Raw genomic sequence first — 72,089 nt, forward strand, 5'->3', positions numbered from 1 at the left:
AAGACTCTTGCCCAAACTGCCACACAATAGAACTAGACCCCAAACCATGGCATTGGGAAACAAACATATTTTACATTTGCAAACATATATGTCTTATAGAAATTGTTCAATATACACAGAGAAACAGGTGTTCAATTTACAAACAGCTATGGTTAACTAACAGAAAACTTAATAAATTAACAAAAACATTATGTACTCGCGTGTGAAGCTTCGCATGGGGCTACTTTTTTGGTAAATTCCACATGTATAAACTGTTGTGATGAGAGTCATTTACACCCCTACGGGATTGAAAGAATGGACTAGCAAAACTCTTATAAAAAAGTATTGTATTGGTTGAGATAAAGAGAGTCATAAGAGTCACTGGGAGTTCATGGAAGTTGTTGACGTTGTTCAGAGTTTGTATTTATTGGAGTATTGTGTTTAGTGGAGTAATCTGAAGTAGGTTGTGTGAAGACAGTTGTGTCTATCCCTGCTTCGTGAAATTTGCATATCCAACATATAGAAGGATATAAAATAAACAAAAGTTTGCATGTAAACCAATAAGTGTAATCATTCATTTTTTAACCCTGAAAGTAAAAATGAAAAACATCCTAATAGTAGCGAAAGGAAAATTTTGGCTTTAATATCAGTTCACTACTCTTTACTTGAAGTGACAAGCAGCCAAGTATTATACAAATGGAAACTTTTACATGTCTCAAGAAAGATATAAATGCAAGCAATGTGAGACCAACTTTCATTAAAACTACACAAGAAATTCATCAAAATTCATTCACAGATTTTATTCTATTAAATTTAAGATGGTGGAGAGGCACAATTGTTAGAGTGTTGGCAAAATACCTTCCAATATTTCTACCAGCTCTTTATATTCTAGTTTCAAATCCTGTTAAGGCTAACTTTGTTTCTCCTCCTTTCATGGTTGATAAAAAAAGTGCAAGTCAAGTAATAAAATCAATTTAATCAATTAACCACTTCCTCTAAAATTTGAGGCATTCCACTGTTTTACAAACAAACATAACCAATTAATCAAATGTCTTTGGAAAAATAAATCTGCTTGTTAGGAAACAGGATAGCTTTCCTGTCATTCAAATATTCGTGAAATTTACAATATATCATAATTTCAGCAATTAACATAGTCATATTGTAGGAGATTTCATCACCATTTCACTAAAGAAGCATGCAGTAATATAGAAAAAGATATTGCCAAATCAGCTTTCCATATGAAAACTTTCATTAATTAAGAAATCTTAACCATAACCAATATTTTTTATGCTATTTCATCAATGAGCAACTAATAAGGCAGAGTTTAAATCCATGCTTCCTTCTCCAGTTTATCATATGCCTCTCAATCCATTCAACCATTTATTGAAAGGTCAATAATCACCAGTTTATGTTCAATGATTCCAAACAGAAATTATCTGTGTGCTTGTATGTGAGTGCCTGAGCAAGTGCATGTATATCTCTCTTGAGAACAATAGATTTCGTTGGTGGTACCTGTTATCTCAATTCTAACTTTTGGTGGCTGAGAAGAGGTCAGGAGGGTCAAGTGACAAAGATATTATTCTGCTTAGATAAGGACTCTGGTAAATTTAACTGCTGTCACTCACAGAAAAACTATTGTTTTAGCGTGAGAAAAGTGCTGTTGAACTGTTAAGTGAAATTTGGCGATCAACAATCAAATCCACGCCATGCCTGCATGAAACCACTTAATCACCTATGTCTATCCCTCTATTCATAATCTAACCCAGTGCTACTCAACCATTTCTCACCTATGAACCTTAATCTCTGTTTTGCTCAGGAGGGCTCTCATAGCCAATCAGTGTTTTAAAAATTCATTATTATATTTTTATAATTGCATTTATTAGTAATTTTAAAAAGAGCTACTGAAATATTTTGTATGACACAGAAGTATAAAAAATTTTATCAACATAATTTTTCACAACAACCCATTTTATAGACCCCCAAAGGTCAAATGGACCTCATTTGAAAAGAACTGCTTTAATTACTCATCACCTGGCACAAATCCATTTCACTCAGTGTTACTCCCCACTCAGTTGAAGTATCTTGTCTTGCAAGTTTCTTGGTAATTTCACTGCTGGTGCCACATGCAAAGCACTCAGTAGGGTACACACTATAAAGTGCTTGGAATCAGGAATGGTAGAAACCATGCCAAGGCAGACAATAGAGCTTAGCACAGTGTTCTGAATTTGCAGCTCCTGTCAAACAGTCTATCCCTTTCCAGCATGGAAGGCAGACGTTAAATGATGATAGTGATACTACAGACCATACTCATAGATATGGTGGTTTTTGAGGAAGCTAAATATAGACAAATAGTTTTTGAAATCTGCACAGGCTATGTACAAGGGTACTATCAGTAACAAGACATTTCACCATGAGTACAATGACAAATTTAGTGTACAGGTAGGTATTCAACAGGGCTCGGCTCTCAGCCTCATCTCATTCATCATCATTCTGCAGGTCATAACAGAGGACTTCAAAACTGCCTGCCCTAAGAGCTAATATATGCTGATGGTCTCACTCCAGTAGTTGAATCTATAACACAGTGCAAAAGAAATTCCAGGTGCGGAAGCAAAACGGAACTAAGCAAGAAAATTAAAAAAAGATGCTACACCATGCAGGTTAAAACGCTAAGTGCAAACAGTGCAGATATTAATTCCTTAACACAAGACGTGCAGGTCAATCACAAAAAATAGACAAGATGAGTGATGAGTAGCAATGAACAACGTAAGTATCTATCTATCGAGCAATCTATCTTTCTAGATGTTTGATAATCGGTATGTCTATTCTTCTTCTGACTCCATCTATTTCTGTCGAATTATTTATCTATGTTACAATCTGCTTTTCTCTCTCTCTCTCCATATACATACATATATATATATATATATATATATATATATATATGTATAGAAATTAAATATAAATTATAAATTACAAAGTGGGACAAGAACGCAAAAACACACAAAGAGACGACACAAAAAAAAAAACAGACAGGTCACTCGAAGCCTCTAATTTTCAGTCGGGAACCGGATCATTTTAGCAATTTTGGCTGTTTAATCTCGATATCGCTCCGATCCGGCCAGCCCCCAAGAAAAACTAAGCCACGGGCATTAGATTTCTTGGAAAGAGGATCGAATGTATACGAAACAAGGACAGGATGCCACACGAATATAAATACAAGAAACAAAAAATAGAAATAAAAAACAAGAATAGTAAACAGGACAAAAACAATATATATATTTATATATATCTTAGCCTATCACTATTTCTATCTATCAACGTTTTTATATACTTACACAAGTTACGAAATATCACTAGGGGCAATTTTCGCCATGTCAAAGTAAATAAATCCAAAAGTAATTAACTTACGTTCGTATATTGAGTATAGAAAATAACCTTCTTTTCCAGAAACTAAATATTAAAACAACCGAGTAACTTTCCTTCAATTTTTCCAGCGACTTTCATTTAAATATGGCGCTTCGATTAATTATTGATTGCAATTTCTACGTCATATTACTTTCGTATTCGTATCACACGAAATAACTGAATTAAGATTTATTAACAGGGAATAAAACCAGCAAAAAATATTTTAAGCTGTTTTTTATTCAACTTTATTCAAACTTGAATTATATTCGCTTTGTAATCCGCTAATCATTGCTGTCTTAATTGTAGACGCGTTGTTTCGTATTAGGCAGAATACATATATCGTTATTTTCGTACTCTATACAAAATATGATATATATATATATATATATATATATATATATATATATATATATTTATATATATAAAAGAAACTATTGATAGGATATTATAATTCATAACAGTCTTTCCTGATGAGCTAAAATTTAACCACGGTTCCTGGTCACTTTTCATCAAACAGACACATGATCAAAGGAATTCTGTATCCGTTTAACGGTATCATGTGCACATTATAAACACAGCAACCATTGACTCCTTACATCTCTTGATTATATATATAATTGTATCTTTTTGTATACACACATACTACAATGAGGAAAGCGGGAACAGTTAACAACACTAACAAAAAAAAAAACACCTTATATATCTCCCTAACAAGTGTGCTATATCTTCACGTCTGTTTTTTTAAACCTTTGTACTACGGTATGGAATGGTACGCCGTAATGCTGAACAGGAATACAAAATACACAAATCAGAGATCAACAGGAAAAAGCGCAATAGATCGTCCAACCATCTCAAGCAGGCGACAAAAAAGGCAGTGCTTGAATTCGAACAGCGCATAGCAACCAACCCTGACAGCAAAGTGTTCTGGAAGTATGTACATTCAAAGCAGAGACCTCACTCTCCAATTGGCCCCCTTCGCAATCCCCACACAGGCCAGATTACTGCCAATCCCAAAGAATGTACAGAAATCATTGTCGGATGCTCTGCAGGCATCTTTACTGTCGAAGATCAAAATGTTCCATCTCCATCACCTCTGACATCGGACTCTATAACTACTATGAGATTTACATCAGCAATGCTACAACACCACCTTAAGAATAAACGTTACTATGCCTCTCCTGGTCTTGATGGTGTTACATATCTACTTCTCAAACACGGTGGGTACTTTCTTCTAAAACAACTTTCACTATTCTTTCAATTCTGTGTTGACAATGGTATTACTGCAGAGCAGTGGAAAACTGCCAGTGTTATCCCTCTGTTCAATACACACACACACACACACAGACAGACATATAGATGCATACATGCAATATTTTAGTTTGCAAATGAAAAGGAAAGAATGCTACAAACAGTAGATGGTAAACAGGATATTGTGTTCATCACTGATTATGTAAATACAAAAAAAATACAAACTGGAACAAGAACGCAACACATTTAGAAGACGACACAAAAAACACAGACGGGACATTCGAAGCCTTCAATCTTCAGTCAAGAACCGGATCATCCTCGCAGTTTTGGCTGTGCGAGGATGATCCACTTCTTGGAGATTGAAGGCTTCGAATGTCCCGTCCGTGTTTTTTGTATTGTCTTCTAAATGTTTTGCGTTCTTGTCCCAGTTTGTATTTTTTTTACACACACACACACATATATATATATATATATATATATTAATATGTATATCTACAACTGTATGCCCTTCCTAATGCCAACCACTCCGAGAGTGTACTGGGTGCTTTTACATGCCACCGGCACGAGGGCCAGTCTGGCGGTACTGGCAACAGCCATGCTCAGATGGTGTTTTTTACATGCCACCTGCACAGGAGTCAGTCCAGCGGCACTGGCAACGACCTCGCTCAAATGTTTTGTTCACGTGCCACTGGCACAAGTGCCAGTAGGGCGATGCAGGTAATGGTCACACTCAAATGGTGATTTTGACGTGCCTCTGGCATGGAAGCCAGATGGCTGCTTTGGCAGTGATTCCACTTGGATGGAGCCGTTAGCGCTCCACTGGCACAAGTGCCAGTCATTGAATTTGGTTCAATTTCGATTTCACTTGCCCCAACAGGTCTTCACAAGCAGAGTTTAGTGTCCAATGAAGGATGGTTGGCATTGGGTGCCAGTCGAATTTGGTTTGATTTTGAATTCAGTTTTGATTTTGATTTCACTTCCCTCAGCAGGTCTTCGCAAGCAGAGTTTTGTGTCCAAAGGACACACATACACATGTGAGATAATAGTTTCATTATGTATATATCATATACATAGTGAAACTATTATCTCACATTACAATAGAAATTTTTTTCACTTTTGACATGTATTACTGAAACAGTCTAAAAGATTGCTCCGGGCTTGCATTTGGCAAGAAGTTGAATCTTTTTTGGCCAATGAAATTCCATGGATCCTATGTAAGGCATGTGTAAAATTTGAATAAAATGGGTTGGGTAGTTCTCAGGTTTTAGTGATGCACACAGACAGACAGATGGACACATGCTCAGTTTTATATATACAGATTATGGATGAAGATTAAAAAAAAAATTATAATAAAGTGTAAAACTTGCAACTATTTATTTCAGTGAGACCAAAATCAGTACACCCACTTCAGAAAATAAATCCCAGCAAGTTGGTAAGTGTCAAACTATAAATATTACCTTCACCTGAGCTATAAATATTACCTTTACCTATCAGAATGATTGGGAACAGGGCCCATTCCTATTTTCCATTTGAAAGTAAGATGTAAAAATGATTCTATGAAATATATTGCTAAAAAAAAATTAATAAAAAGGAAAGACAAAACTAAGAGATAAACAGTGTTATCAAGGAGTAATTAGATGAGATAATTGCAGAATTATTAAATAGTGTATGGTGTCTGAATAGAGAGAGGAGATTTAGAAATGTGAATCTATTTTATTGTAGACTTAAATATTGAACTATTCCTTAGTAACACTGAGAGAATATTTTAAAATGTTGACCAAAACCATTATGGTCATCAGTTGAATGTTGATGAAAGAAACGTCTCATCTCAAAATAAAAAAAATATTGTATATTAATAAAGATAAAGAAATTTTACTCATCATCATTTCACTGTTGTACATGTGCACCTTCCACACTCAAAAACTATTTTGCCAGTTAACCTTCCTTTGATATTGATGCGCCTGTTATGAGTCTATAGCTTGTACCGGATAATCTTATGAAGTTTATACCAATACCTTTCCTACAGATCGAGCAGGGCAATCTACTTCAAGGGATTTGAGATTTATCTGCTCTCCAACTTACTAAGACTTTGGTTTTTGCTAGATTAGCTCTAAGACTCTTTGACTCTAGATTTTGCCTCCATGGTTGAGATTTCTTCTCCAGTTCGGGTAAGGAATTGATTATAAGAACAAGGTCATCAGCACAGAGGATCTCCCAGTGGTAGCATGTCTTAAATTCCTCTGTTAATGCCTGCAGGACTATGATGAACAATACGGGGCTGAGGACTGATCATTGGTGAACCCCTACTTGTACACTGGCTATACCTGTTAGTAATCTTCACCTTTCTGACAGCATCCCTGTACTTGACCTGTACAGCTCCCACCAAACACTCATCTATCCATAGCTTCTGCATTGACCACCAGATAAGGGAATGGGGGACTCTGTCAATGGATTTCTCTGTGTCAACAAATGCCAGGTACAGAGGTTTCTTTTTGGCTAGATATTTCTTCTGCAGTTGCCTAACTAGGAATATAGTGCTGGCACAAATCCGAACTGCATTTAATCTACTCTAATATTTCTCTCCCTAACTGATTGAGCTATGACCTTCTCCGTGATTTTCTCCAACTTGTCCAGCAGTTTGATGCCTCTGTAATTATTCCTGTTCAAGGCGTCAACTTTGCTTTTGTAGCAGTTAACTATGATGCTGCTAAACCAGTCGTTGGACATGAATCTCTTGTTGAAAATTTGATTAACTATATGGGTGGCATAGCTGTATAGTCCGCCAGATATTTTAAGCATCTTAGTGGAAATTCTTAATGGACTGGGGGTTTCCCCTGTCTACATGTCCTTAATTGCTTTATCTACTAAGCTACTGTCGATTCGGATAGCTGGTCCCCTCAGTTGGGTCAACATCTAGCAGAAGACTCTCTTCCTCCCTTTCAGTTTCCACATTTAGCAGTTTTAACAATGGAATTTCCAAGCCTCTTTTTTGGCAGAATCATTACATACATGTAAACCATTATCCATGCAAACACATTGTATGACCTTATGATTTTCTCTCACAAACTGTCTTGCAATCAGTAACACTTCAAGTCTTTGGTGCTCATGTCATTTTTGCTACTCCCTTGGCTAGATATACTTGTCTCTTAGCTTCTCATCTGGCTATGAGATACAGTTCCCTGCTACCCCTATTCTTCCACTCTGATACAGTGCTATGATATATAAATCTTAGAAACATATTTCAGAGACTCCAATGATGGAAGAGAAGTAAGTCTGGATGGTGACAGAGGCAGTTGGTGAGTATAAATTAACAATACACAATTGATTTCCATAACGTTTACCTTCACTGAGAACAGGTCGCCTTCTTACATTCCATTTGATAGGTTAGCTGTAAAATAATGATATTAAAGATATCACTGAATGTTCATTAAATTGAGATTAGCATTGTTGATAAAATGGATACATTAGAAGACAGAACAGAAATAATGTTGTCCTTTGGAACAGAGAACCAAAATGTTTTATTTTAATGAAGGCCACATATTCTTTAGTCAGGTTATATACAATCTATATCAATACCTAGTATTGCTCTGTCAGTCAGTGTGCTATAGTATTATATATATATATATATATATATATATATATATATATATGTGTGTGTGTGTGTGTGTGTGTGTGTGTGTGTGTGTGTGGTGTGTGTGTGTGTGTGTGTGTGTGTGTGTGTGTATGTAACAGAGAGAGAGAGATGAGAGACAGATATTCCCCATATAGAAAAGACTTCGTAGTGCTCAAGTGCACTTGAGCAGGTAGAGGAGCAAATGTAAGAATAAGCAAGTTAAGCAAGATGATAGACAAAAATATTAAATACATGTAATACAATATTGTAGAAATGTTTACATCTAAAAAATCCGACTTACACAGAAGAGAAATAATATCAGGAATTAAAGGTTTTGAATAAGAGTTTAACGAGTCTAACAGCTGTCTCTGGTGGTTTGGTGGTCCAAAATAATGATTGTAAATTGATTCCATCATCGGATAATATAACCATCTGTCTTCAGGGAAGAATTTTACATTAGAGGTGTTGACAGAGTGAAATTTAAGTATTCCAACCCCACTGAAACAGCTGTTGGACTCGTAAAACTTTTCTTCAACCCCTTTAATTCCTAATATCATTTCTATTCTGTGTAAGTCGGACTTATTCAGTTGTAAACATTTCTACAATTTTGTATTAAATGTATTTAATATTTTTTGCATATCATCTTGCTTAACTTGCTTATTCTTACATTTATTCCTCTGTGTGTGTGTGTGCATGTGTGTATGTGCGTGTGTGTGCATCCACCATTAACATGATAATTAATCTACTATTATTCATTAATTTTCTTATACCTGTATGTCTATGTAACCTTATTTTGTTATCTTCCCTCACCTAACATTTTACACCGTGTTACCTTGTATGTAATTCGATTGTTTTGTTTGGGTACAGGACCCTACAAAGTAGGATTATTCCTGTATTTATATGAAATGAACTGTAAAGAAAATAGACTACATCGACTCCCAGGATGGTAAGCTAGAGGTAGTTGGTAGCTTTCTTTCTTTAGGTAGCAATGTCAATAACACATGTGGATGCTCTGAGAGTGTAGCAGGGAGAATAAGAATAAGCTGGGCAAAGTTCAGAGAGCTCCTACCTCTGGTGACAACAAAGAGCCTCTCTGTCAGAGTGAAAGGTAGATTGTATGATGCTTGTGTATGAACCACTAAGCCACATGGCAGTAACGTGTACTGTGACCGCTAAGGACATGCCTAGATCTGAAAGAAAGGAAGCTTGTAAGATTCGCTGGATGTGCAATGTCAGTGTGCCCGTACAACAGGGAGTAAACATCTTGAGAGAAAAGTTGGGCATGTAAAATTAGGAATGTAATACTTCTCGAGTTCTGATAGTGACTCAGCAATTAGAGCAAGGTCGTCAGCATAGAGGAGCTCCCAGAGGCATCCTGTCTTGAATTCCTCTGTTATTGCCTGGAGGACTATGATAAATAGGAGGGGGCTCAGGACTGAACCTTGCTGGACCCCTACCTCTACTCTGAATTCTTCACTGTACTCGTTGCCAACCCTCACCTTACTGACAGCGTCCCTGTACATGGCTTGCACAGTTCTCACTAACCATTCATCTATCGCTAGTTTCCTCATTGACCACCAGATAAGGGATCGGGGGACCCTGTCAAAGGCTTTCTCCATGTCAACAAAAGCCAGGTACAGAGGTTTAATTTTGGCCAGGTATTTCTCCTGGGAAACAAAGTCATAGTCTCTATGTATGCCATGGAAGTCCCCTGCATGTTGTCCAACATGCCCATTGATGTTGCCAGCCACAAAGAGAAGGTCTCTGTCACTCGTAGACAAGGTAGTCTGCAAGAAGGTGTCAAAAATCAGTCTTTCTGGTCATCAGGTAGCCCTGGCTGAGGGGCATAGGCTGAGATGATGGTTGCTAATCATTTCTAATCTATTCTAAAGTATTCTATAACAAACTCTATCTTGATTACCTTATCAACCCATTTCTCTGCAAAAGTATACCCACACCCCCGACCCCATCAATATACCCTGCCCAGAAACATCTCACCTTAATGAAATGAAATGGGCATTCTTCGTTGAAATGTCTAAGCAGAACTGAAGCGAAGGAACACAGATGGAAGGCAAAGCTTTTATCAGAACTTTCATCATAAGTTTCAAAATTCTTTTACATTCCAAATTCCATATTGGCTGCAACTCACCCAATATCTTTTAGAACATAGTCAATTTATAAGATTTGCAGGTAAATTTCTAAATTAACATACGATCAACAGCATGTTGGTATTAATCTACCAAAGGAAAAAGGGTAAGCTTATTCATTTTTCATGTTGTAAATGTGGTTAAATGCAGAGTTTGCCCCTCTGATATCCTGTTTTTTTATTTCCTTCATCGTTCAGTCTTGTAGAAATAATTTTCTTTTTTCCACCTTTGATAAAAAAATTTTTTTAAATTGATCATATTCCTGCTTGCATTGTATTTTTTTATTTCTGAGAATAGTCAATGACTTGGTAAAGAAGTCAATAGGTATACAAACATACTTAGAGGAATCTTAGATATTGTTACAGAGAAACTTCAGTGTACAAATGATATAATAGATCAATCAGGGATTAAGTCCAGTATAGTCAGGCTTGAAAACACAAATTTTCTGCAAAAAAATTAACACCACAAAGAAGGAAAAATAGCGTACATCACAGACCATTGTTATTTCAAGACGCTCCTGTTCTGAAAGTTTCCATAATCTCAGAAATTTTGCAATGTGGAGCAAGTCTGGTTTCGTCCACTTTCTCTCGCCCAAAATCCAATGTATTTGTGAATTTTTTTTTTTCCTTTTTTGAGACAGGCTTTGGCAATTTATGACATTGCATGCCAACAAGTTCCTTAAAGCATTCACTCAAAACATACAGAAATAATTGCATTACCAACACTGACTTTGGACGCTCAGAAGAAGTAACAGCTGAGGTGGCTGCAGCTCTCACGTTCCGACTGAATTCACCCACCTTCGCAGAATATAATCACAAAACCCTGCAAATAAACTAAAAAAGACATCTTAATCAGGTTGTCAAAGGGTTACCCCAGCATACACTACACCTGTAGTTTCGTATTTATTACTAAGTAGCTCTGCGTAAAGTTTCGTAGCCATTCGTTAGTGTTTCGGTGACACTGTTATTGTTTATAGTTTATCTCAAGTCATGTTTATTTGTTGATATATTTTTAAATATGGAAATTTAGGCTTAGAAAATAATATTCTGAGTAAGTGGAAAATTTTTTTGAAATACGAGATTGCTCACGTTCAGTTTAGTGAGATTTTTCTCATATTATAGCTAAGTTACGCTATACACAAAAAAAATTAACGGAGACCCAACGAAAGATTTATTCAGTTAAATAAATACACGAAGGCGACAGCGGCTGGTTAAAAAGGAAACCTGCTTCCACGGAAGTCGAGCTCACTGGCCGGCCCGCAGCGAAGTTCCTGTATTCTGTTTGTCTAGCGTAAATCCTTGGAATTTACCCTACATACAACTTCCCCACGCCGAACTGTTGACTGTCATTGTTGGAACCAAGAAGGCGTTTTAACTGCCCTGCTTGTGTGTGTGGGCACTTTAGCTCTTTGGTGACTGTTTCTTGCCAAGGGTTTGTGTGATTTGCCTGGGGCGGTCCCTGTTTGGTGGTTCAGCTACTTGGACGGTTTCAACCCGTCGATGGAAACTGTATCTTGTCATCCGCCAATTAGGAGTTGGAGCGATTTGTCAGCCGGAAATATGACTTCAGATGAGTCATTGTAGGGTGACTGGAGGGTTTTTTGTTGTGTATCATGTCGAACTGACCCAAAGTTAGCCGTGCGGAGGTCGTTTGGTAGAGATTATCTGGGTGTACCATGTGTTGACATGGGAATGCAACTGGCCCACAGTCTCTCACTTGCACGAGGTACCTTTCGGCCGAAATCAAGAAAGTACGGTGCCGCTTTTATTCTTTCTTCCTCTCTTGTCAGCTCAGTGTAATCTCTACTCTTTCTCTCTCTACTAGCAGACCACAAATTCCTCACTATCGATTACCAACCTGTCGGCGAACCTTTTGTCACTGTCACTACGATTATTGCTGTCTTACTAACTACTTTCCGGACAAAAAAAAAAAAATTAATAATCCTTCTTTTTGTGGTGTGATATATCCACCCGGCATAAGAGCCCTTATGCACCGCAGAAACATCAACTTGATGGACTTAAAAGAATTACTGCATTCTGATTATACTTGTTCCATTAGCCGCTACAATATGATTGTTTTCGTAATTTAACAAACAGTAATTTTGTTTATATATTAAAACCTGCCTAAATTAAGGTTCAATGTCGCTAATTTCTTTGTTATTTTTTTCATTTAAATTAAAGCCGATGCTAATCCAACTTAAGAAACAAGAAACATTATACATTGAGCAGTATATATATCATTATCTATATTCTTTTTGTTAAATTTTAGCTATAAAAAAAAAAATTAATACGGTATCTTTATTTGTCTTCAATATTAGGACACTTCATTGTCAAATAAGTAGGAATTAATTAGTAGGAAAAACAAAGCAACACTGGATAGGACTCCGATTTAGTTGTTTACCTTGGTAGTCATAGCAACATCATTAACACAGCTATTCAGCAGATAATTTATTATAGAGTGGGGAAAAAAATAACATACTTCGATATATTTGTTTGAGACTAACTTGAATCTCTTATTTAATTTATAAATTTAAAAAAATGATAAACGTTTCTATTTAAAACTTATTCCTAAATAATTTTGATATTAAAAAAATCCCACAGCAACATGTTTCTATGACAACAAATATTTATATTACCGTTAACAAACTTTGAATGTTTATTTTTTTTCCTAGTTTTTGTTTTTTTTTTCTTTAACATAAGGTAAGTCTTAATTTGTTAGTGTATATTATACAAGATTGAGTATATATTCAGTTTATACACTTATAAAATTTAGCAAAATGCGTATCAATTTTACTGAAACATCCTCTCAGCAAAAGCATTAACAGAAAAACGGCATTTGTTACTTTTCAGTAATTAATTATTTACAATGTATTTTAAATATTTTTTATCCTCGCCTATAATTTGTATCTAATTTTTATTTTGTACCAACGCCTTCAAATTCATATTTGAAAAATTTTCCGAATTTTCACATCAGCTTTTTACGTATCATTTATACATACACATGCAATAGGTGCGAATATATGTGTACACACACACGTCCTTTCATGTGGGTAAGGATGAATTCTTGCCCGCATGAAAGGAAGTACATTCTATCATACCTGCGCGCCCCACCATGACTGTCACCACAAATCCCATGCCTCGACCTTCAGCGAACGACCTTCCACCAATGCCCTTAAGCCCGACAAAAAGAGTTTGACCAAAGCACCCATGTACACACACGCACACACCACTATAAGACAGAAACCCCACAAAATAAACTGTCTCCCACCACCCCAACACACCCCTTCACACAAATTATACCCCCCACATATACATAGACACCACACACACACACACATTACACACTGAATGCCAACATCCCCCCCTCCCATGCCTTTATCGTTTACAGAGAGAAAACAGACCAACAAACACAGCTATATATACTTACATCCTTGGAAATAAATTATACATATAACACCGCTACACATAACACACCCCATTCCCACAGGGGCATAACATTAATAATACACACTTTCTCCACTTGAAGATAACTTTTGGCCCCTTTCCTTTCCACAGCAGCCACTGATCGGTTGTGCTAATCCATGTGCATATTGCCAAAATGCCAACACTGTGCAGGTGAATAACTGGATGTTTCGTTAAATCATTCAGAACCAGAAATAAGGATACATTGCCACTCCTATGGAGGACATTTATCCTCAATTATCTGGATTATGACTCCTGACTGTGGTTAGCACAAAGCATAAAATTGGAGGCAGATGTTGAGGCAATCCAGCACCACTACACAAAGAAGGTTTAGCCAGTGAAACAGATGGGCTACTGGGAGAGGCTACAAGAACTGAAGCTCTATTCCCTGGAGAGGAGGTGGGAAAGGTATGCAGTGATATACATATGGAAGGTCTAGCTGCCAGCTTTGGAATTAAAAGCTATACCAACCACTAAACTGGATGGCACTGCATACTGCCAAAGATACCACCTTCTTCATCTCAGATAAGGACCCAGTATTGCAAAAGCTTGGGTTTCAGGGAACTACAGCTGTTTAACATCCTGCCAAGGAACCTAAGAACTCTGCAAGGTGTAGAAACGCAAGATAAACCCACATCATGGCAGGAGGCATCCAACTCACTTCTCTAAAAACCATACCAAAAGGAGACCCAAAAACACTGGAAGGCAGTGCTCCAGCATGGCTCCATCCTCTGGCTGAATCCAGTGAAAGAACAAAAGAACATACATACATACAGACAGGCTTTTCAATTCGTCTAAGTGTCAAACTAACACACCAGCTTGTTGTTCCCTCACTTGTCTTTGTCATTCGTTTCCTGTACATTGGAACTATACATATATATTATATGTGATATATATATATATATATATATAAAGTCTGCAGATGATGCAAAATCTCTTCCAGACCTACAGTTACGTGGTGGTGGAATAGTACAGTAGACAAAGCCATTAGAGCAAAGAAACAGGCCTGGAAAGCCTGGAGTGATGGGGGTAGCAGGGAATTGTACCAGGTAGCCAAAAGGGAGGCTGGGCAGCAGGTACACATAGCCAAGAGCAAAGCGGAAAAGAAGAAGTTTGCCAATGTCCAGCGACGTGAGGACCAAAGAACTAAGGTATTTCGGATTGCAAGACAGTGTGTGAGAGAAAATTGTGATGTCTCAGGAGAGAAATGCCCCCACATGGATGATGTTGCACTTGCTTTGAATGTATCTGAAAAGAAAGAAGCTTGGAGAAGCCATTATGAGAGACTGCTGAATATGAGAAAGAATGGGAGGAGAGCCTGCCGAATGTTGACCCAGTAGAAGGACCAGCTATCCCAATAGACAGTTCCTTTGTAGATAAAGCAATTAAGGGTATGAAGCTAGGAAAAGCCACCGGCCCATCAGGAATCACTGCCGAGATGCTTAAAACATCTGGTGGTGTGGGCTATGGCTTAGTCACCCGCATTGTAAACCAGGTAGTTCATAATGGAGTCATACCCAATGACTGGCATAGCAGCACCATAGTCAACTGCTACAAGGGTAAAGGTGATGCTCTAGATAGAAATAACTACAGGGTATTAAACTGTTGGATCAGGTGATGAAGGTCACAGAGAGGATCATAGTGCATCTCATTAGGGAGAGACTCTGCTTAGATGAGATGCAGTTCGGTTTTGTGCCAGGTAGAAACACCACTGATGCCATATTCCTGGTTCGACAACTGCAGAAGAAATACCTAGCTAAAGATAAACCCCTCTACATAGCTTTCGTGGACTTGGAGAAAGCTTTTGACAGGGTCCCCCAATACCTTACCTGATGGGTGATGCAGAAACTGGAGATTGACGAATGGTTAATAAAGGCTGTACAGGCCCTATACAGAGAGGCCATCATCAAGGTTAGGATTGGCAATGAGTATAGTGAAGAATTTTGGGTAGAATTAGGGGTCCACCAAGGTTCAGCCCTCAGTCCCCTTTTATTCATCATGGTCCTCCAGGCAATAACAGAGGAATTCAAGACGGGTTGCCCCTGGGAGCTCCTCTATGCTGATGATCTGGCCCTCATAGCAGAATCACTACCGCAACTAGGAAAGAAATTTTGGATGTGGAAGCTAGGTTTATAATCAAAAGGCCTTAGAGTCAATGTAGCAAAGACCAAAGTTCTAGTAAGTAAGAAGGCAAACACACCACACACCCATTCAGGTAGGTGGGCCTGCTCAGTCTGTAGAAAAGGTGTAGGTAAAAACTCCATAAGATGTACCCAGTGTAAGCTATGGACACATAAGAGGTGCAGCAATATCAAAGGAAAATTAACCGAGAAGATAGCTTTCGTGTGTGGCAGATGCACAGGGGCAATAGACACCACTGATACTCAGAAAACAGATTCCATTACACTCCTGGAGGAGAAACTAGAAGTAGTTGATAGCTTCCGCTAACTAGCTGATCAAGTTAGTAGTGGGGGTGGATGCTCAGAAAGTGTTACCACTAGAATAAGAATAGCCTGGGCAAAGTTTAGAAAGCTCCTACCCCTACTGGTGACAAAGAGTTTCTCACTCAGAGTGAAAGGTAGATTGTACGACTCGTGTGTGCGAACTGCCATGCTTCACGGCAGTGAAACATGGGCTGTGACTGCAGAGGACATGCGTAGGCTTGAAAGAAATGAAGCTAGCATGATCCAATGGATGTGTAATGTCAGTGTGCACACACGACAGAGTGTAAATGCCCTGAGAGAAATGCTGGACATAAGAAACATTTGATGTGTCGTGCAAGAGAGACATCTGCGCTGTTATGGTCATGTACTACGGATGGATGAGGAGAGATGTGTAAAGAAGTACCACTCCCATTCAGTTGAAGGAATCCGGGGTAGAGGTAGACCCTGGAAGACATGGGATGAGGTGGTGAAGCATGACTTTCGAACATTGGGCCTCACAGAGGCAATGACGAAATACTGTGACTGTGAAGACCTGACAATTGAAGTGAGTTCATGGCTCACAGGACAGCCTACTGTGCTTACCTTGGATCGTAGGGCGACCTAATGTGCTTGAAGAGACTTATTGAATCAAGTACATCAACATCAAAATAAAAATCAAATGAAAATTGTAGTTGTGATACCCGTGCTGGTGGCATGTAAAACACACCATCTGAACGTGGTGAGTGCCAGCGCCGCCTTGACTGGCGTCCGTGCTGGTGGAACGTAAAAAGCACCAACCGACCGTGGACGTTGCCAGCCTCCTCTGGCCCCTGTCCTGGTGGCACGTAAAAAGCACCCACTACACTCACGGACTGGTTGGCGTTAGGAAGGGCATCCAGCTGTAGAAACACTGCCAGATCAGACTGGAGCCTGGTGCAGCCTCCTGGCTTCCCAGACCCCAGTCATCCATCCAACCCATGCTAACATGGAAAACAGACGTTAAACGATGATGATGATGATATTGTATGTGACTTGAGCTGCTTACCTTGCCTTAACATTTACTGTTCTCTTTAATACTTGTATAGATATTTGAGGACAGATTTATGTGACATATATATATATATACAGGGCATATATAAGGCATTTGAGGACATGGGGTCATTGATGAAGTTTTTGCTAACTCTGTATAATTTTTGTTTCAGAGAATAATAACGGCAGACCCTCAGCTTACTTAAGAAATGAAGAGGCATGCTGTTATTGTGCTTATAAAGGCTGAGCATCACAATTTAGAAATATCTTGATTTTTAAAAGTTGCGAAATCTGTCGTCTACAAAGTTTGTTTAGGAGCTAGGGACTGAAGATGGAAACGTATCACTAGAATCAAAGCATAAAAAGCATTCTAAACACTGTGAAGTCATCAGAACACCTGAATTTATCCAGCAAGTTCAACAGACCATTGATTACAATCCCAGAAAGTTCAAAGGTCAATTGCAAAAGGTGTTACTTATTTGCTTTATATATATATATATATATATATATATAATGAAAATGATGCTGAAGTTCAGCGACTGTTGGTTGTAAAGCGCCATTCCAACAATATATTGCTGTATAGAGGACTTTCAGCTGTGTAATGAAATCTAGCATTTGCTCTCTATAGCAGTGTAAAATCACTGTGATCTCTCAGTAAGATGCAGAATACTTGGTGGGAGGAACTTGCTCGTGATGTTCAGGCTGCTGCTGATGCAAATGACAATAAGAAGCTTTACCATCTTATGAAGCGAGTTTATGGGCCTAACAGCTTTGCATCAGCTCCTTTGCTTTCCAAGGAGTCTTCTACTCTATTTACTAAATCAACAAGAATCACAGGTCGCTGGATTGAACACTTCTCTGAACTCCTAAGCCATGAGTCAGTTGTAGATGGAATATTGACTGATACTATGCAACAAAGACCTGTCATTTGCTCCTTAAATTCCATACCCTCAATAGATGAGGTAATGACATCAATTGAATCTTGGTAGGGCACGTGGAAGTAAGTTGAATCTTGGTAGGGCAAGTGGAAGTAAATTAAATCTTAGTAGGGCACCTGGAAGGGGTGGAATTTGTGCCGAGGTCTTGTGATTTTGGTGGTGATTACATCATACAGTCCCTTCATGAACTTTTTAGTGTAGTCTGGAGGGATGGTGCAATGCCTAAAGACTGGAAGGATGCAATTATTCTTCCTCTCTATAAAGGAAAAAGGATCCAGAACAATGTGTGGTAGCTACAGAGGTATTGCTCTACTGTCAGCTGCTGGCAAGGTTCTGGCAAATATTCTTCTTACCCACCTGAATGGGTGTCTCGTAAATGATGTCCTTTCTGAATCTCAATGTGGCTTCTGATTTGGTAGAGAGACAATGGATATAATATCCATAGCAAGACAGATGCAGGAGAAATGCTGACAGAATATGGATCTTGTTCAGGTATTCATTGATTTAACCAAGGCCTTTGATACATGAATAGAGCCTTGCTATGGAAAATACTTGGCAAACTTGGATGTCCGGATCACTTTGTATCTATAATTAAATTATTTCATGATTGGATGGAGGCTTCAGTCAGTGCTGGTGTTGGCATGGCGGAACTCATTCTTGTAGAGAATGGTGTCAAGCAGGGTGATATCCTTGCCTAACTCTCTTTTTTGGTACTTTGCTGCTGCTTTTACTCGTGCTTTTGCTAAGGTTAGCTCTCTGGGAATATATGTCAGATATCAATCTTCTGGCCGTCTCTTTAATCTGTGCTGATTTGCTGCCAATTCAAAAGTTTTCCAGACTTTTATTCGTGACCTCCTTTATGCAGATTACTGTGACTTAGTCACTCATGCATGGATTACTTATGAATCGTATTTCTACTTCTTGCAAGACATTTGGACTTAGCATTAGCCTGGAAAAGATTGTTATAATGTTCCAGCCTGCACCAGGAAATCCATATGTGGAAACAGCTATCTTGATTGAAGGAACAATATTGAAAGTGGTAGACAAGTTTGTCTACCTGGGCAGCATACTCAGCTGTTCTTGCTCCCTGGATGGTGAAATATCTTTCAGGCTGTAGAGAGCAACTGATTCCTTCCTGTCTCTTCAGTCTCGAGTTTGGTCCCAACATGGCATCACAAGGCGAATAAACATTGCTGTGTACTGACATTGTTCCATTACTTATGTGAGACATGGATCCTTTCCAAACGTCATGTAAGGGTCCTTGAATGCTTTCATCAGATGTCTCAGACACATTCTGAATGTTGGCTGGACCTTAAAAACTCCAGACACACAGGTCTTGAGGAAAGCTGATATCTTGAGTATTGAGGCGATGGTTTCACAAGCACCAGTTACATTGGACTGGACACCTTATAGAATGAACCACAAATCCCTTCAGTTAGATGGCCCTGCTCGATCTGTAGAAAAGGCATAGGTAGAAACTCTATAAGATGTACCAGTGTAAGCTATGGACACATAAGAGCTGCAGCTATATCAAAGGAAGGCTAACTGGGAAGATACTGAAAATGTGAAGAGAACAACTTCCGTCACTTTCCAGGGGAAAAAACTAGAAGTAGTTGATAGCTTCCATTATCTAGTAGACCAAGTCAGTAGCGGGGGTGGGTGTGCTGAAAGTGTAACTGCTAGAGTAAGAATAGCCTGGGCAAAGTTCAGGGAGCTCTTACCTCTGCTGGTGACAAAGGGCCTCTCGCTCAGAGTAAAAGGTAGACTGTATGAAGCATGTGTACGAACAGCCATGCTACATGGCAGTGAAACATGGCTGTGACTGCTGAGGACATACGTAAGCTCGCAAGGAATGAAGCCAGTATGATCTGAAGGATGTGTAATGTCAGTGTGCATACTCGACAGAGTGTAAGTACCTTGAGAGAAATGTTGGACCTAAGAAGCATCAGATGTAATGTGCAAGAGAGACGACTGTGCTGGTATGGTCATGTGGCGAGAATGGATGAGGATAGCTGTGTGAAAAAGTGCCACACTCTAGCAATTGAGGGAACCTGTGGAAGAGGTAAATCCAGGAAGACCTGGGATGAAGTGGTGAAGCATGACCTTTGAACATTAGGGCTCACCAAGGCAATGACTAGTGACTGAGACTTTTGGAAATATGCTGTGCTTGAGAAGTTTCAGCAAGCCAAATGAGATCATAACCTCATTGCCTATGCTAGGGGTGTAACCAGCCCACTTATGTGTACCTTCCTTTCATTGGACACTGCTTTCGAAGACCTGTTGAGGCAAGTGAAATCGAAATCAAATTCGATGACTGGCATCCATGCTATTGGGGCACTAAGAGCACCATCCGAGCATGATCATTGCTAGAGCTGCTATCTGGCGTTCATGCCAGTGGCACGTAAAAAGCACCATTCAAGCGTTATCGTTACCAGCGTTGCCTTACTGGCACTTGTGCCGGTGTGCAGTTGGCATGTAAATAAAAACTTTTGGGTGTGGCCATTGCCAGTACCGCCTGACTGGCCCTCATGCCAGTGGCACATAAATGCACCCACTACATTCTCGGAGTGGTTGGCGTTAGGAAGGGCATCCAGCTGTAGAAACTCTGCCAGATCAAGATTGGAGCCTGGTGCAGCCATCTGGTTCGCCAGTCCTCAGTCAAATTGTCCAACCCATGCCAGCATGGAAAGCGGACGCTAAGTGATTATGATGATGATATATATATACATATACACTCAATCACACACATACACACACATATATATAAAGGGTGTGTGTTGTGCTCTTGAGCAAGACACTCCATTTCATGTTGCTCCAGTTCACTCAGCTTTAGAAATGAGTTACAATGTTACTGGTACCAAGCTGTATCAGCATTTGCCTTTCCCTTAGGTAAAAACTGTGGCATGGAGAGGGGGCACTGCTGGACTTGTGCCTCGAATGGTAACTTTCTAGGTGTGATCCAATGGTCATTCATGATTGAAGTGGGGCTTTATATATATATATATATATATATATATATATATATGCTGATGTCATGTAACAGGCACCCTTTCTAGTGGCACGTAAAAAGCACCCTTGGAATTTTGGGCCTCATGGAGGTGATCACTGAGACTTTTGGCGATATGCTGTGCTTGAGAAGACTTGTCGAGCCGAGTGGACTCACAGTTGTGACTGATGCTGGTGTTACATAACTGGCACCCATGCCATCAGCACACAAAAAGCACCAGTTGTTGGGGTTAGAAAGGGTGTCCAGCTATAGGAACCATGCCAAATCAGATTGGAACCTGGTGCAGCTCTCCAGCTTACCAGTTTCAGTCAAACTGTCTAACCCATGCCAGCATGGGAAGCAGACACTAAATGAAATGAGGATATCTATATACAGTTGTCTCTTTGTTCGTATGGTACTCAACTTTGATGGTTTTCTTTCAGCATATTTGTTTTTACATCTATTAGAAATGCCAATAGTAGAACTAGAATAAGAAACAGAGAGAAGGCTGGAGCTAGGATGATTGAAGGATCTTTATAATTTTGAAATACACATCATACATACATAGTAAAATTATGGGATCAATGGAAATGCTGTATTATTTTGGAGAGAAGGAAATGCCAAAAAAATTTCATTTATGTATAAATGTGTTTAGTGAAGAACTTGTAAGGAAATTTGGAAATATTGTCAATGTAGTCATATATATCTTGAACACAATCATATTGTCAATAAAATATATATTCAAAGTAAGTAATAAATGAATTTAAGTAGTTTAAGAATATATATTTTACATAAATAAGAAATAAAATTATAAAAAAAATATCATGTAAAAATTAGTATTAGAGAGTTTATAGCTATCTTAAAAGCAATGAATTATAAAATACAAATTCATAAAAAAAAATTTACAAAATTTTACAGAATATTGTAATTTTTTTTCCAGAAGTATTGATAACTATGCCTGTTTCAAATAATGATGAACCTTACTACTGTTCAGAACAAATTAAAATACCTCTTGACTTGCCTGACATTATGAAAGAATTCACTAAAGCTGCAATTCGTACCCAACCTAAAGATATACTAGGATGGTCAACTTCGTGAGTTTCAATTTTTTGTCATTCTTATTTGATATACTCTTTGATGGGACTAAGTGAAAGAATATTTACCAACATAATCATTGCTAATAGTCTGAAGAACTGTTTTAAAGTAGAATTGTAATTACATCTAAATTACAAGCATCATTGTCATCATCATCAACATTATTGTCATTGTCGTCATCATCGTCATCATCACTTCTCCAGATGTCTCACTTGATCGAGGGCTTCAGTAGTACTTTGCTCTGATACAAACCCAAACTCTATCTCTTTTAGGCTAATTCTCTTTCTAATCAGTTATGGAATAACCTTTTGTTTCGTTTATAACTCAGTTCATCACTCTGATATATCTAGCTACTTTTTGTCATGGCATTTCCTTTATTCTTGATACCATTATGTCAGATATCTAGTATTTCATTCACTAACATGTCTGCTACTTCACCAACAGCTAGTTCTTTTTTCCACTTTCTTCCAGGCTTTTTTATTCAGTAAATTAACAATTCTATGCTCCTTTCTTCTCAGCCTCAGTATTCCAGTGCCATTCTGCACACACTTTTTTATATTGATGTCTTAATTCAAACTGACATATAAACTTGCAAAATGGAACAGTTCATGTTTCTGATTTTCTCATAGCAGAACATTTGTAAACCTCTTACTTACAACTTCACTACAATATTGAAACCTAGTTTTTCTTCTCTTAACCTGATATTGTTTGCTGCTCTCCAATTTCTTCGTCTTTCTATACCTGTCTCTTAACACCTGTAACTTTACCATTCCATTCTTAAGTTATCTTCAATTTGGTCTGAACCTTGCTTCTACAACAGATCTTGTCTGTGGCTTGCAGCAGGTTGTCTTGTTGCAACTTCCAGTTATACTTTTATAACTGTATCCTCTACCTACTGCTGCTGCTGCTATTGTTGTTAAGCAACAAGATGGGTAAGGGTGATTAGGTGATGGTCTAGGGCTTAGGGGTGACCCCAGACCTTGGAAAAAAAAAATTTGGTTGTCTTGTAGTCAAGGGCTCTTTGTTGATGCCCAACACCACTGGGAGGTGGCCCTCAAGTCACTGGAAATGGAGATCTCCAGGTCCAAATCCTTGGACGGCTGGTGGTGGTGATGGTGGTGATGATGATGAACATATTCATCACTTAGAATTCATCTGAATCTATATCTAATAGAGAGATTTTCCAACCTCATTATTTTGTAGTCCAGATTGTCTTGTTTCCCTGTGTCTGCTTAGCTCAGACTCTGATATCCAGCATTTTCCAATTGAAGCTCCCATAAATCCCTAGGATTTTGTGAGAGGTCATTAAGAATTCCATTACAATCAGTGATAAGCAGGTTAATTATATGCAAATGCATTTTTGATACATTCATTTTATATTTGTAATGTTTTTCATACATTCATGGAATATTCCATAAAGTAATAAGGAAACTTCTTGATACTTCTTAATGGGAAATTATAGAGGAATTGGATCTAAATAAGGTCTCGGTTAAGACAACTTTCTTAAACCTTCTTTGTCACATCTGAAAATTTATAATTTCTAAACATTTCAAACACAATTTTATGCTTTGTTTAATCTCTTACACAATTTAACTTTATGAAAAGGAAAGATCAAGAGAATTATATAATAATTTGTATTTAGGAATTCTCTGAGACATGGAATGTATTTCATGGGTTCCTGTAAGAGTAAAAATTTCAATAGTCTATGTTAGCTGGTGTGTTCTTCAATGAGGAAAAACTTAGTATTTACAACCAGTTTTCTTTCTGGCCTAGAATGTCGTAGTCAACACTAATGTAACTAGTCATCTGACATCGATGCAACTTTAAATATTTAAGGTTGAAAAATTAACTACAATTATAAAGCTTTAAGAGTTTCTGCTGATACAGGCACATGCACACCCCTGAGAAACAGAAATAGTATTTGGTTAGGCAAATATATATAAAAAAGAGTTTGTATGTGTGTGTATGCATATGTTCCTTATGCATTCGAAGACTGAGTTGCCAATTTTGATGTTTGGGGTATCAAATGATTCAGTAACCTTTCGGCTACCAAATAAACTTTATTTTCATTTACATATTTTCTACGTTATCTCAACAACCAACTTTAGTTATTTGAAAGCCACTGCTCTACAACGACCAGGTTTCATTAGAAAGTGAAATAGTTTGACACTTTCAATTTGGACCAAAATCACAGTGTTGCATAATGAGAGTGACAATGTGTGAATAATGAAAGTAATGTTTCTCTGAATTAGTCACATTTGTACTATGATAAAGATAGCTGCTTATCATCTATCTATATATGTTGGGTCATTCCAGAAGTAATGCACTTTTTCCAGTTGCGTGAACTAAAAGTCGGAGGGGGACGAGATAAACTATCTGCATCAACTTGCTATAAAAACAGTTAGTAATTTTAATTTCTTAGTACAAGTTATGAAGCGTACAGTTCGATTTTAACAGTTATTTTTTAAAAGCCATAATGGAAGTGTGGCAACGAAAAGTGCAAGGAATATTAATGAAGTATATGGGGATCAGACAATAAGTGTAAGCCAGTCTCAACTGTGGTTTCAGAAATTCTCAGCCAGACACTACAACCTAGAAGATGAGCCTCATCCTGCAAGATCTGTACAGCTCGATGAGAACATTCTGCAAACCCTAGTGGAACAAAATCTCATCATATCTGTTGAAGAACTAGAAGAGAAGCTTGGATTTGGTCAGTCATCATAACTGTTGAAGAACTAGAAGAGAAGGTTGGATTTGGTCAGTCAACAAGTCATTCAAATCAGCACTAGAAGGAAAATTACCATCTTTGGTTTCAAGACAGAAGGTGTTGTTACATCAGGATAATGCTCAGCCACATACAGCAAGGATGACATTCCAAAGGCTGGATCAGTTTCAATAGGAAATGGTACCTCACCCACCATTTTCGCTGGACATTGACCTATCTGATAATTATTTTTTCCGCAGTCTTCAAAATCATTTGGATGGAAAAAATATGAATTCTGTAGATGAGGTCAGAACATTACTGGAGGAGTATTTTTCATCACAGTCAAGTAAATTTTGGAAGAGGGGCCTTGCAAGTCTACCAGATAGCTGGAAGAGCATTGTAGAAAATGAAGGAGAGCATATTTTAGATTAAAAAAACAACTTTATGTTAATTTTGAAAAATAAAAGAAGTCTAAAAAAACACATTATTTATGGGATGACCCAATATAAAGGCTACCAAATAACCTATGCTTTTGGCTCAACAACTCTTTTCTAACTAATAAAATAACCCCGGAAACAAGGTCAGGTCACACAATTTTAAGGTCATTTTTGGGCAATATTTTGATTTGTTCTAATGTTTCACTTTTGTCTGATGTTTCACATGTGCGTAGAATTCTATTCAGACAAAAATTTATGAAAATGTACACATAAATATTGTATTAAAATAAGCCACAACCAAAAATATTTCATTAAAAGACATCCATTTCTCTATATGTTATGAGGAGTCACTTCCTCTTACATGCACACTTACACGCACACATACAGACAAAACAAATGTATGCATATGTATTTATGTATATGTATATGAAAGATGTGTGTGTGTTTATGTGAGAGAGAGAGAGAGAAAGCAAGTGCCACTTATACATACATGCAAAAAAATACATACATGACAACACACACCTTCACTCACTTTCTCTCACACGCACATGCACACACACACACATATACACATGTCCATTTCATATACACGTATATACATCTTTCACTTTCCTGTCTCTCTCACTTTCTGTTATGTTGCATGTTCGGATGCCTTCTACTCAACTCTACTCTTCTCTCTACTCTGCTACTCTCCCGACATCTAGGCTTCCCCCTCTATATCTATGTATTGGGCTAGCCTACTTCATCGTCTGGGGGCTTCAACACAACACCTCCCCTTTTTGAGTTTTTTAAACCTGAATTTATCAATTATATTTCCTTGGTGAGAAACTGGCACATCTTTTTCTCTTAGCATTAATTTCCATCATTTCTGTAGGTTTTCTCTTCCTGTTTGACTTATGTGTCAGTTTTGCTTTTGCTTGTGGTTCTGGGACCTCGAACACTTTCGCTTGTGGTTCTGGGACCTGGAACAAATCATACCATAAATCCATTGGTTTTTCTCACCTCTTGGTTTTTGGTATATCTTTTTTTAAATTTGTTTAAATGCCTTCTGTATTCATATTTTGCTACGAAATCCTCGTTGCCACTGTTATATCGCAATGCTACACAGTGGCTGTGTGTGCTATGAAAACCTCGTTGCCACTGTTATATCTCACTGCTACACAGTGGCTGTGTGTGCTATGAAATCCTCGTTGCCATTGTTATATCACAATACTACACAGTGGCTGTGTGTGCTACAAAATCCTCGTTACCACTGTTATATCGCAATGCTACACAGTGGCTGTTTGTGCTACGAAATCCTCGTTGCCACTGTTATATCGCAATGCTACACAGTGGCTGTGTGTGCTACGAAATCCTCGTTGCCACTGTTATATCGCAATGCTACACAGTGGCTGTGTGTGCTATGAAATCCTCGTTGCCACTGTTATATCTCACTGCTACACAGTGGCTGTGTGTGCTATGAAATCCTCGTTGCCACTGTTATATCGCAATGCTACACAGTGGCTGTGTGTGCTACGAAATCCTCGTTGCCACTGTTATATCTCACTGCTACACAGTGGCTGTGTGTGCTACGAAATCCTCGTTGCCACTGTTATATCGCAATGCTACACAGTGGCTGTGTGTGCTATGAAATCCTCGTTGCCACTGTTATATCTCACTGCTACACAGTGGCTGTGTGTGCTATGAAATCCTCGTTGCCACTGTTATATCGCAATGCTACACAGTGGCTGTGTGTGCTATGAAATCCTCGTTGCCACTGTTATATCTCACTGCTACACAGTGGCTGTGTGTGCTACGAAATCCTCGTTGCCACTGTTATATCGCAATGCTACACAGTGGCTGTGTGTGCCACGAAATCCACGTTGCCACTGTTATATCGCAATGCTACACAGTGGCTGTGTGTGCTACGAAATCCTCGTTGCCACTGTTATATCACAATACTACACAGTGGCTGTGTGTGCCACGAAATCCTCGTTGCTACTGTTATATCATAATACTACACAGTGGCTGTGTGTGCCACGAAATCCTCGTTGTCACTGTTATATCTTAATGCTACACAGTAGCTGTGTGTGCTACGAAATCCTCGTTGCCACTGTTATATCTCAATGCTACACAGTGGCTGTGTGTGCCACGAAATCCTCGTTGCCACTGTTATATCACAATACTACTCAGTAGCTATGTGTGCCACGAAATCCTCGTTGCCACTGTTATATCTTAATGCTACACAGTGGCTGTATGTGCCACGAAATCCTCGTTGCCACTGTTATATCACAATACTACACAGTGGCTGTGTGTGCCACGAAATCCTCGTTGCCACTGTTATATCTTAATGCTACACAGTGTCTGTGTCTGCCACGAAATCCTCGTTGGCACTTTTATATCTTAATGCTACACAGTGGCTGTGTGTGCCACGAAATCCTCGTTGCCACTGTTATATCACAATACTACACAGTAGCTATGTGTGCCACGAAATCCTCGTTGCCACTGTTATATCTTAATGCTACACAGTGTCTGTGTGTGCCACGAAATCCTCGTTGCCACTGTTATATCTTAATGCTACACAGTGTCTGTGTGTGCCACGAAATCCTCGTTGGCACTTTTATATCTTAATGCTACACAGTGGCTGTGTGTGCCACGAAATCCGCGTTGCCACTGTTATATCGCAATGCTACACAGTGGCTGTGTGTGCAACAAAATCCTCATTGCCACTGTTATATCGCAATACTACACAGTGGCTGTGTGTGCCACGAAATCCTCGTTGCCACTGTTATATCGCAATACTACACAGTGGCTGTATGTGCTACGAAATCCTCTTGCCACTGTTATATCATAATACTACACAGTTGCTGTGTGTGCCACGAAATCCTCGTTGCCACTGTTATATCTCAATGCTACACAGTGGCTGTGTGTGCCACGAAATCCTCGTTGCCACTGTTATATCACAATACTACACAGTAGCTATGTGTGCCACGAAATCCTCGTTGCCACTGTTATATCTTAATGCTACACAGTGTCTGTGTGTTCCACGAAATCCTCGTTGCCACTGTTATATCACAATACTACACAGTAGCTATGTGTGCCACGAAATCCTCGTTGCCACTGTTATATCTTAATGCTACACAGTAGCTGTGTGTGCCACGAAATCCTCGTTGCCACTGTTATATCTCAATGCTACACAGTGGCTGTGTGTGCCACGAAATCCTCGTTGCCACTGTTATATCACAATACTACTCAGTAGCTATGTGTGCCACGAAATCCTTATTGCCACTGTTATATCTTAATGCTACACAGTGGATGTGTGTGCCACGAAATCCTCGTTGTCACTGTTATATCACAATACTACACAGTAGCTATGTGTGCTACGAAATCCTCGTTGCCACTGTTATATTGCAATGCTACACAGTGGCTGTGTGTGCCACGAAATCCTCGTTATCACTGTTATATCGCAATACTACACAGTGGCTGTGTGTCCTACGAAATCCTCGTTGCCACTGTTATATCGCAATGCTACACAGTGGCTGTGTGCTACAAAATCCTTGTTGCCACTGTTATATCGCAATACTACACAGTGGCTGTGTGTGCTACGAAATCCTCGTTGCCACTGTTATATCGCAATGCTACACAGTGGCTGTGTGTGCTACGAAATCCTCGTTGCCACTGTTATATCGCAATGCTACACAGTGGCTGTGTGTGCCACAAAATCCTCGTTGCCACTGTTATATCGCAATACTATACAGTGGCTGTGTGCTACAAAATCCTCGTTGCCACTGTTATATCGCAATACTACACAGTGGCTGTGTGTGCTACGAAATCCTCGTTGCCACTGTTATATCGCAATGCTACACAGTGGCTGTGTGTGCCACAAAATCCTCGTTGCCACTGTTATATCGCAATACTATACAGTGGCTGTGTGCTACAAAATCCTCGTTGCCACTGTTATATCGCAATACTACACAGTGGCTGTGTGTGCTACGAAATCCTCGTTGCCACTGTTATATCATAATACTACACAGTTGCTGTGTGTGCCACGAAATCCTCGTTGCCACTGTTATATCTCAATGCTACACAGTGGCTGTGTGTGCCAAGAAATCCTTGTTGCCACTGTTATATCTCAATGCTACACAGTGGCTGTGTGTTCCACGAAATCCTCGTTGCCACTGTTATATCACAATACTACACAGTAGCTATGTGTGCCACGAAATCCTCGTTGCCACTGTTATATCTTAATGCTACACAGTAGCTGTGTGTGCCACGAAATCCTCGTTGCCACTGTTATATCTCAATGCTACACAGTGTCTGTGTGTGCCACGAAATCCTTATTGCCACTGTTATATCTTAATGCTACACAGTGGCTGTGTGTGCCACGAAATCCTCGTTGCCACTGTTATATCTCAATGCTACACAGTGGCTGTGTGTGCCACGAAATCCTCGTTGCCACTGTTATATCTGAATGCTACACAGTGGCTGTCTGTGCCATGAAATCCTCGTTATCACTGTTATATCGCAATACTACACAGTGGCTGTGTGTAACGAAATCCTCGTTGCCACTGTTATATCTCAATACTACACACTGGGTTTGTGTGCCACGAAATCCTCGTTATCACTTTTATATCGCAATGCTACACAGTGGCTGTGTGTAACGAAATCCTCGTTATCACTTTTATATCGCAATACTACACAGTGGCTGTGTGTAACGAAATCCTCGTTGCCACTGTTATATCGCAATACTACACAGTGGCTGTGTGTGCTACGAAATCCTCGTTGCCACTGTTATATCGCAATGCTACACAGTGGCTGTGTGTGCTACGAAATCCTCGTTGCCACTGTTATATCGCAATGCTACATAGTGGCTGTGTGCTACGAAATCCTTGTTGCCATTGTTATATCGCAATGCTACATAGTGGCTGTGCGTGCTAGTTCTAGATTTAGAACCTAAATCAAAAACAAAGATAAGAAACTGTTTTGCTTCTTATCTAAAGATGTATAATTTTTTATCTCTTTTAGATATTTCGTTGCTCTTTATAATGGAGAGGAACCTCCTGTGAAAGAAAGATATGAAATTCCAATGGCTACACAGAAAACTGATTCAGGTTTAACAATAGGTATTTTGAAGATCTTTCATAAACAGGTACCATTTTTATTATATGTACTATTTGATATTTTTTCATTATTATTAAAAAATTTTATCATCAAAATCCATACATTAAAGGGTCAATAAGGTGTATTAATTAATAAAAAAGGAGAATTGTAAATACATAAGATACTTTGGAAAAGCTGACAGCAAGATTAGATGTAAACTTTTGTATGTGAATACCTTGCTTTTAGAAGTATATAAATTCTGTTACCTGAGTTGACTTGTCTTAGAGATTGAGTTCATATTGACTATTTTGTGGCTAAGGTACAGTAACTGTGAGTTTTGTTTTTAAACCACTTGGTTATCCTGATACTTACACATCAGCTAGTTCAAACAACGGAGTACATTGTTGTTTAGCCTGTTTTGCACTGGTTGAATAGCCCTTATTATCAAAGGAGTTCCAGCCATGACTGTTTTGTCATTTTTATCTGACAATGGATATCAAACAACAGCTTCCAGTGTGATCATCTCTTTTTGTGTGATTCCTGGAAGATGTGCTTTCTATTTCTAGTTGGTAAAGTTTTGGTTTTGTTGAAAGTAACATACAACAAATAGTTTCTACCTTTATGTCACAGACTTTAAGATATATTTATCTAAATGTTGTGATCTTAAATGGAAGAAAAACATAGATATTTACTGTAGGATAGTGGTCCCCAACTTGTGTTGTCCCATGCATCCTTTCCACTATATTTTACTCCTTAGTTTCAAAGATTGTCTGAAACAAAGTAGATTTACTAAATAATATGCATGAAATACTGAAACTCTTATTTTTCACCACCATCACTGCCACTGCTGCCACCACCACCACCACCACCACCACCATTTAATGTCTGTTTTCCATGCTGACAGGAGTTGGGCTATATTAGTTCCTATGCATTTACTGAAATATTTGTATAATGTAGTTTTACAAATTTAATAGTAATAGAAAATGCTGATGGATTTTAGAATGGATGAAAGTTTTTTTCCCCCACTTTTATATTTGTAACTAATTACTTAACAAACAAAAGTTATTGAGGCATGCTTTAATAAACAAAATTCCAGTGCAATGATAGGATATTGCAGTTCATTATATTTCAAAGGTTATGGTCAAGGAAAATGCTTGTGTTTAGCCCATTTTGTCAATTATTGGATACATGAAGGAGTGCTTGAAAAGGCATAACACAGATCATTATTTTTTTAAATAATTTCCTGTTTAGTTTGTTGCTCTGTTTTCATTTGTAAAATAATTGAAAAGCTTGACTCAATAAGATACGATGACAAAATGGATGTAATGTATGTATGGCTCTTTCTACCAATTTTGCCAAGGAATCATACATCATGGGCTAAAATTCTGTAACTTCTCATTGATTATGTCACTTGCATCTGAATAAAAATGAACCGCGCCAGAAATTTATCTTTACAATAACCAAGAATTTTTGAACTGCAATTTAAATTAATTTTGCACTAAACAAATTTGTCATCACTGAATTCAGGAAAATATTAACTGAAGTTATTTTCTACAGCTACCAAGATGTTGCAAAATTTCATGATTTGTAAATTCTGAAGAAGAATTGGCCTTCATCTCTAAGCAACAAGGATTGATAACAGTTTTTCAAACATTGTAAAATTTCTATACTGATTCTTTCAATTTTCCAATTTGCTTAAGAAAGTTTCCAAGGCGGCAGCATATTTTATTATATTTGTAATCTTTAATTGTATCTTAATATTCAGTTTATTTAGTTAACAGGCAAGCTGCTTCTTCTATTCCTCAACATTCAACTGAACAACAAATTCCATCTAATCCTAAATGTTAAAAAGATAATTGGAGTTCATCTCTAAGCTCAAATTCAGCTGCTTCTCTCTTTTGGAAGACATTCACTATTCATGTAGAAAGGAGCAAGTGATAACTTATATCCATTTCAATCTTATGATATTGTAAAGTAATACGTTTAGTGTCTCTTTTGGCAAAATTCACAATTTGAATCATTTGATCCCAGTCCTTTCCTTGGGGATACTGTGTTTTGGAATTGGTATACCATATTTCTGCATGTTTTTAGTAAGAGACGATTGAAAGGACTGGGAATAAGAAGAGCGTTTTTATACCTCATAAAATCTATTAAATCCATGGAAAGAAAGGTATGATGATGGTTATGGTGGTGATTGTACTCCAGGTAATTTGAAATCAAAGTCCCTCACTAATCAAATTTGTATGCAGCCTTCTGGCTTGCCAGCCCCCAGTCAAACCGTCCAACTCATGCCAGCATGGAAAGCAGATGTTACAACAACGACAATGCTTCCTTTACCGAGTCACAATGGTATTCTTTTACAGAGTGATACATATAATAGATAGAAATAATGGGTTATACACAGTTATTCATTATTATAGGCTTGCAGCTGTTTGAGTGTGTTCATGGTACAATATTATCAATCGATCAATTGATCAACTGAATATATATAGAATCCACTTTACCAAAGCTATCTTCTTGAATGCGGAAACAAGCCATTTGCCAAAGAAAAGAAAAATAAGGAAGGAATTTGGTCAATGTAGGACTAAGTTATGTATTTTTATCTATCAAACTTAAACCATTGTTAGCTCTTTCCATGGGTGAATAGTATTGACTTCCAATAAATAAATTTAATACCCTACAACCTCCTGTGGTCAGTGGCAGGCTGTTAGTGATTACAACTTTATTTGAAAGAAAAATGTCAAGGGGTGATATTTGCAATTATACAGACTAAAAGACAGCTAGGGTAATACTAATTATTTTAAACCTGAAGCATCAAAACCTATTTATTTGCTAAATAGTCAAATAAGTCAAATAAAAAGTTAACAGTAATGGTTAAAACAAGCAACAAGAGCTTGTAAATAAACTGTAACAGATGAAAATAAGACTAAGACTACAAGATAATCCTTTTTAATTTTGTTTCATAAATGCATGTATGTATGTATGCATGTATGTATCTATGTATGTATGTATGTATATACATAAAAACAAACAAACAAACAATAAATCATTTTTAAACGATTATATTTCAGCTTTCTAGTTTTGTCGATGTTACTAGACAAATAATTGAAGAAAAATGGGAAGCACTGTCCCTTCCAAAAGAACTTCTGGATGAAATACTTCATGTTGGAAATTTAAATGGAATGTTCAGTTGGAGAGAATTTCTTGTTATTGCAGTTGTAACCATTTCTATTGTAAGAATTTGTTTCTTTACTTTTATCTCAAGTGCAACTCCACTCAATTGTTTGGTTGGCTCCATTTTATCTTTAATTATTTTCTCTTACATTGACTTTTCGGTCTTAAGCTGCTGCATTTTCTTAACATGTATTTTTAGCTGAGGAATGTTTAAAACTCAGACCAAATACTTTTGGATATATAATAATTTTTAATCTTTTTAAATTTCCCCATCAGTAGCTAGTTTTTCTTTCTATAATCTTTTAATTTTGTTTTTAATAAAACCTTTTGATTCTAAAACATTCCATGGGAATCTACTTAAATAGATTTTTTTAAATAATTATTGATAGATGACTCTCATAAAATTTCCTCTCACATAACTACATGCTTAGTCATGTGGTTAAGAAGTCTGCTTTGCAACCAGGTCATTCTAGGTTCTAGTCTGCTGCTTGCCACCTTAGACAAATGTATTTCCCAATTATTTTATGTTGATCAATACTTCATACATAAATATGTATGTATGTTCACACATACATACATATGCACACACATGTATGCATGTGAACATGTACACATGCACATACATTGCATATATATATTTATATATTCATGCACGCACATACACATGTACACAAACATAACATATGCGTGCTTCTACACACATGTACATGCATGTATGCATGCATACACACACACATGCATGCACATATGTACATACAAATGTATACACAGCAATCACTCGCCATTTTGCGCTTCACCTATCGTGCACTCAGTACATCATGGTTCCCCTGTTGCATCCCCAATATATCGTGGTTCATCTATTGTGCCTCCAGTACATTGTGGATTTTTCTGGTTAATAAATGTAAATTTATATCACAGACTCCTCAATATATCACAGCTTTCTGTGGCTGATAGTTATTTGTTATTTTTGTGGGAGGTTTTGGAATGTAACACCTGTGATAGTCAAGGGATTATTGTATACACATTTGTACGTGCATACATATCAGTGTAATGTAGACAAGGTACCATGGATCAAACAAAAATAAATGTCTTTCATTTCTCATGAGATCTATAGAATAAGTTTCAAACAAAGTACTGAAGCCAATTTAATTGACTAAAAAAAATAAATCTTTTGAAGGCAAAGCTCCAACATAGTGCAGATAATGACTAAAACTGGTAAAAAAATATAATTTTACTTACCTCTTTCAGGATATCCAATCTGCTTTAAAGAACATATGTGATATCATAACTGATGACCCAGAAGGTGGACCAAGTCGAATACTTTATAATGATTTTGAATTCTTTTTTAATCGTTTTATACAACTGGATGGAGGAATTCCAGCAGAAAATGCAAAAGAACTAATTGCATATTTCAAAATGACGGCGTAAGTAGTTATTTCCTTTTGAATATATAAAGAATAAAAGAGTATAAGATTTTAGGATGCATATAGTTTTAATAGCAGTTTAAGATTTTTATTTCTGGCTAATAATATAATGTAGTATAATATTATGTTAATGGAATAACATTTAAGAATTTAAATACGTTTATCATTCTACTTGCTTTTAAATGATTTACATTGGAAAATTTATTGAATTTCCTTTAAGAAAACTTAACAAAAATTAAAGTAGTTAGTTCTAGATTTGGAAACAGATGTGAACACATCCTACTCTATCTTAAAAATAAAGAAAAATTGTCCTGACTTATACAGTTCATTGATCACTCATCAAGGAACAAGTACCCTGTCATGCTTCTGCCCATGAAGAGAACTTATATTTATTTTTGTTGTACACAAAAAATATCTGGCAGTGTCAGCTATAGCCTGGACACCTGTATAGTTAACCAGGTGATACAGGAAGGAGTCATACCCAATGACTGGTGTAGCAGCATAATAGTCAACTGCTACAAAGATAAAGGTGACACTTTAGATACAAATAATTACAGAGGTATCAAGCTGTTGGATCAGGTAATGAAGATCATGGAGGGGGTCATAGCCAAACTAATTAGGGAGAGAGTCAGTTTGGGTTCGTGCTAGGGAAAAGCACCACTGATGCTATATTTCTGGTAAGACAGCTGCAGGCCATGTACAGGGACGCTGTCAGTAAGGTGAGGGTTGGCAACGAGTACAGTGAAGAATTCCAGGTAGCAGTAGGGGTCCACCAGGCTTCACTCCTGAGCCCCCTCCTATTTATCATAGTCCACCAGACAATAATGGAGAAATTCAAGACAGGAGGCACCTGGGAGCTCCTCTATGCTGATGACCTTGTTCTAATTGCTGACTCAGAACTAGAGAAGTTTCAGGTGTGGAAAAATGGTTTATAATCGAAGGGCCTTAGAGTCAACCTAACTAAAACCAAAGTCCTAATAAGTAGGAAGGCAGGCAAACCACAAATCCCTTTAGGTAGATGGCCCTGCTCGATCTGTAGAAAAGGTGTAGGTAGAAACTCTATAAGATGTACCCAGTGTAAGCTACAGACACATAAGAGATGCAGCAACATCGAAGGAAGGCTAACTGGGAGGATAGTTTTTGTACGTGGCAGATGCTTGGGAGCTATAAATAACACTGAAAATATGCAGAGCACAACTTCCGTCACATTCCAGGGAGAAAAACTAGAAGTAGTTGATAGCTTCCATTGCCTAGGTGACCAAGTCAGTAGCGGGGGGGAGGGTGCGCTGAAAGTGTAGCTGCTAGAATAATAGCCTGGGCTAAGTTCAGAGAGCTCTGGCCTCTGCTGGAGACAAAGGGCCTCTCGCTCAGAGTAAAAGGTAGACTGTATGACGCATGTGTACAAACAACCATGCTACATGGCAGTGAAACATGGGCTGTGACTGCTGAGGACATGCATAAGCCCGCAAGGAATGAAGCCAGTATGATCTGATGGATGTGTAATGTCAGTGTGCATACTCGACAGAGTATTAGTGCCTTGAGAGAAAGGTTGGACCTAAGAAGCATCAGATGTGGTGTGCAAGAGAGATGACTGCACTGGTATGGTCATGTGGCGAGAATGGATGTGGATAGTTGTGTGAAAAAGTGTCACACCCTAGCAGTTGATGGAACCTGTGGAAGAGGTAGACCCAGGAAGACCTAGGATGAGGTGGTGAAGCACGACCTTCAAACATTGGGCCTCACTGAGGCAATGACTAGTGACCGGGACCTTTGGAAATATGCTGTGCTTGAGAAGACTCAGCAAGCGCAAGTGAGACCATAACCCTGTGGCCTATGCCAGGGATGTAACAAGTTCGCTTATGCGTGCCTTTCCTTCATTGGACACTAAATTCTGCTTGCGAAGACCAGTTGAGGCAAGTGAAATCAAAATCAAACTCGGTGACTGGCATCTGTTGCTAGTGAAGCGCTAAGAGTACCATACAAGTGAGATCGTTGCCAGAGCAAGAAGCTGGTCTCCATGCCAATGGCACGTTAAAAACTCCATTCGAGCATGATCGTTACCTGCGTTGCCTTACTAGCACATGTGCTGGTGACACGTAAAAAAAAAACTTTCAAGCGAGGTTGTTGCCAGTGTCGCTGGACTGGCTCCTGTGCAGGTGGCACATGAAAAGCACCATTTGAGCATGGCCATTGCCAGTAACACCTAACTGTCCCTCGTGCTGGTGGCACGTAAAAGCACCCACTACACTCTCGGAGTGGTTGGCATTAAGAAGGGCATCCAGCTGTAGAAACTCTACCAGATCAGATTGGAGTCTGGTGCAGCCATCTGGTTCGCCAGACCTCAGTCAAATCGTCCAACCCATGCTAGCATGGAAAGCAGACGTTAAACGATGATGATGATGAAGAGGACAATGAAGGACTTAGCTGTATGTGCACTTGTCAATGTGATGAAGTAAATAATAAATATTTATATGTATTACAGAGCATGTAGTAGGAAAACCTAAAAGAACACTTTTAAGACTTTAACTATGGAACTTGAAGCAGGTGAAAATATATCCTGTTGCTCACTTTGCATAAAGGAAAATAAAGATATTTCACAGTTTGTTGACCAGTAGGATATTTATCTGTTTTTAGCCAACACCTGAATGTTACACCAACAATAGATTACACCAATCAATAGATTGATTCAAGACAAGCCAAACACATGAAATGAGAAGTTGAAAGCTTGTAACATGAGACACATCGAGATTGAACATCCACATGTGAAGACAGTTGTCCCCATCAATATGCACTGTTTATGCTGAAACCTTTGTTTAAACAAAAATTTCAACTTTCCAATTGCCATCAAGTGGTTGCTATACTTAACACGCTGTACTCCCATCTGAGAGGTAACTTTGAAAAGACTTAAAACTCAGGTTGAGAAGTTGAAATGGAAATTAAGACATACACTAAGAAAACCAAGTTTCTCAAAACAAACATCTTGAATGGGATAAAAAAAAAAAGGAGCTACGACAACACTACTAAGTGATACGAATATAATCGTACTACTAGTAGACAAAGGCAAAGTATCTGTGGCGATGAAAAGGCTGGAACATGCAAATAATAGCCAGACTCACTAAGGACAATTTATAAAAATAATGAATGATCTGACTCTGATAATCAAAAGAAAGCTATCATAAATGAACAAAGATCATTTGACATTGACTGAATAGAGATAGTTGAATCAACATTACAGTAGGTTAACACATACTTACAATCTTCTCAGAATTCACAAAGATAGTATTCCAAGAGGACCAGTGGTGAGATATCAGAGCTCACCGTCATCTGTGGTGCAGATTCTTGGTAGATAAAATCACCCTGTGATATACAGAGGTCACAAGTTACCTTCACCTGACAACAATGTTTATTTCCACTAATCATACAAAGAAAAGATTTGCCCACAGCCCAGAACACAGAGCAAAAGTCATAAGTGATAATCCAGATACATAACAATAAAAGATGATAAGGTATGTAAAAATTCAGAATAACAACCACCCTGCAAGCTTTGGTATCATTTCTAAAAGCAAAGATATCATAATCAAGAATATTTGCCATCTTATATCAGAAACTTGTTAGAAATAAATTGAGACCTGAGATTTATACAGCAGTCGGACAGTATTAAAGAGTAGATTTACCTTTCAGCATTACGTTTTCCCAAACAAAGCATCCACCAGAAAAGATTATGACCAACAGCTCTCTATATCCTGCCCCATGCAATTGTAGCAGTAAATCTAAAGTTGAGACCAGCCACTTATTAAAAGTAAAGCTAGAGGAACATTATAAAACAGTAATCAGTTGAGATGGAAAAAAATCAGACCTGAAGTATTATTTGTGGAGGCTGAAGAGAAGTTGTAAACTCTCATTCTCTCCACGAAAGAAGCAATAAGCAGGCTATAAAAAAATAGTAACTGCACAACACCTTCTTCATGATGAGCCAGTGAGGGAGGTCATCAAATCTTCAAATCACATTCTTTCAATAAAGGAAAGGCCATAGTGGATATTGTAATCTGAGATGAGCCATATGCAAAAGTAGGAAAGAAGAGTTACCTCCCTTTCAATAATTCTTGCTGAGGCTAAAATGGGGCAGTTTGAGTGCATTTTTTCTCCAGTTCTCTGACCACGTTTCTAAAAGATGAATTTTCTGACATAAGGATGTCATCTAAGAATTTCAAAAGCACCAGCTGATCGTGGCCGTTGCCAGCCTCCCCTGGCATCTGTGCTGGTGGCACGTAAAAAGCACCCACTACACTTATGGAGTGTTTGGCGTTAGGAAGGGCATCCAGCTGTAGAAACACTGCCAGATCAGACTGGAGCCTGGTGCAGCCTCCTGGCTTCCCAAACCTTGGTCGAACCGTCCAACCCATGCTAGCATGGAAAATGGATGTTAAACGATGACGATGATGATGATGAATTCAATAAGGCATCCAGATCATATATATTTTTAGGATCATTATCCTTTCAGCCAAGCAACATTTGCACCGTCTCCTTCTGTTGAGGTTTGGCCCAGGTTGTTCCAGCAGCTTCCAGTCAATTTTGTATGGCGTTCCTTCTTCTTTTAATCCCCATATATAGCTTATTAATGGCTTACTGTTGCACCTCTCTGGGATTCTCAAAGAGGACCTGTAGTTATTTAGTCTGGCCTACAAGGGGCCCTCCATTACTCCATTATGTTTCTGTGTACACCTATCCATTATTGCTGCTGCTGTTGCTGATATTATATATATATATATATATATATATATATATATATATATATATATATATATCATCATCATTAATTTAACATTCACTTTTCTATGCTCACATGGGTTGGATAGAATTTTTTGAGAATCCTTTCTACAGCTGGATGCCCTTTCTGTTTGTTAATCTTTTCCTGCTTTCATAAAATATTATTTTCCCCCATGACTAGACATATTTTCACAAAAACTTGGAAACAAATGATACTGCTTGGCTTACAACTATTACACATTGCCAGTTGTACATGCAAGTGATGTAGCAGTTGTATATGTATGTATATATTACTGTTTCTATATATATGTATATATATATACACACACATATACACACAAACAATATTTTTATGTATATTATCAGGGATCCCTACATGGCTAATTATGATCCTGTTAATTAATATTGGTGTAGCCCCAAAGAAAATATTAAAATTTTAAATATAACAAATTTTATTTTGATGTTGATGTACTTGACTCAATAGTTTTCCTCACGCACAGCAGGTCATGTGCCACCGGCACAAAAGCCAGTCAAGGCAGCGCTGGCATTGGCCACGTTCGGATGGTGCTTTTTACATGCCACTGGTACAGGTATCACAACTACAATTTCCATTCGATATTTATTTTGATGTTGACATACTTGACTCGATAGGTCTCCTCAAGCACAGCAAGTCGCCCTACGTTCCAAGGTAAGCACAGCAGATCGTTCTGCAATCCAAGGTACTTTGGATGGGCTTGGGCTAAGCAAAACTGGTGCAGGAAGCAGCCATGAACTCACACTATTTGTCAGGGCTTTGCAGTCATAGCATATCTCCAGAGATCTCGGTCAAAATAAATATCAAATGGAAATTGTAGTTGTGATACCTGTGCCGGTGGCATGTAAAAAGCACCATCCAATGTGGCCGAAGCCAGTGCCGCCTTGACTGGCTTCTGTGCCTGTGTCACATGACCTGATGTGCTTGAGGAGACCTATTGAGTCAAGTACATCAATATTAAAATAAATATCAAATGGAAATTGTAGTTATGATACCTGTGCCGATGGCACATAAAAAGCACCATCCGAATGTGGCCGATGCCAGTGCCACCTTGACTGGCTTCTGTGCCAGTGGCAGGTAAAAAGCTACTCTCACGGAGTAGTTGGTGTTAGGAAGGGCATCCAGCTGTAGAAACACTGCCAGATCAAACTGGAGCCTGATGCTGCCTTCTGGCATCCCAGACCCCGGTCGAACCGTCCAACCCATGCTAGCACGGAAAATGGACATTAAACGATGATGATGAACAAATGTAATCATAACTCTAACATTTGGAACAAATATTAAGCTAAACTGGATTTAACATATCCTTTCTTTTCGTGTCATATCTAAAAAAAACTGCTAATCCATTACCCAAAGTAATTCAAATATTAATCTTATCCTAAAATATTTATCAATTTAATAAAATTTAAATATAATTAATTTGAATGAAATTGAATTAAATAATAAAACGTTTGTACACTTTGATTGTCTAATTAAGAAATAAATCATGCATGTAATTAGGCTTACATTTACTGAAATTTAATTATATTATTCTCATCTTGAAATCTATTTCAGAAATAAAAATAATGGCTTTGTGCAACCAAGTTTTTTCAAAGCCAGTGACTGTCCTACTTGGTCCATGAAAGACTGATTTAATGAAAAGAAAAAGCAATATATGATTGATAAATAAACTGAAGATTATATATATGTAAATTTTGAATTTTTATTTTTTATTTAAATATTAAAAAATTTTTTATTTATTATTAAACATTTTTTATTTAAATATTTTCTTACAATATGAAATTTTTGAAAGCTTTCTATGTTTTCAGTGAATATCATCATCATCATTTAATGTCCACCTGCCATGTTGGCATGGGTTGGACAGCTTGACAGCAGCTGGTCAGGCATGGTTTTTATGGCTGGATGCCCTTCCTGCAGAGTGGACTGAGTGCTTTTTATGTGGCACCAGCACAAGTGAGGTCAGTTTTGGCATGGTTTTACAACTGGATGCCCTTCCAAGTGTCACCAAATAACTTGGAAGACAAGGAATCTTTGAGAGGGGAGGGGACATTGGAGCAGGTGCTCTTGTGTCAGATGATGAAAGGTTAGAGTGTGACAAGGAGACAGAAGTAGCATCATTTCAACATCCTCTTCTCTATACTTGCATGGGTTGGATGGAATTTATTGATGGTCAGATGCCCTTTTTATCACTAATATTCTAACATTATGCAAAAGTCTATGCAATTGTTGATTTGTGAAGTGTCATTGACATTTTATTGAATTCAACTCTTCAGAATTAGGCATAAAAGTTATTGCTACATAATACAGCAATATTCATGACATTGATATTAGATGGAAACTATTGTAATGAAATTATTTGCTCACTCCATATATATATATATCATCAGTCAATCATAAATTTGAAATAGAAGCACACCCTAAGTTATAGACCAGTAGAGTTATTAAATAAAGATAGTTATGGCCAGTCTATGGGGTTACCATGGGTTTCACATTCATAAAGCACTTAGCTTTATGTCATTTCTTCAGACCCCAGTGTCCAGTGGTCTATAACCTCTCTTCAAAGTAGATGGAGAAAAGATCTCATAGCTATTTTTTGAATGGAAAGACAAAGGGTGAAGTGTGAGGGAATGTCTCCCTTAAACTGTTATCTGTAGCTGACGTGGTCAGCTTGTGAGTTCCAGCACTTCAGAACTCATGTTAAAGTAGCTATGAATATTACTTGTCACTACAACTACTGCATTGATCTCTTAGATTTTAGAACTAGCTTTTTTGCATGTTGCAAAATCAGCAATTGTGCATTCGCTTCAAATATATATATTGCATGCAGAAGCGAGCTGCTATCATCTCTAGCAGAGGAGATGTCCAGTACTGAGGAGTGGCTACAAATATTACATAATGTATATGTGTGTGTGTGTGTATATATACATATATATGTATGTATGTGTATATATATATGTATGTATGTGTATATATATATATATATGTATGTATGTGTGTATATATCATCTTCATCATCATCGTTTAACGTCCGCTTTCCATGCTGGCATGGGTCGGACAATTTGACCGAGGACTGGCAAACCAGATGGCTGCACCAGGGTCCAATCTTGATCTGGCAGAATTTCTACAGCTGGATGCTCTTCCTAATGCCAACCACTCCGAGAGTGTAGTGGGTGCTTTTATGTGCCACCGGCATGGGGGCCTGTCAGGCAGTACTGGCAACGACCTCACTCAAATCTTTTTACACATGCCCCTGGCACAGGTACCAGTAAGGCGATACTGGTACAGATCATGCCCTCAAGTGGTGCCTTTCACGTGCCACCAGCACGGAAGCCAGTTAGCTGCTCTGGCACGATCACGCTCGGATGGTGCTCTTAGCACCGTACTAGCATGGGGCTCAAGTGCCAGTAAGGCGATGCTGGTAATGATCACACTCAAATGGCGCCTTTTATGTACCACTGGCACAGAAACTGGTTAGTCACTCTGTCAACAATCACACTCGTATGGTGCTTTTTTTCACCCCGCTAGCACGAATGCCAATCATCGATTTTGATTTTGATTTTGATTTTTGCTTTCACTCGCCTCAACAGGTCTTCGCAAGCAGTGTTCAATGAAGGGAAGGTACGCATAAGTGGGCTGGTTATGCCCCTGGCATAGGCCACGAGGTTATGGTCACATTTGGCTTCCCGGGTCTTCACAATCACAGCATATTTCCAAAAGTCTCGGTCAGTAGTCATTTCCTTGGTGAGGCCTAAAGTTCAAAGGTCGTGCTTCACCACTTCATCCTGCCCAGGCTATTCTTTTTCTAGCAGCTACACTTTCAGCACATCCTCCCCTCGCTACTGACTTGGTCACCAAGGTAACGGAAGCTATCAACTACTTCTAGTTTTTCTCTCTGGAATGTGGTGGAAGTTGTTCACTGCGCATTTTCAGTGTTTATTGCTCCTGAGCATCTGGCACATACAAAAACTATCTTCCCAGTTAGCCTTCCTTTGATATTACTGCACCTCTTATGTGTCCATAGATTACACTGGGTACATCTTATAGAGTTTCTACTTATGCCTCTACTACAGATCGAGCAGGCCATCTACCTGAAGGGATTTGTGGTTTGTTTGCCTTCCTACTTACTAAGACTTTGGTTTTAGTTAGGTTGACTCTAAGGCCCTTCAATTCTAATCCTTGTTTCCATACTTGAAACTTCTCTTCTAGTTCTGATAGTGACTCAGCAATTAGAGCAAGGTCGTCAGCATAGAGGAGCTCCCAGGGGCATCCTGTCTTGAATTCCTCTGTTATTGCTTGGCGGGCTATGATAAATAGGAGGGGGCTGAGGACTGAACCTTGGTAGACCCCTACCTCTACCCTGAATTCTTCAGTGTACTCGTTCACATATATATATATGTGTGTGTGTATGTATATATACGTCAAGAATAACTATTGTTTCTTTCAAAAGTGACAAAGGTTTAATAGGACTGCAAAAAAGAAGTGCTCAAATAAATGAGGCAAGGATAATTAAACATTGGTTATAGTACAAACATTAAAATGAGTTAACGACTATATACGGTATCAAACCACAAACATACATCATATCATCAATAAATATTACCATGGCTTTCATAATATATAAATCAAAGTAAGGCGGCGAGCTGGCAGATACATTAGCATGCCAGGCGAAGTGCTTAGCCATATTTTGTATGCCATTATGTTCTGAGTTCAAATTCCACCGAGGTTGACTTTGCCTTTCATCCTTTCGGGGTCAATTAAATAAGTACCAGTTACACTAGGGTCGATGTTATTGACTTAAACCCTTTGTCTATCCTTGTTTGTCCTCTCTATGTTTAACCTCCTGTGGGCAATAAAGAAATAAATATATAAATCAAAATATATAAGACACACAAATACAGAAAACTACCAAGGTAAAAATATACATATATGCAAAAAAAAAAAAAAAGAACGTTTAGGAACACCCTATCAAAAGACCACTAAAAATTTATAAAATACTTTAAAATACTAAATATATGTCTTGCTGAAAAAGTTGAGAAAGCGGGTAAACAAATAAAGAATAAATCAACTAAAACGTTATATTTACTTCACTCACACCAAAAGGTAATAATCCATGAATAAAGATTTTTTTTTTCTAATAAAAAAATACGTCCACACAGAATATAATTTGTTCACCAATTAAACTAAACACATCATCTATGGCCATTTCGGGAGCACATCACCATAGCTAGCAGATGATGCATATCATGGCAATGGCTCCCGTCATCAGGATGAAAAGAGTGATAGAACACATATACAAAACCAGGACAACCTTATCATACCGCAAGCCTACTTTATTACTTAGAAGGGAAAAAAACGTTGTCTATCTATATATATAAAAGTGAAGTTGTGTGAGTGTCTGTCTCCTACGATTTAGATTCCTAACTACTCCCACATTTTGCGGTGCAGTTTAACCAAAACCGGGTATCTTATAGTCGTGATTCATATCGAGCCCTTCTGGGTATTAGCGCGCATCTACGATGAGTCTACGATTTAAAAAAAAATTTACCATAATTTTTTCCATTTTAATGCATTTTTCGCTATTATATAAGGGAAGTAACTCTCTAAAAATGTCTACGATGAGTCAACGATTTAAAAAAAAAATTACCATCATTTTTTTTTCCATTTTTAATGCATTTTTTGCTATAACTCTCGGGCGATACTGCTAGTTTCTAATAAAGCTAAAAATATAAGATGTAAGCCAGAATAAAGCAGAAAACACCCACAAAAATTAAAGTTACAGATTTATCTCCCCTATACTGCAAAGTAACTGAGTGAACAATTATCTCCCCTTGCAGTATTTTTTCCCTAGCAATTTTATCTCTTTCAACTCTCAGTTTCATGAGCAATGCGAAACTGGTCCTTACTTCAATTATTTTGAAAGAACAACTTATTTTGTATAAAATTTTATATCTTTATTATCATGGCTGTAATATATTCTTAAATCCTGTAAAACAAGTCTGTGTTTTTCGTCTTATGTCTCTGTCTGTCTCTGTCTGTCTGTCTGTCTTCTCTCTCTCTCTCTATATATATATATGTATGTGTGTGTGTGTGTGTAATATATGAGTAATTTTTTGCCTCCTCTTCGGAGACAAACGTAACCGACATTGAGCCGTATTTCTTTCCTGTGCAGAAGGTGGTTACCTTCTTTATTTCTTGGAGACATTTTCCCACCTCCTCCTGCATCGCCATTTCTATCCTCTTTGACGTCAGGGACGACGTTCTGTAAACGATTTATTTCTTCCGCGCTTTTATAACTTCCTCTTTGGATTTATAATACCCTTTTCCTGTATATCATCATCTGAAATCCAGACATAAACTACTGTCCTTGAATGCCCGTAGTTTATGCAACAAGGTGCATCTTTTTGTCTCCTACGTCAAAAGTATCAACCCAGATTTCATCACAGTCACGGAAACATGGGCACACTCTGCACTCTGTGATGGAGTTTTCAGCATAACCGGCTACAACCTGTTCCGCAAAGACCGCATTAATCGCCGTGGAGTGGGTGTGATGATTTATGTTCGATCAAATCTATCGGCAATCCCCTGTGATGATTTGAACCAATCTCAGCAGGAAGTATTTTTCTGCAATATACACATGACCATGTCAACACTTCTGCTCGGAGTCGTTTACCGTCCTCCAAATTATCGCCAAGACGCACAGCTTTTTGATATCCTCAGAGCTGCTGCCATGAAAACAGCCACATATGTGTATATTGCGGGCGACTTCAATTTCCCTGAGATTGACTGGGAGGCCTTCCGTTGGCCGCAAAGTGCAGACGATTTCCTTGAACTGGTGCTGAATTCAAATTGGTCCCAAGTTGTTACCTCCCCCACAAGGGGTAACAACACTTTGGATCTGCTACTTACCGCTTCTCCTGAAACAATCATTAGTGTCACTACCGAAGAAACTTTAGGTGACTCTGATCATTCCATGATCATGGCCGACTTGTCTCTGATTGGTTGTAATAAAAAACACAACCATCTTCAGACTGCCTGCTTTGACTGGAATAAAGCAAACTGGAGCTCTTATTGTACTGAGCTGCAACGCCCAAACTGGCGCGAATTTTATGCCTCTGGAGATGTGGACACTATACTCCAGAACATTCTGAATTCAATATGGGCAGCATGTGCAGCATCAGTACCACGCAAGCACAAAAAACATCCAGTAGTGCAATTTGGGAGACTGCAGCAGTCCGACTTGCCAGGAAAGAACGCTGTAATGCTGAACAAGAATACAAATTGCACAAATCAGAGAGCAACAGGAAAAAGCGCAATAGGTCAGCCAACCACCTCAAGCAGGTGACAAAAAAGGCAGTGCTTGAATTTGAACAACGCATTGTAGCTAACCCTGACAGTTGGTCCCCTTCGCAATCCCCACACAGGACAGATTACTGGCAATCCCGAAGAATGTGCAGAAATCATTGCTGGATGCTATGCCGGCATCTTTACTGTCGAAGACCAAAATGTTCCATCTTCATCACCACTGACATCGGACTCTAAATCTACTATGCAATTTACACCAGCAATGTTGCAACGCCACCTTAAGAATAAACGCAATTATGCCTCTCCTGGTCTCGATGGTGTTACATACCTACTTCTCAAACGCGGTGGGTACTTTCTTCTAAGCCAAAGCCAACTTTCTTTATTCTTCCAATTCTGTCTTGACAATGGTGTTACTCCAGAACAGTGGAAAACTGCCAGTGTCATCCCTCTGTTCAAAAAAGGCGACCGCACATCGCCTGTCAACTATCGCCCCGTCAGTCTTACTAGCTGCATCGCCAAACTGATGGAATCCTGTATCAGAGAAGCCCTTTGGATCTTCTGGAAGTCTCACAGCCTCATCCAGCCGTCACAATTCGGATTTATTCCTAACTCCAGCTGCTGTAATCAACTCATCGAGTTTCTTGAGGACGTTACCCAAATCACTGATCGCAGATCGTGGGTAGATGTTGTTTACCTGGACTTTGCTAAGGCTTTTAACTCTGTGCCACACAAAAGACTTATGGTGAAGCTTTCTGCGTTGGGTGTAAGAGACGAACTCTATAACTGGTTGAAGTCCTTTATTTTCAGCCGAAAAGAGGTTGTCACAGTTCTAGGACAGCACTCTTCGCCCTATGAGATGACATCTGGTGTACCACAGGGATCTGTTCTTGGCCCCCTTTTATTTGTTGCATATGTTAATGACATAGGTGCCAACTTAATGAATGCCACAGTGCTGAAATATGCAGATGACATCAAGCTGTACCTCGAAATAAAGAGGTCAAATCCTGTACACTATAGATCTCTATTGCAAGCAGACCTGGACACAATGCAGCAGTGGATCATGGACTGGCAACTCAAGCTGGCTGTGGACAAATGTACCACCATGCATTTTGGGAGGAGAAACCCAGCGTCCACCTACTCCCTCCACAACACTAGTCTCAAAAAGTCTTCATGTGAACGTGACCTGGGTGTTATTGTCGACAGTGATTTGTGTTGGACAAAACACATCGCTAAAATTGTCAAGAAGGCTGAGGGTGTCTTGGCATCACTCACCAAATCCTTTGTGAGCCGCTCTCCGGCTATCTATCTGCGGCTCTATATAGCTATGGTAAGACCTCACCTGGAATTTGCATCACCGGTCTGGAACCCCTATCTTGCCCAGGATATCAATCGTCTGGAAGCTGTTCAGCGACGTGCAACCAAAAGAATACCCTCCATCAGGCATTTGCCATATCCTGAACGCCTTACTTCCCTGGGCATGGACACATTGAAACTCCGACGTCTGGCAGCTGACTTGGCAGACACCCATAAAATTATCAACCATCGTACAAACAATAACTCTGAGTACCTTTTCAAACTCCACCCATCTAACACCCGTGGACATATTTACAAAGTAAGAAAACAGCACAGCTCCCATGACTTCAGGAAACATTTTTTCACACTGAGAGTTGCTGAAGCATGGAACAAACTGCCGGCATCAGTTGTTAGTTGTCGGAGCACTGCATCCTTCAAAACTTCCATGCTTTCTGAGATTCGCCAACACTACACCTGATTTTCTCCCCTCCATACACACACAGGCATGTATCTGACTCATACATTGTTCGCTTTCCAGACATTTCTACATTACTGCATGTACTTTATATGCACTTTCTGACAAGTTGTGGTGTACCTGAGCACTGTATACAATAATTTCATTATTATTATTATAATATGAAGCCAAATACATAATATAACATACAGTGCCAAAAGATATGAAGGACTACAAGCCGTTCTGCTATTTGAGAGAGAAGACTTTATTTACAGTGTACAAAGTGAAAGTGTTGTGAGTGCTAGCGAAGTGGGCGATCTTCCGTTACAAGAACACTACAAAACACGTGTGTTTATTTACATTTGTGAAGATGTCGTCGATTTCTGTAAATTTTTAAAAATATTTTTACATATGGGGTTGAGGGTAAATGGGATCTTTTGATGTTGGCGTGAATCGGAAGATTTGATGTGCGTGCGTGCGTATATGTGTGTGTGTGTTTGATGGGGTGTGCGAGACACATACACACATACAAATACTTACACACACACATAGGATGATACAATCTTAAGCAGAAAATCTGGTAAAATTGGCAGAGACGGTGAATGTAGGAGAAACGGTGATGAAAGTGTGAGTGGCGGGCAGAAGCCCTTACTGCTATAAATGTCACCAAAAAGGGCCACATTAGAGCGGACTGCCCTCAAAACACAAGCAAGCCAGGAGAAAGCCGAGAATGAGAAGATGGTGGAAGATAATGATGAAACAGACGAGGAAAAAGTATGGAGTGTGGCTGGAAGGAGAAAACAGAGGAAGAAGAAGAAGGACAGTCAAAGTGAGCCCCAACCCGTACCCACCCCACCCATACCTTCACAGCCCCACCCTCCCGCTGCAGACACCAAACCCACCCATTCCCCACCGACACAAAAACAGAAAAAAGAAGTGCAAACACACACAAATTCACAAAACTCCCCTGCCTTGTGTTTGTTGTTGTTATATATATATAATGTATTGAGTATTAAAGGAAGTAGTGAGTACTTAGTATGAAAGATTAAGAAAATGAGAGAGACTGAAAAAACGTGTTAACGATACGAGATATTTTATTAGACTGCCGTTGTTGTACAAGGTATTTGTTGTGGCGGGAAACTTATTGAATGTCCTTGTATCAAGGGAGACAATGGGCAACGTTGATTGTTCATGTTTGTTGTGATGATTACATAACATCTTCCTTTTTTTTATTATCATCATCTGTATCTACAGGGAATAATTATTCGTCGTCCACTTTTTGTGGTTTTATTATTTTGTAGTGTTGAATTCTGTAGTTGTGCTGTTTTTGTTTTTTCATGCGTGTTTGTTGACTTTGGAAATATATTTTCATAATCTAATTCTTCTGTTATGCGAACGTGTTCGTTTGTTTTAAGAATATGTTGTCTATTTCGTTTGACTGTATTACCTTCCTCTGTTATTACTAAGTATGAACGAGGTTGCTCTAGTTTTTTTAATTATTTTGCCCCTTCTAAACCAATTGTTGTTAAACTTAATTCTAACCGTGTCGTGTGGTTTTAACTCTTGGAGTTCTGTTGTAATGTTTGATTTCTTCTTTTCGTGAGGCCTGATACCAATTTTGTCGTGTAGTAAGTTTGGGAGATTTGTTCGCAATATTCTATTCATTATTTGATTTGCAGGGGATGGTGCACCATTTTGTAATTTAGTCGTGCGTAATGCTAAGAGCGCTAACTGAGGTTCTTCGCCACTCTTGAATGCCTTTTTTAGCGTCTTTTTTATTGTCTGTACATTTCTCTCAACCATGCCATTCGCTTGATGATAATGCGGGCTTGTCTTCGTGTGATGAAAATGCCAATTTTTTGCAATTTTTTGAATTCAGCCGAATTGAATTCTGGACCGTTGTCACTTACAACTGTTTGCGGAATTCCGAATTTAGCAAAAGTTTCTTTTAATTTTTGATTACGGTTTTTGACTGGCAATCATTTATTTCGTGTAGATCAAAAAATCTTGTTGTATAGTCAATAATTGTGACATACGAATTTCCAGACAGGTGAAATACGTCTGTACCCACTTTGGTCCATGGTGTAGTAGGTATTTCATGATTTATTAGTGGTTCGGCTGATTGTTGGTTTTTGTAGTCGATGCAGTATGAGCATGTGTTAATCATGTCTTTGATTTGAGCGTTAATGCCAGGCCAGTATATACATTCCTTCGCTCTCTCTATGCATTTTTCGATACCCATGTGTCCGGTATGTATTTCCTGTAGAGCAGTGATTCCCAAGGTGGGGCGTACGCCCCACTGGTGGGGCCTGAGAAAATTCAGGTGGGGCGCGGGGCATAGACGTGGGCTGTGAAAATATTTGTACATGACGAGCGGTCATCGCGGGCACAACCTTAGATTCCGTCTTTCCTTTGAAGCCTCCACATCGGAAACTCTCGCACCCCAGCGAGACAAAGAAGATCCCGCACTGAGCAATAAACTTACTATTCAGATAAGCCAATCAATTGCCTCAATTAGTTTGCCTCAATTAGTCTTTTGTTAGCCCTATTGAAAATGAGCAAACCAAACAAGAAGAAGACTCGTCAATACGCGGTGGAGTTTTTGAAGTTTGGATTCATTCCTGATGAGCATGATGAGCGTAAACCGTTTTGCTTATTATGTAATCAGACGATGAGCAATGAGTCAATGAAGGCAGGTAGGCTGGAAGCGCACTTAAAGGTAAGACATCCTAATAATTCTAATTTAGATTTGGAATACTTCAAATCATTGAAAGAAAAATTTAAAAACCGAACAAAACTCACTTCACTATTTCATGCAAAACAAGCGCCTCATACTCGTGCCCTTGAAGCCAGCTACGAAATCTCCTTGCTTATAGCAAAACATGGAAAGAATCACACTATTGGAGAGCAACTGATTAAACCTGCTATCTCAATATTCTTAAAAACTGTATTACAAAAAGATGATGGAGATATCAGGACTATGCCACTCAGTAATAACACTGTCTCGAACAGAATAGATGAAATGGGGCAAGATGTTGAAAGCCAGCTCATTGAGAAATTAAAATTGCGTAAGTTTTCATTACAAATGGACGAATCCACAATCCGGGACAGTGAGGCTCTGTTATTGACTTATGTGAGGTATATTGACCACGAGGAGTTTCAGGAAGAGATGCTGTTCTGCGAATCGTTTGAAACCACCACAACTGCAAATGATATTTACATCAAAATCAAACATTATTTGGATGCAAACAAAATACCAAAGGAAAACTTACTGGCATGTGCGGCAGACGGTGCACCTGCCATGATGGGCAAGAATACGGGATGCTTAAAAATGATGAAGGATGAAAATCCAAACATGTTGACTGTCCATTGTGTAATACACCGAGAAAACTTGGTTGCCAAGAAATTGTCCCCTGTTCTTAACAAGATTCTTCAAAGTGTGATCAAGTGTGTCAACAGCATTAAAAGAAATTCTAAATCTGAACGTCTTTTTAAGCAGTTTTGTATAAATCAAAGTGCCGAACATGTTCGATTATTGCTTCATACAGAAGTAAGATGGCTATCAAGTGGAAACTGCTTAAAGAGGTTCATGGAATTATTTGATCAGATTAACGACTTTCTTAGTGATAAATGTGAAATGAAATTGCTGTCAACAACGGATGGAAAAGCATTTGTCAGTTATTTGACAGACATATTTGAGAAACTTGGAAACTTGAATAAACAACTTCAAGGTGCAAACATGACACTTATTGATGCAAAAGCAAAGATTTTTGGATTTATTACAGCTCTCGAATTATGGAAAAAGAAATTTTCCAAAAGAAATTTCAGTGAACTTTACTGGTTGAGTAAATGTGAAATAACGAATGATGCTGGCATTGTAATTATTGATCATTTAAATATCTTGATAAAGGATTTCAATGACAGATTTTGCGATTTAAAGGCAATGAATTTTCCTTCTTGGTTAACTCAACCGCTTCTGATTAACGTTTCTGATGCTACAATCCAATACCAAGAAGAGTTATCAGAATTACAACATGATGAATCAGTGAAGACTTTGTTTAAATTGAAAGGTACAAAGATGTGGCTATATGACGAGGTTGAAAGAAAATATCCTAAAATTTCTACATCAGCGAGAGAGCTACTGATTCCTTTCCCTTCGTCTTATTTGGTCGAATGTGGTTTTAGTGCAGTTGATAATTTGCTCGAAGCCAAGAGAAACCGGCTTGAGATTACAAAACGTGGCGATTTACGACTGAAATTAACAAAGTTGTCTCCTCAAATTAAAAACTTGTGCTGTATGCATCAGGCACAGGGTTCTCACTAAATTAGTCGAGCTGACCGTCAAATAATTGAACTGAAAAAACGTGTTTCTTTATTCTTTATAAATTGACATTTTTTAAAAACATGAGAAATCGTAATAATTTTATCGATTTATTGGGTGTTATGCACTTTCAGTGCCTGTTGTTTCAATTCTCAAACTATTTTTTTGTATTTTGAATACAATTTTTTAATTTTTGATTTTTTTTCAATTGTAAGTAGGCCCACATGTACTTGTAAATGTGAGTGGACATGGGAAAAGGTGGGGCGTAAAAACTTTTGCTATGAAAAAGTGGGGCGCCGGGAAAAAAGGTTGGGAAACACTGCTGTAGAGCTTCTCTACGTAATGACTTAGGTACAATTATTCTTGAACCTTTTAGAACGAGACCATTGACGATTGATATTTCATCACGAACGGAGACGAATGGTTTTATGTTTATTGGTATTTTGTCTTTTGGGGGCCATTCTGTTCTTGTATATGTGATGAGTGTCTGTAGTGACGGGTCGTCTGCAGTGGCTTCTTTATACTCGTTTAATTTAGTGTCGGTTATGGGGTAATTTTTTATTACTGCATGTATGTGCGATTTCATATCTTCGTCTGATACTTCTGGAGTATTTTGCTCAAGGTATGCACGTGATAGGGTATCTGCAACAATTGATTCTTTACCAGATATGTGGTTTAGGTCAAAACCATATGTTAGTAGAAATCTTTGGATTCTGGGGGGTGGGGGGGCATTTAGTGATCGATTTTTTGAATATTTGCTTCAACGGTTTATGGTCATTTTCGATTCTGAAATGAGTTCCGTATATAAACTGATTAAATTTCTTGCATGCGAAAACTATACTGAGAGCTTCGCTCTCTATCGGACAGTAGTTTTGTTCCGCTTGAGTTGTTGCACGAAATACAAACGAAACAGGTAGCCATCTTTCGTTGTGTTTCTGCTCAAGTATCGCTCCGAGCCCATGCTTACTAGCATCTGTAGTTATTTTTATTGGTAGATCTGGATTATAAAATTGTAGCACTGGTTTTCTGGTAATCATTTCTTTTAGCTTTTTTATTGCTTCGATTTGTGGTTTGTCGAATGACCATAACGTGTCACTCTGTAGAAGCTGGCGTAATGGTGCTGTAACTTCGGAGTAATTTGATAAAAATTTACATAGGTAATTTGTCATACCTAGGAATCTTTGTAATTCTTTTTTACTTGTTGGCAGTGTCATGTGAATGATTGCTTGTACTTTGGTTGGATCTTGTTTTATCCCTTCGCTGGTTGATAGATGCCCAAGGTACGTGATTTGTGATTCATAGAAGATACACTTTGATTTATTTAACTTTAATCCGTGCTTTCGGATTCGATCGAAAACTTGTTGTAGTCTATTTGTGTGTTCTTCTAAAGTGCTGGACCAGATTATGATGTCATCCTGTGAATTTCTTGCTCCTTCTATGCCCTCTATTATTTTTGCAATTTCTTTTTGGAAAACTTCACTGGCGCTGTGAATTCCAAAGGGTAGTCGTGTGAAGCGATACCTTCCAAAAGGTGTGTTGAACGTTAACAGATGGGAGCTTTCTTTGTCAACTGGAATTTGCCAGTATCCATTAGATGCATCGAGTTTCGAAAAATATTTAGGGTTATGCATTTGTGCAAAAATGTTCTCCGCTGTAGGGAGTTTGAAATGTTGCCTTTTTATGGCTTTGTTTAGATTCTTGGGGTCTAAACAGAGTCGGAGTTTTCCGTTGGCTTTTTCAACGATGACTAGGGAATTTACCCAGTCTGTAGGTTCACTAACAGGTTTTATGATACCTAATTCTGTCATTCTTTTTAATTCTTTGTTGAGTTTTTCTTTTATAGAAAAAGGAACCGATCTTGGTGGATGAATTACAGGAGTTATTTGTGGACCCACTGTGATATGATGTGTTATTGACAAAGTGCCGATTTCTCCGAAACAGTCTTCATATTTTTCTATTATGTCGTTTGTGTTCGACGAGTTTATTTTTGAAGTTCTCTGAATTAGGTTCAGATCTTTAGCTGCCTTTGCATCTATAACTGCGTGCGAGTTTGTTTTTGCAACAATGAATTTTATTTGTTTTGATAATTCTTTGTATTTAGTGACTGCTGTGCATTTTCCTAGCACTTTTATAGCTGTGTTATTGTAAGCTGATAATCGAGTTGAGGTTTTTTGCAGTTGTGGTTTTGGAATTATATTTTTATATTCTCTGAATGGCAGTACGGTTACGTCTGCTCCAGTATCAATTTTGAATGTTACATTCGAGTTGTTCACTTTTAGTTCGATCGTCCAAATGTCTTTTGGAGTCTTGAACTTTTCGATTTTGTGCACGCGGGAATTATTTGAAGTGATCATTTCGAGTGCATGTGTATCGTCATCTGTTTCATCGTCGGTATGTATCTCTACTTTATGTACAAATTTTCTTGATTTGCACATTTTTGCATAGTGTCCTTGTTTCTTGCATTTTTCACATGTCTTGTGAAATGCTGGGCATTTATTTCTTTTGTGATTATAACCACAATAGTGACAGTTAGTGACGTAGTGTTGACTTGGCGCTTGAAACTTCGCGGGCTTTCTGTCACTTCCGCCTTGTTCGTTTTGATGTCTGGATTGCATATGGCGAGTTATTTGAGTTTTGGCGCCTTTTCTGTCGTGTTGACTATATACCCTCGAGATTTCGTTATCTCTTGTTTCGGATGTGGCATTTAGCATCCTTGATTGGAGTCGTGTTTGCTCTGCACTCTGACCTGCTTGAATTGTTTTTTGTAAGTCTAAATTTGGTTCTCTCAATAATCTTTCTCTTAATCTCATGTCTCTGATTCCACATATCAGAATATCTCTGGTGAGACTGTCTGTGAGGTTGCCGAATTCGCACTGTTGTGCCTTTTGGCGCAACTCTACCACGTACTCATCGAATTTTTGATGTTCCGCTTGTCCACATGTGAAGAATTTGTGTCTCAGGAAAGTTATGTTTTTCCTGGGTTCACAATATGCATCGAATTTTTCGATTACTGTTTGAAGGTTCATTTCTTCGTCGGGTGAATCGAAATCCAGAGTGGAATGGATGTCTCGGCCTTTGGAACCGATGCAAGTTAAAAACATTGACGTTTTTACTTTGTCTGGCTTCATGTCACTTTCTGTTGCTATCAAAAAGAGATTGAATTCTTTTTTCCACTTTTTCCATGCTGCGGCTAGATTTTCCTGATTAAAGTCTAGGTCTTTTGGATGCGGTAAATTTTCCATTTCGTCTTTGAAGTATGATTTCAACTTCTTTTTTCTTTTGGTTTCTGTATTTTGGGTTCTTTTAGTATTCTGACACCATGTTGTTGTTATATATATATATATAATGTATTGAGTATTAAAGGAAGTAGTGAGTACTTAGTATGAAAGATTAAGAAAATGAGAGAGACTGAAAAAACGTGTTAACGATACGAGATACTTTATTAGACTGCCGTTGTTGTACAAGGTATTTGTTGTGGCGGGAAACTTACTGAATGTCCTTGTATCAAGGGAGACAATGGGCAACGTTGATTGTTCATGTTTGTTGTGATGATTACATAACACCTAGTGTTCCGTCTTAGTTTATCAGGTATATTGTGTTGGTAGTTGTTTCTTCCGTAGTGCATTTGTTGTTTGTTAGGTTTGTATGGTTGGTTCCTAGGGTGGATGTTTGGTGGTAGAGTTTTAGTTTGGTTATGTGGATTGTATTTCATAGAATTGTATGTTGTAGCCCTTTGGTTCGTGAAATGGTGTGGTGGGCCCCTGTAAGTGTTTTGGGGTTGGTGTAGGTAGTGTGGGGTGTGTTTTAAATGTATTTTTCTGGTGTAGAGTGTGTTTGGATTTCTTGGTGGTTGTTCCGTTCTGTTGGTATTTGGTTTTGTTTTAGTTAATTTTATGAAGGGGTTGTTGGATATGTGTTCATTTTTGAAGTTGGTTTCATAATCCAAGAACCAGATGGCGCTCTTTTCCCATCGTTGGAGGGACTTAAGTTCCTCTTTTTCACATTCTTCTTTCCATAGTGTTAGTAATGTTTCAGTATTGATGTCGTCTATTAGTTTGATGACTTCTTCGTTGATTTCCTCATCTATGGTTTTTACTTTTTCTTCATTCGTCTTAGCTCTCAGCTTAAGTAGTTCTATTTCCATCTTCATTTTTTCTAATGACATTTTTTCTCTAAGTCTTCTTTGTTCTTCTGGTTCTTCCAAGATGGGTTTAATTTGTAATTTGCGGGGTATGATTAGGGGTGTTGAGTCTAGCCACTTTTGGTAAATCTCTGCTTTATTCTGATTTTGTATCATTTTCCAAAAAGCGAATTTTCTGTTTCGCTGTAGTGTTCTCCATATATATATATATATACATACACAGTTGTGGCCAAAATGTTCAGAACAGCATTGTTTTCGTCAGAAAAGTAGATATAATTTTTTATCAAAATTGTTTTATATTCTATAATTTTCACAGACAATAAATACGATATTATTTGTTATTGCCTGAGATTTTGGTGTAATTTGAGAGGATAATACAAAAGTTATGGATGATTTAGTGATTTACTGCAAAACCCATGGCGGCCAAAATGATCAGAACAGTTGCTTTTACTTCGTGTTTTAGTATATTTAACCGGCGAACTCTAATGTTTTGAATTTGTTTACGTGACGGTTTGTTTACTAAACATTAGTAAGAATATTTGCAGCGTACTTTGTTAATATAATGCCACTTACTCAGTTACCAATTCGTCAGCAGATTATTAAGCTTCGAAGGAAGGATAATTTAAGTATTGGATCTATTGCAAAGATTGTTAACAAGTCAAAAAGTGTTGTACACGGTATTCTTAAGGTCTACGATGATTGTGGTTCGTGTGAAGCAAGAAAGTTTACAGGTAGGCCAAGAAAAACGACCAAGAGAGAAGATCGTGCTATGGTAAAGTTGGTTAAAAGGACAGATTTAAAACTGCTGCTGCTGTTTCTCGGAAAATGAGCATTGTATTGAAGAAAACTTTATCTAGAAAAACTGTGTCTCGTCGTTTAGTTGAACATGACCTACAAGCAAGAGCACCTGCAGTGAAGCCACTGATCAGCTCCAATTATAAAAAGTGTCGTCTTACCTTTGCAACCGAACATGTGTTGTGGTCTCAAGAAAAATGGCAAACGGTGCATTTCAGTGATGAATCTAAGTTAATGCTATTTGGCTCAGATGGGAAAAGTAGAAAAGTAGGTGAAAAATTGCTGCCTAAATGCCTTAAGACTAGTGTTAAATTCGGTGGAGGAAGTGTCATGGTTTGGGGAATGATATCTGGAGATGGTGTGGGCCCTTTGGTGCGATTACATGGAAAGGTAAATGCAGGAGTTTATAAACAATTTGTAAAAGATCATGTCTTGCTTATGCTGAGAAATTCAACTAAGCGACCACCCATATTCATGCAGGACAATGCCCCATGTCACAAGGCTAAGGTGGTCATGAACTTCCTCAAGGCTGAAAAGGTTATTGTTATGGATTGGCCAGCTCAAAGCCCAGATCTCAATCCTATTGAAAATGTGTGGAATATTCTAGGAGAACGTTCGAAAGCCTGAAATCCTAAAACAACTGAGCAATTATGGAATGCCCTTCAGGAAGAATGGAATAAGGTCACCCAGCAAGAAATTGAAAATTTAATTTCCTCATGCAGTCGAAGATGTCAGAGTGTGATTGAAGCTAAAGGGCTTCACACTAAATATTAAATAATTCCAGTATTCTCTGTCATTTTTGATTATTTTGTTATTTTTTCAACCGTTCTGATCATTTTGGCCGCCATGGGTTTGCAGTAAATCCCTAAATCATCCATAACTTTTGTATTATCCTCTCAAATTACACCAAAATCTCAGACAATAACAATTAATATTGTATTTATTGTCTGTGAAAATTATAGAATATAAAACAACTTTGATAAAAAATTATATCTACTTTTCTGACGAAAACAATGCCGTTCTGAACATTTTGGCCGCAACTGTATATATATATTTTATTATTTATTTATTTTTTATTTATTTAAAAATAAATAAATATAACTATCAAAAAGAATAAAAAATTTAATATAAGATAAAGAGTAAAACCACAACGATCGTTTCAATGCCCATAATCTAATTTGAATAACAATAATTTAAATTCAATTAATAATTCGAATTATGGTTATAGTCAATCTTCAGGTTTAAATTATTGTAATTCGAATTAGATTATGGGCATGAAACGATCGTAGTGGTTTTACTCTTTATCTTATATTAAACTTTTAATTCTTTTTGATAGTTATATTTATTAAAAAAAAATAATAATAAAAATAAAAATAATAAAATATATGTATATATATAATAATTTAAATTTTGAATTTTATATTTTGTATATTTTGTATATTTAATTTTTGTATATTTTGTAATTAATTTATTTCTATTTATTGGTTTATGTTTTTCACTGTTTGATTTGCCGAATAGTGGTTTTATCTCTAATTTAATATAAATATATATATTTATACTGTAAAATTAGATTTAATCCTAAATCTAATTTTTCCCTGTAAGTTTGGATTTACTCCCTAATATTATTATATATATATATATATATATATATATATAAGGCAATTAGAAGCATGAAGACAGGGAAAGCCCCAGGCCCATCAGGAATTACTGCAGTGATGCTCAAAATATCCGGCAGTGTCGGCTATAGCCTAGTCACCCGTATAGTTAACCAGGTGATACATGAAGGAGTCATACCCAATGACTGATGTAGCAGCATAATAGTCAACTGCTACAAAGGTAAAGGTGATGCCCTAGATATAAATAATTACAGAGGTATCAAGCTGTTAGATCAGGTAATGAAGGTTACAGAGAGGGTCATAGCCCAACTGATTAGGGAGAGAGTCAACTTGGATGAGATGCAGTTTGGTTTCGTGCCAGGGAAAAGCACCACTGATGCCATATTTCTGGTGAGACAGCTGCAGGAGAAATACTTAGCCAAAGATAAGCCCCTGTACCTGGCTTTCGTTGACATGGAGAAAGCCTTCGACAGGGTCCCCCGATCCCTTATCTGGTGGTCAATGAGGAAACTGGGGATAGATGAATGGCTGGTGAGAGCTGTGCAAGCCATGTACAGGGATGCTGTAAGTAAGGTAAGGGTTAGCAACGTGTACACTGAAGAATTCAAGGCAGAGGTTGGGGTCCACCAGGGTTCAGTTCTCAGCCCCCTCCTATTTATCATAAGCGTCCAGGCAATAACGGAGGAATCCAAGACAGGATGCCTCTGGGAGCTCCTCTATGCTGACGACCTTGCTCTAATTGCTGATTCACTATCAGAACTGGAGGAGAAGTTTCAGGTGTGGAAACAAGGATTAGAATCAAAGGGCCTTAGAGTCAACCTAGCTAAAACCAAAGTCCTAATAAGTAGGAAGGTAGACAAACCACAAATGCCTTCAGGTAGATGGCTCTGCTCGATCTGTAGAAAAAGTGTAGGTAGAAACTCTATGAGATGTACCCAGTGTAAGCTATGGACACATAAGAGGTGCAGCAATGTCAAAGGAAGGCTAACTGGGAAGATAGTTTTTGTATGTGGTAGATGATCAGGAGCAATAAACACTGAAAATCTGCAGAAAACAACTTTCCAGGGGGAAAAACTAGAAGTAGTTGATAGCTTCCATTATCTAGGGGACCAAGTCAGTAGCGGGGGTGGGTGTGCTGAAAGTGTAACTGCTAGAGTAAGAATAGCCTGGGCAAAGTTCAGGGAGCTCTTACCTCTGCTGGTGACTAAAGGCCTCTCGCTCAGAGTAAAAGGCAGACTGTATGATGCATGTGTACGAACAGCCGTGCTACATGGCAGTGAAACATGGGCCATGACTGCTGAGGACATGCGTAAGCTCATGAGGAATGAAGCCAGTATGATCCGATGGATGTGTAATGTCAGTGTACATACTTGACAGAGTGTAAGTACCTTGAGAGAAATGTTGGACCTAAGAAGCATCAGCTGTGGTGTGCAAGAGAGACGATTGCGCTGGTATGGTCATGTGACGAGAATGGATGAAGATAGGTGTGTGAAAAAGTGCCAAAACCTAGCAGTTGAGGGAACCCGTGGAAGAGGTAGACTCAGGAAAACCTGGGACGAGGTGGAGAAGCACGACCTTCAAATTTTAGGCCTCACTGAGGCAATGACTAGTGACCGAGACCTTTGGAAATATGCTCAGCATGAGAAGACCCGGCAGGACAAGTGAGTCCATCCCAGCCAGCCCACTTATGCATGCCTTTCCTCCCTTGGACACATGAAGACCTGTTGAGGCAAGCAAAGTCGAAATCGAACCTCATCCGATGACAGTTACCCATGTCAACCTCCCTTCATTGGACACTAAACTCTGCTTGCGAAGACCTATCGGGGCAAGTGAAATCGGAATAGAAATTGAACCAATCCTATGACTGGCACCCAGCAGTTGCCAGGGCCGCTGGACTGGCTCTTGTGCAGGTGGCAAGTAAAGAAACACCGTTTCAACCTTGTGCTTGAGGAGATCCATTGAGTCAAGTACACCAACATCAAAACTCATTGGAAATTGTAGTTGTGATCCCTGTGCTGGTGGCACGTAAAAAGCACTATCTGAACGTGGCCGATGCCAGCGCCGCCTAGACTGGCTTCCGTGCTGGTGGCACATAAAAAGCATCATCTGAACGTGGCCGATGCCAGCGCCGCCTTGACTGGCTTCCATGCTGGTGGCGCATAAAAAGCACCAATCCGATCGTGGCTGTTGCCAGCCTTACCTGGCATGTAAAAAGCACCCACTACACTCACAGAGTGGTTGGTGTTAGGAAGGGCATCCAGCTGTAGAAACACTGCCAGATCAGCCTGGAACCTTGGGCAGCCTTCTGGCTTCCCAGATCCCCGGTCGAACCGTCCAACCCATGCTAGCATGGAGAACGGACGTTAAACGATGATGATGATGTATGTGTGCATATATATGGTGAAGGTAACATGGCTCAGTGATTAGAGCATCAGACTCACAATCATTAGGTAGTGAGTTTGATTCCCAGAATGGGCTGTGTGTTGTGTTCCAGAGCATTCATTTCATGTTACTCCAGTTCACACAGCTGTAGAAATGAATTGTGATGTCACTGGTGCCAAACTGTATCAGCCTTTCCCTTGGATAACTTCTGTGGCATGGAGAGGAGAAGCTGGTATGCATGGGTAATTGCTGGACATCCGTAAACAACCTTGCCTGGACTTCTACTTCAGAGGGGAACTTTCTGGGTGTAATCACATGGTCATTCATGACCAAATGAGGTTTTTACCCTTTTATATATATATATATATATATATATATATATATATATAGATAGATAGTTCATGGCACCATCAATGAAGTATTGTGTATCATATTGTCACGAACAAGGATGTGTTGAACGTGTTTATTTTTGTATATTTGTGGAAATGACAGTTTCTACAGAATGCTTATGTTAAGAAAAAACAAACACTTCTGAGTTTGTTGTAGGTTAGCCTACATGTTGTTTGATAACTTCCTTTTGAAATTCTCCGAGGATATACTCAATTCACTGGTTTCAAATATGATTTTTATTTCTGAAATTAAAGAATTGTGTGTGGAGACAACTGTAGGTAGAAATTTCTATGTATGAATTTGAATGTCTTTAAATAAAAAAAAACCATCTGTATGTAAATTTTTATCCATTTTCTTCATTTTCTTATTTAAAAAGGTTTACTTAAATACCTATGTGTTTCGGTGATAAACTAATATACTTGGTTTTCTCTGAATTATGGTATGAACCGGTGAACTAGGATGCTAGCATCCCTTAAGGGACTTTAGTTCCTTGACTAATTAAATGAAATTATATATGCAAGGTGTTCAGGCAAAATTTGGCTGCTTGCATAAAGGGAAAAGAAAACACATCTAAAAATAAAAGTATTTTAAATTAAAAAAATTACAACTAGATTATGAGTGGGAAATAACAGTTTACTCAAAGTAGTTGCTGTCAGTGTTCACCATCGCGTCAAGACAGCTCTGGAACCTGGTACCTCATTGTGTTCCTACAAAGATCTTCAAACATTTCCTTGAACTTGACCCACCAGCTTGACCTTGATGTTGCAGTCAAAACAGTTGATGTTTTTCCCAAATGTGTTCTACACATAATAATCCATGGAATTACACTCGGGGGAAATTTGGAGGCCAGAAATCGGGGCTGATGGAATTGTGGAAATTTGACTGACAACCACTCCTAACTTTTTCCATAGCAATGGCAGGGAATGAATCCTACTGCAACACATATGGTCTACCAGTAGCAACCTTCTCCAGGCAGAGTTTCACTATAGTTTCCACCAACTTCATGTAGCCATCTGAATTGAGCCTAAGGCCCTTGTCCTGAATGTGTTGAATGAATTCTAGTATGTGGATACAGCCAGAATTCTTACAGTGTCCGTTCCTCCTGGCCACAGTTTTATAGTTTCCATTGCAGTTGTTTGTGTCATGTCTTACAATGTTTACAGTGTTCACAGAGCATTGAGCAGCAGTTTGAATTAACCAAATGTTGGTATTTGAACACCAGGCATGAATCATAAGATAGGTAACTCTTTTCTAATATTAAGATGGCTTCCAGTCCTCTATCAGCTTTTTCTCAACTACAACTTTAATCTTTATGCTCTCCAATGCCATTGACTGTTGACCATCACACCAAGCTGTTCTTGGCAACATAAAAATCAAATTTAGCGTGAACATGCTTAGTATACAAGTACATTGTTGCATGTATGTTTGTATGTGTGTGTGTGTGTATGTATATATATATATATATAATGTACTGGGTGCATTTTATTGTGCCACTGGCATTAGAGAAGTTGACTTGAGGTCTAAAAAGTCCTATCTATCATGGTTTTTATTCTGAGTTACTAGTCTCCTTGATCAGATGCCCAGATTGTGGCTTCAAGCATAGACTGATGCCTGGCAAAATAGCAGCAGCTATGAATAAGGTATGTAGTTTGAATGAAAGGAAAGGGATTTGCTAGTCAAAGCACTTTCAGTGCATTAACCTACATGAAAAGTTAATAAAGTTGTGTTTTTTGCCATTATAACGTCTATCTTAAATCAACTTTCTAGATAGCTTGAATTGAGTCAAAAACAGAAAGAAATCGATGTTTCTCTGTCATCCCCAAAACTGACGTTTTTGAAGTCAAAAGGAAAATTGAAGAGAAACACGAAGACCCTTATGTATAAAAACTCCAGCAATGCCCTCCTCCAGCTCTTCCTTACCATCTTTGTTTCCATATGTTTTATAAGAGGATTGGCCTTCTCTCACATCAGTTGTGGAGAACCATTTGACAAGGAAGAAATTGAAATTCTCGGACATAACACAGATAACTGTGTGTGTTTGCATGTATACCAGCATTGGCATAGTTTTAACTTTTGCATGTTTCAGACAGAATACATTGTGGCACGTTTTCTATGGATGGATACCCTTCTTAATGCTAACCCTCAGCTGTTTCCAAGCAAGGTAATATTTCCTCATGGCCAGACATGTTTCCACAAAACATTGGAAAGGAATAATACAGTTTGCCTGACAGAAGTACCCTCTCTCTCTCCTCCTCTTCCTCTTTTATATGTATGCATACAATGGGCTTCGATCTCACAAATTCATTCAGTAGGCTTTGGTTGAAAATACAAAAAGAACTGCCTGCATCTTATACAAATAACTGTAAACCAATTATGTATATTTATTGGTTTACCAAAGAATCTCTACTTATGATAATTTTAAAGAATTGCATTTTCTGATTCAAAATCTTTTGCTTCTAATGAGCTTTTGGAATTAACAAACATAATGATTCATTACTGAAACAATAAATCTGGTAAAATATAAATAATGTACATTTCAATGGACATGTTGGACAATGTGCAGGGGGCTTCCATGGCATACATAGAGGCTATGGTTTTGGTTCCCACAATGAGGAGGGAACCAGACTGCTGCAGTTCTGCGATGCAAATGATCTTATGGTTTGCAATACCAACTTCAGGAAACCCGCCCGTCACCTAGTCACCTATCGTTCTGGCAGACACACTAGCCAAATTGACTATATCCTCACCAGAAAAAGGGAAAGAGGGCTGCTTATAAATGCCAAAACCTTCCCAGGCAAAGAATGTACCCCTCAACATAGATTAGTAGTTAGCAACTTCAGGATCAGGGCTGAATGGATGCCCAGAAGAAGACCAGCCTGGAGGAGAAGGGTCTGGAAGCTTAAAGATCCTGTAAATGGGCAGAGATTTAGAGACGTATTACTCGAAGCTTTCGATGAAATAGAAGGGGATATAGCATCACATAATGTGGAAGACAACTGGAGGTTTCTACGGAACAACCTGCTGAGAGCCACTGACCAGATCTGTGGATGGTGCAAAGTCCCCTCTCGACCCAAGGTAACGTGGTGGTGGAACAATGTGGTTGACAGGGCTATTAGACAAAAGAAACAGTTTTGGAAGGACTGGAAGAACAGAAGTAGCAGGGAATTGTATCAGACTGCCAGAATGGAAGCTAGGAGACAGGTTTATTTAACCAGAGGGGAAGCAGATAAGAAAAAATTTGCCAATGTTCTGCGCTGTGAGGACCAAAGACTTGAAGTATTTTGTGAGAGAGAATCGGGATGTCGTAGGAGAGAAATGTGTCCGTATGGATGATGGTTGACTTGCACTAAATGAGACTGCAAAGAGAGAGGTTTGGAGACGCCACTATGAAAGGTTGTTTAATAAAGAGAATGAATGGGAGAAAGAGAGTCTGCCAAATGTCAACCCAACAGAGGGACCAGCTATCCGAATTGACAGTACCTTGGTAGTTAAAGCAATCAAGAGTATGAAGGCAGGGAAAGCCCCGCTCATCAGGAATCACTGCAGAGATGCTCAAAATATCTGGGTACCACAGAATCTACATATTACAAAGAAATATCACCTTCATTTACCAGTTGTTCCAGTTTGATGCAGCTTATCAAAAGAATAGGACCATTCTTTTGTGACAAAATTGTGATATATCATTTACTTGAAATTGCTGTGACAATCTGTCATGTTAAACATTAAAGAAGTCTTTTAAAACTGTCAGCTAACCCTCATACTACCATAGAAATGTAAGAGCCTACCTTGATGCAATTTAGCGTAACAGGTGAACTGGACAAAGAGGTTCTGTAGAACGATTTCCACATTCACCATATCTGACACCATTAAGCTCTTTTTTTTGTTTTATAGGGATACTTAAAAGATAAAGTTTATGGTACAAAACCAGAGACAGTCCATTGAATGCAAAAGCACACAAATACTGAACAAAATACTTTTTGGTGTTTATGATTTAGAACAATCATTGGTTTGGAAATGGATTCATAAAAAATTAAATTCTGTTTGTAGATTCAATTGAATTTTGAAAATAATTCTTTCTTGTGGCAATAATTCTTTCTTGTGGCAACTTAAAATGAACTTTCGTGTCTGTGGTTGCTTCTGTAAACTGTAAACATTAATATTAATTCATCAAATAACTTCCAAATTTGCAATCTAAAATAATAATCCCTTCCCTTGTTTTTGACCACATCTATGTATTTTGTACTGTTCACTAAAAAAATTTCCTTCTTGTCTGTACCTCTTGTACCTCTTGTTTCTTGTTGCAATGGCTATTTCTCTTTCAAGCTTAGGCCAAAGCCTGCCATCTTTGTCCATTTCTGGCTGTTGCTGCCACACCTGTTTCAGACTTGCTGCCACACCTATCAGACTTGCGTTAGTTTATTCCATGTGTTTGGCTAATTGAGGACACTCAAAAATATGCACAGCTAAGCTAAGAATTTCTCTTGTTTTTAATCACTTCATTTATTCAAACTCACCTATTCTCTAAAATAATTCTTTCTTGTTTGCTCTAACCCAACTATAACTCACCTTGTTTCTTGACTACATGTATATACATATTTCGTACTTTTCTCTAAAATAATTCTTTCTTGTTTTCTCTACCTCTTAAAATGACCTTTCATGTCAGTGGTTGTACCCACCCTTTCCCACCCCCACTACCAATACTGGAAATCTCTTTCTCTTACCAAGCATCCAGTTCCCATTCTCCTCTTTTATTGGTAATCTTGTCAACCTCTCCTTTCTCTCCCAACCCCATCTAGTCTTGCAGACCCAAGCTGGTTTTGCAGACCCAAGCTGGTCTTGCAGAATGGTATAGCTACAATATCTCTGCCTACACCCCACAAGCAGGCCTACAAAAATGAATAGAAGGATCCCTTTTATGATTTTCTTCTGCAGGCTACCTCAAAGACAAGTGACAATGATCTCATCTTTGTGGCTTGAGATTTTAATGGGCATGTCGGACAGTAACCTGGTATCTTCCATGGTGTACATGGAGGCTATGAAGTTTGTATCAGAAATGAAAAGGGAATGAGGCTCCTGGAGTTCTGTGATGCAAATAACCTATTGATCTGCAACACCAACTTCAGGAAGCCAGCTAGCCACCTGATAACCTATCAATCAGGTGACTTTGTTAGCCAGATTGATTTAATTCTCACCAGTTTGTGGGATGCATGGTTGCTCTTAAATACAAAGACCCTCCCTGGTGAAGAATGTACCTCCCAACATAGACTAGTTATTAGTGACTTTAGATTCGAGGCCAGAAGGATGCCAAAAAGCAGACCAGTCTGGAAAAGGAGGATTTGGAAGCTTAAGAACCCTTCACATGGTCAGAGATTTAGGGATATCCTTACCAAGAAATTTGATGATTGGGAGGAGTAGCTACAATACTGTGACATAGAAGGCAACTGGGAATTCCTGTGAGACAGCTTGTTAGTGCCACAGACCAAATCTATGGCTGGTGCAAAGTCCCTTCCAGACCTAGGGTAACATGGTGCTGGAACAACACTGTAGACAGGGCCATTAGAACAAAGAAACAAGCTTGGAAGGTGTGGAAGAGTGGGGGTAGCAGGAGAATGTATCAGATAGTCAAAAGGGAAGCTAGGAGAGGTATATATAGCCAAGGGAGTAGCAGAAAAGAAGTTTTCCAGTGTTCAGCGATGTGAAGACCAAAGAGGTGAAGTATTTCAGATTGCAAGACAGTGTGTGAGAGAAAACCACGATGTCATAGAGAAATGTGTCCGCATGGATGATGGTGCCCTTGTGTTTAATGATTCTGCAAAGAAAGAAGCTTGGAGATGACATTATGAAAGACTGCTGAATGTGGAGAATGAATGGAAGGAGGAGAGTCTGCTAAATGTTGACCCAATTGAGGGACCAGCTACTCAAATTGACAGTACCCTAGTAGATAAAGCAATTAAGGATATGAAGACAGGGAAAGCGCCTGGCCCATCAGGAATCACTGCTGAGTTGCTTAAAATATCGGGCAGTGTGGGATATGGTCTTGTCACCTGTATCGTAAATCAGGTAGTTCATGAAGGAGTCATACCCAATGACTGGTGTAGCAGCACAATAGTTAACTGCTACAAGGGTAAAGGTGATGCTCTAGATAGAAATAACAATAAGGGTATCAAATTATTGGATCAGGTAATGAAAGTTACAGAGAAGGTCATAACCCAACTAATTAGGGAGAGAGTTAGACTAGATGAGATGCAGTTCAGTTTTGTGCCAGGCAGAAGCATCACTGATGCTATATTTCTGGTAGGGTAACTGCAGAAGAAATACCTAGCCAAAGATAAACCTCTGTATTTGGCTTTTGTTGACTTGGAGAAAGCCTTTGACAGGGTCCCCTGATCCCTTATCTGGTCAATGTGGAAACTAGGGATAGATGAGTGGTTGGTGAGAGCTGTACAAGCCCTGTACAGGGATGCTGTCAGTAAGGTGATGGTTGGCAACAAGCATAGGGAAGAATTCTGAGTAGAAATAGGGGTTCACCAAGGATCAGTCCTCAGCCCCCTCTTATTCATTATAGTCCTCCAGGCAATAACAGAGGAATTCAAGACAGGCTGCCCCTGGGAGCTCCTCTATGCTGATGACTTTGCCCTAATTGCTGATTCACTGCAAGAACTAGAGATGAAGTTTAGGGTGTGGAAGCAAGATATAGAATTGAAGAGCCTTAGGGTCAACCTAGGAAAAACCAAAGCCTTAGTAAGTAGGAAGGCTGTCAACCCACAATTCCCTTCAGGTAGATGGCCCTGCTTGATCTGTAGAAAAGGCAGGGGTAGAAACTCAATAAGATGTACCTGGTGTAAGCTATGGACACAAGAGAGGTGCAGCAATATCAAAGGAAGGTTAACCGGGTAAATAGTTTTTGTGTGTGGCAGCTGCACAGGGACAATAAACACTGAAGATGTACAGTAAACAGATTCCATCACATGCCAGAGGGAGAAACTAGAAGTAGTTAATAGCTTCTGCTACCTAGGCATACAAGTCTGTAGTGGGGGTGGTTGCTCTGAGAGAATAGCAGCTAGAATAAGAATAGCCTGGGCAAAGTCCAGAGAGCTCCTACCTCTGCTGGCAACTAAGGGCTTCTTGCTCAGGATGAAAGGTAGACTGTATGATGCATGTGTATGAACTGCTATGCTATGCGGCAGTGAGACATGGGTCATGACCGCTGAGGACATGCATAGACTTGAGAGAAATGAAGCTAGTATGATCCACTGTTTAATTTCAGTGAGCACACACGACAGAGTGTAAGCACCCTGAGAGAAAAGTTGAACATAAGAAGCATCAAAAGTGGTGTGCAAGAGAGATGACTGCTGGTATGGTCATGTGTTATGTATGGATGAGGATAGCTACTTAAGTACCATTCCCTAACTGTGGAAGGAACTTGTGGAAGAGGTAGACCCAGGATGAGGTGGTGAAGCATAACCTTCAAATATTGGGCCTCTCAGAGGCAATGACAGGAGACCGAGACCTTTGGAGATATGCTGTGATTGAGAAGGCCTAGCAACTAAAGTGAGATCACAGCCACACACGTCCAGCCCAGTTAAGAGTACCCCTGATACATCATGCAATATGATATGCTTGAGAAGACATGTTGAGTCAAGTAAAACCAATATTGTAGCTGTGGCCAGTGCCCCCTGACTGGCTCCCATGCCAGGCACGTAAAAAGCACTATCCAAACGTGGTCAATATCAGGTCCACCTGACTGGATCCCGTGCCGGTGTCACGTAAAAGGCACCATCTGAACGTGACCAATGCCAGTACTCCTTGACTGGCCCCTGTGTCAGTGGCACATAAAAAGCACTATCTGAACATGATTAATGCCAGGCTCGCTTGACTGGCTCCTGTGCCTGTGGTATGTAAAAAGTACTCACTACACTCTGAGTGGTCGGTGTTAGGAAGGGCATCTGGCTGTAGAAACATTGCCAGATTAGATTAGAGCCTGGTGCAGCCACTGGCTCTCCAGACCCCAGTCAAATTGTCCCTTCCATGCCAGTATGGAAAACGGACATTAAATGTGTATGAACATTTTTTGAGACACCATTTATATATATATATATGAGAGAGAGAGAGAGAGAGAGAGAGAGAGAGAGAGATAGAGATAGAGAGAGAGAGAGAGAGAGAGAGAGAGAGCAGTGGAAAGAGTAATCTAAATTATTCAGCTAGGGAAATGCTTCCATTAACATCCTCTCAACATTTCTCTACATACCTACACTATCTATCTTGAGTCTAGAGGGTTATTAAGCAAAATTTTATTCCTGTTTCTTGTGATGTTTGACACTTAGCATTCAGATTGCTCTGTCAAACACAATGCATATTCATTCATATTGTTTTGCATTATCTTGTAGCTTCAGGATTTTAATGATGTGGCTGTTTATTTTTTAATATTGTAGGAGAGGTATGAAACGTCAGATCTGATTGGTATTGAGCATAAAACAGAATATTTGGGTTGTATATGGCCGTTTTAAATGACTGAAAGTACAACACCACAGACATAATGGGGTACCAGTTCGTGTATATAAGTCGTTGGCTTATACCACAAGGCTCTATCCCCACGTGTTGCCAAGATTTTGTCAGGCTGTTGAAGAGGCTCAGTTCTCTCTCTCTCAATCCTTTCCCCTTGGTTATATCAAGTATGCCTTGAGACTTTTGTTATGCGGTAGCAAGTGCAGTTAAATAGCAGAACTCAACATTAAAACTTGTGTCAAAATATTTGGCTTGTCAAGAGAATTACTATTACACTACTGTAATTTTACGCACACACAATCACAAGCCAAAAGGAAGACTATGTAATCATTTAACCTGCAAAAATTAGCAACCAGACCACCCTCAAGTCAAAACCCTCCACTTTAAATAAGGATGGATGCATTATATAATGCAGTCCTAGAAATCTCTAGAATAATGAAATGGTCTTGACTGGATTGTTTTTGAAATGAGGTTTGCACAGAGATGGCCTTGCACTAATTGACAGCATGAGTAACACAACACAAAAGTCTTTTGTGTTTTAATTAGGTCACTTTCATCAAAGGTGAAGACTTTACTTCAGAATATACAAATATTTGCTAAGCAGAAATAGTTTCTTTTTATTATATATTTTTAGATTTAAAAAAAAAAAGACAAAAATTTTTTTTATTGCACCTCAGTTCCAACCAAACAACATCAACAACAACCATTAAAGCTAAAGTTAAAAGAACATTGAATTTGCCTATGAAATGTATGAAAATAGAAAGGCAGATATATAGTTCTGAACTGTGCTGTAATGGCTTCATACCAAATACTCAAAATAATCTGGACTTTACCAAAGTATTTTCGCTTTCCTTCATTTACAAAAGATAATCTCATGTATTCCCACATTTTGCCCGATGAAAAAGAGAATGAATGCTTGCTTCAGATTTATATTTATGTATTACAGGCAC

The 72,089-nt window shown here is 38.6% G+C and overlaps 2 protein-coding genes and 1 long non-coding RNA gene across 5 annotated transcripts; all 3 read left to right on the plus strand.

Annotated features, from left to right (window-relative positions):
- Window positions 1-4,269: 4,269 nt before the first annotated feature.
- On the plus strand, window positions 4,270-12,531 carry LOC118763390. 2 transcript variants are annotated; one of them, XR_004999140.1, is made up of 4 exons: window positions 4,270-4,598; window positions 6,012-6,061; window positions 7,875-7,925; window positions 12,214-12,531. It is a non-coding gene; the product is annotated as an uncharacterized LOC118763390 (long non-coding RNA). The 2 variants fall into 2 exon arrangements; XR_004999141.1 differs by lacking the exons at window positions 4,270-4,598; window positions 6,012-6,061; window positions 7,875-7,925 and adding an exon at window positions 11,341-11,439.
- Window positions 12,532-13,030: 499 nt separating this feature from the next.
- On the plus strand, window positions 13,031-41,576 carry LOC115212004 (ropporin-1-like protein). 2 transcript variants are annotated; one of them, XM_029780794.2, is made up of 6 exons: window positions 13,031-13,088; window positions 22,167-22,320; window positions 30,467-30,590; window positions 33,613-33,774; window positions 34,964-35,139; window positions 41,495-41,576. In XM_029780794.2, the coding sequence occupies exons 2-6, from the start codon at window positions 22,181-22,183 to the stop codon at window positions 41,568-41,570; spliced, it is 678 nt and encodes a 225-aa protein (XP_029636654.1). In that variant the 5' UTR covers window positions 13,031-13,088; window positions 22,167-22,180; the 3' UTR covers window positions 41,571-41,576. The 2 variants fall into 2 exon arrangements, with proteins under 2 accessions (XP_029636654.1, XP_036358871.1); XM_036502978.1 differs by lacking the exon at window positions 13,031-13,088 and adding an exon at window positions 13,222-13,237.
- A 9,967-nt stretch (window positions 41,577-51,543) lies between these two features.
- Window positions 51,544-53,313, plus strand: LOC115212227 (SCAN domain-containing protein 3-like). The gene has a single exon (XM_029781066.1). The coding sequence runs from the start codon at window positions 51,544-51,546 to the stop codon at window positions 53,311-53,313; it is 1,770 nt and encodes a 589-aa protein (XP_029636926.1).
- Window positions 53,314-72,089: the final 18,776 nt, after the last annotated feature.

Source organism: Octopus sinensis, linkage group LG5 (genome assembly GCF_006345805.1).
Source record: "Octopus sinensis linkage group LG5, ASM634580v1, whole genome shotgun sequence".
Taxonomy (NCBI): Eukaryota; Metazoa; Mollusca; class Cephalopoda; order Octopoda; family Octopodidae; genus Octopus; species Octopus sinensis.

Bases quoted from the DNA above. Each gene is read 5' to 3' on its own strand.
- LOC115212227 (XM_029781066.1), top strand. From the start codon at position 51,544: ATGAGCAAACCAAACAAGAAGAAGACTCGTCAATACGCGGTGGAGTTT.
- LOC115212004 (XM_029780794.2), top strand. From the start codon at position 22,181: ATGCCTGTTTCAAATAATGATGAACCTTACTACTGTTCAGAACAAATT. The intron at 22,321-30,466 runs GTGAGTTTCAAT...TATCTCTTTTAG, and splicing joins ATACTAGGATGGTCAACTTC to ATATTTCGTTGCTCTTTATA. The intron at 30,591-33,612 runs GTACCATTTTTA...ATTATATTTCAG, and splicing joins TGAAGATCTTTCATAAACAG to CTTTCTAGTTTTGTCGATGT.